Source organism: Pongo pygmaeus, chromosome 2 (genome assembly GCF_028885625.2).
Source record: "Pongo pygmaeus isolate AG05252 chromosome 2, NHGRI_mPonPyg2-v2.0_pri, whole genome shotgun sequence".
Taxonomy (NCBI): Eukaryota; Metazoa; Chordata; class Mammalia; order Primates; family Hominidae; genus Pongo; species Pongo pygmaeus.
In genome coordinates this window covers 48072243-48144331 of record NC_085930.1, presented here as the reverse complement: position 1 = coordinate 48144331, position 72089 = coordinate 48072243, and the positions used below count along the sequence as shown (strand labels likewise).

The 72089-nt window shown below is 38.7% G+C and overlaps 1 long non-coding RNA gene across 1 annotated transcript; it reads right to left on the bottom strand.

Moving 5' to 3' along the window:
- Positions 1 to 15537: 15537 nt before the first annotated feature.
- Positions 15538 to 69830, bottom strand: LOC129033799 (uncharacterized). The gene is made up of 5 exons (XR_008501673.1): positions 69607 to 69830; positions 68959 to 69123; positions 48524 to 48640; positions 17732 to 17803; positions 15538 to 16743 (listed from the first exon to the last, which is right to left on the bottom strand). It is a non-coding gene; the product is annotated as an uncharacterized LOC129033799 (long non-coding RNA).
- Positions 69831 to 72089: the final 2259 nt, after the last annotated feature.

Here is a 72089-nt window from a genome sequence, read left to right as displayed (position 1 = left end):
GCAGACTCAATCTGGATGAAATGAGAAAGAAGATTGTGGATTCCACCTCTAGATCAATTCTTCAAAAGTCATTCCGCCATAAGCAAATAATTGGCCAACAGACAAGCTAAGAGAATACACTTGTTGCCTGGTTTTCATTTTTTAATAACAATGTTTTATGAAATGTTCAAGTTGTCTGTGACCTAGCTCCCTTCTGCTGTAGCTGGAGGGAGCAGAGAACAGAATTATTTGGAAGACTTCATGGGCTGCTGCAATGATAAAGGGCATTCTCATACTTCAGCAACCTGGCACAATGATCATGGGTACAACTAGTCCAATCTTAGCAATAGGTATCTTTTTCCAGGCAATCTGTGGGCAACACCGCTTTCCAGTTTGGTCACTTGTCCTTCTCAGGCTCTCAAGGCTCCTCTAATGTCCTCTGACTACCCAACACAGGTATCCACCTCCATTCAACCCTCCTGCTATACCTGTCCATTTTTCTAGGCCACTTCCCCCATCCTTCTTTCTTTTTTCCATTCCTTGGAACCTCACTAAGTGGTTTTCAAGGTAAAACTAGTTAAACTGACAAACAAAAGGTATTTCTCCTCCCAGGAGGTATATTCATATTTTTGTGAGTGGTTTATGGAAGAATAGCCTTTGAATACTAAAATAATAAATAGTTCCTACTTACTGTGCCTCTGCTACACAGCAGGCTCCATGAAGCAGTTTATATTCATTATTTGTATTCCTTACCACAATCATACAAGGGATACATTATTTGCAATTTTGCAGGATGAGGAAACTGAAGCGATCTTCCTAAGGTCCTAGATCCAGTAATGGACAAAGCTAGAATATGATACTGGACCTATCTCTAATGACATGATATCACATATCATTAGAGATTGTGCATCTCTAATGCAGGACTAAGTCCTAAACATAATAGAGAACAATCACTGAGCACTTTCAACACCATAACAGGAGAACCATTTGTGTTTAAATGGGGCTGTCAATGACCTTCATGTCACACCTAGTCATAGTTTCCTTTCTCCACCAGTGCATATAGAGAGCTCTGCCCATCAGAAAGACCCTGATCATTTTACTGATCATCCATCCCAAAGTAAGCTAATCTAAAGAAGTCTCTTGATCTCAATTCCTTGCAGGGCCTCTCTGCTTTCTTTCTCCAGTTCGGAAGTGGGGATTTCTTTTTTCTTTTCTCTTTTTTTTTTTTTTTTTTGAGAGAGTTTTGCTCTTGTTGTACAATGGCGTGATCTTGGCTCACTGCAACCTCCATCTCCCGGGTTCAAGCCATTCTCCTGCCTCAGCCTCCTGAGTAGCTGGGATTACAGGCTCCTACCACCACGCCCAGCTAGTTTTTGTATTTTTAGTAAAGGTGGGGGGTTTCACCATGTTGGCCAGGCTGGTCTTGAACTCCTGACCTCAGCTGATCCATAGAAGTGGGGATTTCAAAAGACAGTTCATAAAAGAGGAGTCTTTTAGGAGGGACTTGAGAGGGAGAGTTCAATTGAAGCTAAAGACCACTGCTGGGTGAAAGGTGAAGCTTTTCATGATCATGGCCGTGGCCATGGAACCCCAGAAAGCTCAGCTTGGTCTACTGAGAAAAGAAGGACAAGATGGGTAAGAATGTAGGCTCTGTGAATACTCAAGAAGAAAAAGATGTGGACAAAGAATAGCAGAGCAGTGTATTCAGAAATGCTTAATCTTTATATAATCTGCAAAGCTGAAAAAGTTGGAAGTTCAGTCTGTTTAGGTTATCCCTTTATTTGTGAATCTAGAAGCTCACATCTTTAGGAAAGCAGAGTTTATTGTACCCAAGACAATAAACATGAGAGTGGGCAATGTCCTCTGTTGACAATGTACTCTGGTAAAAGTACAGGAGAAAGAAGAGCACCACAATATTTCAAGGTCTTTGGGTCCTTAATAGCTTTGCCTTCAGCTTTACCACCATCTTCTCATCCTTCATACACACGCACTCCCTATATCCACCCCACCCTACTCAACTGGAATTCATTGAGTACATTTTCAACATAAGGCTCTGTGCTTGGCAACTGTGAAGAATACAAAGGTCCATGAGACATAGCTTTAGCTCTTAAGAGGCTTACATTTCAGCAGTATTTCCTAGACTCAGAGAATCACAGAGCTGAAAGTAAAGGCCTTTCAGTTGAATTGCATCAAAATTATTTTGAATTTTTGCAAGTCTTTCAAAGGCAATCTATTTTCAAGGGTTCCACTGCAAAATCTATGCACCTAAAAATAGCAGGCACTAACATTCTGGGACCATTTACTCTACTGACCCCCCTTCACATGCATTCTTTACCTTAACCCTTAGAGAGAGGCATTGCTACCCGTTTCAGAGATGGGTAAATTGAGGCCTCAAAAGATTAAATAAGCAGTGGCAAGGCTGGCACTCATACTGAGGTCTGAATCCAAAGCTCATGTCAATACCTACTCCTCTCTACCATCTCCCACTTGCTTTCTACCAGAATGTGGTGAAAGCTGGTATCTGAGATCACCTCTGCAACAATGGTACAAAGCAGACACCCTGCTTTTCCTCTAAAATCACAGTGGGTAGGAGGACAGTTAGGACAACCTGTTTCTCCGTCACTCTCTTATCATGAGCTAGGGGAAATGTTGGTCTTTAATATATCAAGTGAAATGCTAAGTGTCAGGCCTCTGAGCCCAAGCCAAGCCATCGCATCCCCTGTGACCTGCATGTATAAGCCCAGATGGCCTGAAGTAACTGAAGAATCACAAAAGAAGTGAATATGCCCTGCCCCACCTTAACTGATGACATTCCACCACAAAAGAAGTGTAAATGGCCGATCCTTGCTTTAAGTGATGACATTACCTTGTGAAAGTCCTTTTCCTAGCTCATTCTGGCTCAAAAAGCACCCCCACTCAGCACCTTGCGACCCCCACTCCTGCCCGCCAGAGAACAAACTCCCTTTGACTACAATTTTCCTTTACCTACCAAAATGCTATAAAATGGCCCCACCCTTATTTCCCTTTGCTGACTCTCTTTTAGGACTCAGCCCACCTGCACCCAGGTGAAATAAACAGCTTTATTGCTCACACAAAGCCTGTTTGGTGGTCTCCTCACACGGACGCGCATGAAATTTGGTGCCATGACTCAGATCGGGGGACCTCCCTTGGGAGATCAATCCCCTGTCCTCCTGCTCTTTGCTCTGCGAGAAAGATCCACCTACGACCTCAGGTCCTCAGACCGACCAGCCCAAGAAACATCTCACCAATTTCGAATCCGGTAAGCGGCCTCTTTTTACTCTCTTCTCCAACCTCCCTCACTATCCCTCAACCTCTTTCTCCTTTCAATCTTGGCGCCACACTTCAATCTCTCCCTTCTTTTAATTTCAATTCCTTTCATTTTCTGGTAGAGACAAAGGAGACACGTTTTATCCGTGGACCCAAAACTCCGGCACTGGTCACAGACTGGGAAGGCAGCCTTCCGTTGGTGTTTAATTGTTGCAGGGACGCCTGCCTTGGTCCTTCACCCTTAGCGGCAAGTCCCGCTTTTCTAGGGAAGGGGCAAGTACCCCAACCTCTTCTCTCCTTGTCTCTACCCCTTCTCTGCTTTTTCGGGGACAGGGCAAGTACCCCAACCCCTTCTCTCCTTGTCTCTACCCCTTCTCTGTTTTTCTGGGAGAGGGGCAAGTACCCCTCAACCCCTTCTCCTTCACCCTTAGCGGCAAGTCCTGCTTTTCTGGGAGAGAGGCAAGTACCCCTCAACCCCTTCTCCTTCACCCTTAGCGGCAAGTCCCGCTTTTCTAGGAGGCAAGAACCCCCAATCCCTTATTTCTGCACCCCAACCTCTTATCTCTGCACCCCAATACCTTATTTCCGTGCCCCATCCTCTTATCTCTGTGCCCCAATCCCTTATTCCGGTGCCCCGACCTCTTATCTCTGCACCCCAACCCCTTTTCCCACTTTTCTGGAAGGTAAGAGCCCCTAAACCCCTTCCCTCCATTTCTCTACTCTCTCTTTTCTCTAGGCTTGCTTCTCTCACTATGGGCAACCTTCCACCCTCCATTCCTCCTTCTTCTCCCTTAGCCTGTGTTCTCAAAAACTTAAAACCTCTTCAACTCACACCTGACCTCAAACATAAATGCCTTTTCTTCTGCAATGCTGCTTGACCCCAATACAAACTTGACAGTAGTTCCAAATATCCAGAAAATGGCAATTTGAATTTTTCCATCCTGCAAGATCTAAATAATTCTTGTCGTAAAATAGGCAAACGGTCTGAGGTGCCTGACGTCCAGGCATTCTTTTACACATCAGTCCCTTCCTAGTCTCTGTGCCCAATGCAACTCGTCCCAAATCTTGCTTCTCTCCCTCCCACCTGTCCCCTCAGTCCCAACCCCAAGCGTCGCTGAGTCTTTCTAATCTTTCTTTTCTACAGACCCATCTGACCTCTCCCCTCCTCACCAGGCTGCTCCTCGCCAGGCCGAGCTAGGTCCCAATTCCTCCTCAGCCTCTGCTCCTCCACCCTATAATCTTTTTATCACCTCCCCTCCTCACACCTGGTCCAGCTTACAGTTTCGTTGCGTGACTAGCCCTCCGCCTCCTGCCCAGCAATTTACTCTTACAAAGGTGGCTACAGCAAGGTTAATGCTCCTTTTTCTTTATCCCAAATCAGATAGCGTTTAGGCTCTTTTTCATCAAATATAAAAATCCAGCCCAGTTCATGACTTGTTTGGCAGCAATCCTGAGACACTTTATAGCCCTAGACCCTAAAAGGTCAAAAGGCCATCTTATTCTCAAAATACATTTTATTACCCAATCTGCTCCCAACATTAAATAAAACTCCAAAAATTAAATTCCGGCCCTCAAACCCCACAACAGGATTTAATTAACCTCGCCTTGAAGGTGTACAATAATAGAAAAAAGTTGCAATTCCTTGCCTCCACTGTGAAACAAACCCCAGCCACATCTCCAGCACACAAGAACTTCCAAATGCCTGAACCGCAGCGGCCAGGCATTCCTCCAGAACCTCCTCCCACAGGAGCTTGCTACACGTGCCGGAAATCTGGCCACTGGGCCAGGGAATGCCCGCAGCCTGGGATTCCTCCTAAGCCGCGTCCCATCTGTGTGGGACCCCATTGAAAATCGGACTGTTCAACTCACCTGGCAGCCACTCCCAGAGCCCCTGGAACTCTGTCCCAAGGCTGTCTGACTGACTCCTTCCCAGATCTTCTCGGCTTAGCAGCTGAAGACTGACACTGCCCGATAGCCTCGGAAGCCCCCTAGGCCATCACGGATGCCGAGCTTCCGGTAACTCTCACAGTGGAAGGTAAGCCCATCCCCTTCTTAATCAATACAGAGGCTACCCACTCCACATTACCTTCTTTTCAAGGGCCTGTTTCCCTTGCCTCCATAACTCTTGTGGGTATTGATGGCCAGGCTTCTAAACCTCTTAAAACTCCCCAACTCTGGTACCAACTTAGACAATACTCTTTTAAGCACTCCTTTTTAGTTATCCCCACCTGCCCAGTTCCCTTATTAGGCTGAGACACTTTAACTAAATTATCTGCTTCCCTGACTATTCCTGGACTACAGCCATATCTCATTGCTGCCATTCTTCCCAATCCAAAGCTTCCTTTGCCTCCTCCTCTTGTATCCCCCACCTTAATCCACAAGTATAAGATACCTCTACTCCCTCCTTGGCGACCGATCATGCACCCCTTACCATCTCATTAAAACCTAATCACCCTTACCCGCTCAACGCCAATATCCCATCCCGCAGCACGCTTTAAAAAGATTAAAGCCTGTTATCACTCGCCTGCTACAGCATGGCCTTTTAAAGGCTATTCCCCCATTTTACCTGTCCTAAAACCAGACAAGCCTTACGAGTTAGTTCAGGATCTGCGCCTTATCGACCAAATTGTTTTGCCTATCCACCCCATGGTGCCAAACCCATATACTCTCCTATCCTCAATACCTCCCTCCACAATCCATTATTCTGTTCTGGATCTCAAATGTGCTTTCTTTACTATTCCTTTGCACCCTTCCTCCCAGCCTCTCTTTGCCTTCACTTAGACTGACACTGACACCCATCAGGCTCAGCAAATTACCTGGGCTGTACTGCCACAAGGCTTCACAGACAGACCTCATTACTTCAGCCAAGCCCAAATTTCGTCCTCATCTGTTACCTATCTCGGCATAATTCTCATAAAAACACACGTGCTTTCCCTGCTGATCGTGTCCGATTAATCTCCCAAACCTCAATCCCTTACAAAACAACAACTCCTTTCCTTCCTAGGCACGGTTAGTGCAGTCAGAATTCTTACACAAGAGCCAGGACCGCACCCTGTAGCCTTTCTGTCCAAACAACTTGACCTTACTGTTTTAGCCTAGCCCTCATGTCTGTGTGCAGCGGCTGCCACTGCTTTAATACTTTTAGAGGCCCTCAAAATCACAAACTATGCTCAACTCACTCTCTACATTTCTCATAACTTCCAAAATCTATTTTCTTCCTCATACGTGATGCATATACTTTCTGCTCCCTGGCTCCTTCAGCTGTACTCACTCTTTGTTAAGTCCCACAGTTACCATTGTTCCTGGTCCGGACTTCAATCCAGCCTCCCACATTATTCCAGATACCACACCTGACCCTCATGACTGTGTCTCTCTGATCCACCTGATGTTCATCCCATTTCCCCACATTTCCTTCTTCCCTGTTTCTCACCCTGATCACGCTTGATTTATTGATGGCAGTTCCACCAGGCCTAATCGCCACACACCAGCAAAGGCAGGCTATGCTATAGTACAAGCCACTAGCCCACCTCTTAGAACCTCTCATTTCCTTTCCATTGTGGAAATCTATCCTCAAGGAAATAACTTCTCAGTGTTCCATCTGCTATTCTATCTGCTATTCTACTACTCCTCAAGGATTATTCAGGCCCCCTCCCTTCCCTACACATCAAGCTCGAGGATTTGCCCCCACCCAGGACTGGCAAATTAGTTTTACTCAACATGTCCTGAGTCAGAAAACTAAAATACCTCTTAGTCTAAATAGACACTTTCACTGAATAAGTAAAGGCCTTTCCTACAGGGTCTGAGAAGGCCACCACAGTCATTTCTTCCCTTCTGTCAGACATAATTCCTCAGTTTAGCCTTCCCACCTCTATACAGTCTGATAACAGACCAGCCTTTATTAGTCAAATCAGCCAAGCAGTTTTTCAGGCTCTTAGTATTCAGTGAACCTTTATATCCCTTACGGTCCTCCGTCTTCAGGAAAAGTAGAACGGACTAAAGGTCTTTTAAAAACACCTCACCAAGCTCAGCCACCAACTTAAAAAGGACTGGACAATACTTTTACCACTTTCGCTTCTCAGAATTCAGGCCTGTCCTTAGAATGCTACAAGGTACAGCCCATTTGAGCTCCTGTATAGATGCTCCTTTTTATTAGGCCCCAGTCTCATTCGACACCAGACCAACTTAGACTGTGCCCCAAAAAAACTTGTCATCCCTACTATCTTCTGTCTAGTCATACTCCTATTTCACCATTCTCAACTACTCATACATGCCCTGCTCTTGTTTACACTGCCGGTTTACACTGTTTCTCCAAGCCATCACAGCTGATATCTCCTCCTGCTATCCCCAAACTGCCACTCTTAACTCTTGAAGTAAATAAATAATCTTTGCTGGCAGGACTATGCTGAACCTCCGTAGGCACTCTCTAATTAGATGTCCTAGGTCCTCCCAATTCTTAGACCTTTTATACCTGTTTTTCTCCTTCTCTTATTCCATTTAGTTTTTCAATTCATCCAAAACCGTATCCAGGCCATCACCAGTCATTCTATATGACAAATGTTTCTTCTAACATCCCCACAATATCACCCCTTACCACAAGACCTCCCTTCAGCTTAATCTCTCCCACTCTAGGTTCCCATGCCGCCCCTAATCCCACTTGAAGCAGCCCTGAGAAACATCGCCCATTCTCTCTCCATACCACCCCCCAAAAAATTTTCGCCACCCCAACACTTCAACACTATTTTGTTTTTATTTTTCTTATTAATATAAGAAGGCAGGAACGTCAGGCCTCTGAGCCCAAGCCAAGCCATCGCATCCCCTGTGACCTGCACGTATAAGCCCAGATGGCCTGAAGTAACTGAAGAATCACAAAAGAAGTGAATATGCCCTGCCCCACCTTAACTGATGACATTCCACCACAAAAGAAGTGTAAATGGCCAGTCCTTGCCTTAAGTGATGACATTACCTTGTGAAAGTCCTTTTCCTAGCTCATCCTGGCTCAAAAAACACCCCCACTGAGCACCTTGCAACCCCTACTCCTGCCCGCCAGAGAACAAACTCCCTTTGACGGTAATTTTCCTTTACCTACCAAAATCCTATAAAACAGCCCCACCCTTATCTCCCTTCGCTGACTCTCTTAGGACTCAGCCCACCTGCAAACAGGTGAAATAAACAGCTTTATTGCTCATACAAAGCCTGTTTGGTGGTCTCTTCACACGGACGCGCATGAAACTAAGTAAGAATACTGCCAAGAATTGCAAAGAGGATGAAAGTCTATGTTCTACAGGAGATAGTAAAATAGATCCCTGAAGCAGGTAAGGTTGCCATCTGGAAAATAATATACAATTTTAGATAGCTGTCACAGTGCAGTGGAAGGCAGCAGAACACGGTTTATTGAGTTTCAAATCTGCCACTTACTAATCATGTGAACTTGGACAAGTCAAGGTCTTTCAGAATCTGTCTTGTCATCTGTGAAACGGCCATCACAATGCCTGCCTCAAGGCCTGTTGTAGAACTCAATAGAATTACAAATGCAAATCAATTAAAAAACTGCAAATGCTCTTGCAAAATAGGCTATTTTAAGCTTTAAACTATTTCCAGTCCCATGGAGATTTCCTGTAAGTAAAATTACACATCCCTATTCTGTATATCTCCCTGTCTTACACTGTGCCATTTTCTCAGAAAGCAACAGTTTTCAGTGTTTAAGAATCAAATATGATTTATTTGTGATAAATCATTCAAATAAGTGGGTAAGAAAAGTTTCATGGAAAAGAGACCAGGATGCTCAAGTCAACAGCTCATGGCATGTGTGACTGACACTCAGAGCAGCAACTTCTCACCGTGGGCTTTAGGAATCCTGAGCTGGATGGCAGGCAAATCCTGCTGTTTCCTTCCGGTTTTCATCTCTGCAGGCTGGCATTAAGGAAAAGCAAACTCTTCTCCATTTGCCTGAGGGAGGAGATGCCTAATTATCATGTTTCTGATTTCCCTCTGGAAGGCTGGCGCCAGGGCCTGAACTCAGCTCTCCCCCAAGTCTCTGGGGACACATGCTCCTGAAAAGCCTTATCCATCGCCCTTCCCCCACCACACACACACACACACACACACACACACACACGCACACGCACACGCACACCCCTGAGAACATGGACAGTGGCTGTCAGTATCTATCCCACCTAGCCCAGTACCACCACTCTGATACCAGGATGGAGACAGGAAGCAGTGGATGACTGGCAACCGCCCTGTAGTGCACAGAATACCTCATGGGGCTTTGGCCATGCCTGTTTTAAGTATTCCATTCACATGGATAGTCCACCACTGCATTGACAGTTTTTCCTCTGCGAGCAGACCCTGATTTTCTTATGTCTTCTCCACATATTTAGACAGCTTGCCTTGTAGGAAAAAGTACCCCTCCCCCACCCAGTATGTATTACTAACTAAAGCTGTTTCCAGCCTTCATTCTCTGCCCTCTTCTTCTATTGCTTAGAGAAACTATACAGTGAAAACTCAGAAAATATTTTATGCCCCTTAGGAACAAGCAATTTGAAGGATTTCGCAGGGAAATCACTTCAAAAGCATCTGTTTCCACCCACCCCCTCCACTAGCTTGAGAAGCCAGAAAATGAAGCCATATTCTACAGTACAGACACCATCAAAGAGTAAATCAGCACCCCAGAGACTGCAGCAAGGGGCACTCTGTTGTGTAAATGCCCAGCCACAGCCTGTGTCAGGCCTCTGAGCCCAGGCCAGGCCATCGCATCCCCTGTGACTTGCACGTATACATCCAGATGGCCTAAAGCAACTGAAGATCCACAAAAGAAGTAAAAACAGCCTTAACTGATGACATTCCACCACTGTGATTTGTTCCTGCCCCACCCTAACTGATCAATGTACTTTGTAGTCTCCCCCACCCTTAATAAGGTTCTTTGTAATTCTCCCCACCCTTGAGAATGTACTTTGTGAGATTCACCCCTGCTCACCAGAGAACAACCCCCTTTGACTGTAATTTTCCATTACCTTCCCAAATCCTATAAAACAGCCCCACCCCTATCTCCCTTCGCTGACTATCTTTTCGGACTCAGCCCACCTGCACGCAGGTGAAATAAACACCCATGTTGCTCACACAAAGCCTGTGTGGTGGTCTCTTCACACAGACGCTCATGAAAGCCTGCTCAATGCAGCTGGTTTAACCAGATGACAAGGCTTTCTTCTGGACTTCTAACCCCAGGGGCTGCCTTTACTCTCATTGCCAGTCTGCAGCAATTTCATGTATATGGTTTTCCTGTCCTCTTTCACAAAATGGATGATGCTGACCCTGCTAAATCAGAGAGGTTCCAAACCAGTGTTGGGCACATGCTATTAGCATCATATACAGCTATAGCTTGGTTCTGACCACATACTATATTGCCTATCTGGTATTCTTTTTTCATTCCTTCTTGTTCTTTTATTCCTTTCTCCCTTCTTTGCCACCCTCCTTTCTTTTCTTCCTTGGAAAAGGTGGAAGTTAGGAAGTGACGGAAGAGATGAGAAAGTGTAGCTACACAGTAGTTATGACCTGTTTCTTTCAGATCATTGGCTCCACTTAGCTTTTAAAGCAAGGGCCAATCTTGAGTTCCCTTTGTAAAAGATTGTGCATTTCTGTCCCTGGGAGAGTGGGAAACTGGTCCATGACCCGACAGTATTGGCATCACCTGGGCACTTGCTTAAAATGCAGAATCTCAGGCCCCACCCTGGACATATTGAACCAGGGTCTGCATTTTAACAAGATTTCCAGGTGATTAAAATGCAAGTTAAGGTTTGAGAAGCACTGGCCTATAGTATGGTGAAACATTACATTCACCTGCCAAGACTTTTCTTGTTCATTAAGTCAGATAAAACAACCTCTGCTACTGTGTGTATAAAATTACCAAGTTCAGGGGGTCCACTGACGGTATATACACAGGATTATACACAGGCTTAGTGAGCTCCAGGAGGCTGAAAGGTAAAGAATTGAAACACTGGGAGAGGCCATAGGCCCCCTGCCCCAGAAGTCAGTACTGTCTAATGGCTCAGCTTCAGCTGAGAAAGGACTCTCCAGGAAGACAGGCTGCCTCAGGCCTGGATCTTATCAGCTGCTCCAAGATAGCCCTTAAGCTCCTGATGACTCTGACATAATGGACAATCCTGGACCAGAAAGCAACAGACCTGGACTGGAAGTCTACCTTTCATCTCATCCTGACTCCATGACTTTGGACAAGTTACTAAACTGACCCTCAGGCTCCTCATCTCTGCAGTAAGACTTAATACAAGCTTAGCCAACTGTATAAGCTAGTTGTGAGAATCAAACAAAATCACATTTAAAAACACTACACAAACCACAGTCAACAGTCTTCAACTGACATTTACTATTGTTAATTGGTATAGCATTGTAGAATTGTGAAAGGAAAATAAAATCTTGGGACCCCAAATTCACTATGCCAATGGGAAAAGTTAAGCTTGGAAAATGAGTCATGCAAAAAATTGCCTTTTCTTTTGTACCTAAACAGACAGCTACAAGGTAGAAGGCCACATGTCTTCCCGGGTGGCCTCCTTCACCCTGCCAATGTAAATTAACAGCTTATCTTCACAGGTCTGGGACAAAGACAAGGAATCATCCTTCCACCCACCCAGGACAAATGTGTAATTGACTGTTCTTCTACTCACTCCTTTCACATGTAACATGTTGATTCAGTGAGTGCTAATCAAAGCCTCACAGGAATGTGACCACTTATCTCACAACCTACCCTCCCTTTTTTTCCTTTTCCCTTTTTCCCTCCTGCCTAATCTTTACCCTTCAAATATTGAAGTCCTGAAAATCCTCTTTGTAAAAAGCATGAGCCCCAGATACTACTGTGGCTTGTGTCACTTTTTTCCAGGCACATACTCAATTTTAGCAAAATAAACCTCTAAATTGATTGAGACTTGCCTCAGTCATTTTCTTTGGTTTGTAGAATAAAGGTAGCTTCAGACTGGAATGGAATTAATAAATTCATCTCCTTCCTTAACCAAGGATTCCTTTTTGCTAGTAAGAGAAATCACCAACTCAGTTTTATGATCGCCAAAAAGGAAAAAATGGTCATAAAAGAATAGATGGACGGATGGACAGATGGACGGATGAATGGATAGATGGCCAAATAAACATTTTATGAGCATGAACACTGTGTTGTTTTCACATACATTCCACTGATGCCCAATAGAGTATGACAGCACACAGACATCCTGTGGTAGAAACCAATTATTATCCTTCAGGAATGAAGGATGTATTCTTCCAGGTGTTGGAAGTTATACTGAATAAAGCCCTTAATTGTCAGCCTCTGTTGGAGATTCCTTAAGCTAAAGAGAGCCACTTCATTCCAGGTTTCATCCAATAACTGCTCCACACAAAGGTATTAAAGCCCAGCCCACTTTCCCAGCTCAGGACACCTCTGAAGATTCATCTGTGTCTTCCACTGAGACTGTGTCATAGCTTTACTTGTTCCTCTGCTCAATCCTACTTCATTCCCTTCTATTTCATAGGGATTGATCCCAGAAGCACTTCCTCATAATTAAGAAGCCCTTCCTAAGGTTACCTGCTTGTTAATCTTCATCTCAGAGCTTGCTTCCCAGGAAACCATCCTATGACATATCCTTATATGAATTTTTTATGCGACATGCCTCTCTTGTCAACCACATGCATTCACTGAACACCCTCATGGTGACTCACAGAGGAACAAAGACTATTGGGGCTGGAAGGGAACTTAGGGAGCATTTCATCCAATCACTTCGTTTAATAGAGAATATTCTGAATTTAAGTAATTTACCCAAGATCACTTTCACAGTTAATGGCAGAGCTAAAACCAAACTCCAGGTCTCCTGATTCATAATCCAGTATTTTTCTATACACAATGACATTTTCCCAGAAAAACAAAGGTCTTTGTGCATACTTGAAGAAGAATGTAACACTCTACATCAACTTACAAAGTCAAAAAGCAAGAAATCATTCAATAAAAAAAAAGCCTCCTACCATGGTTTCTGGTTTATTTTCAAAAGCAGATATGTGTAATATTTTGAAACACTGCTGGTTTCCTATTCTTCATTAATATAAATAAACAGACACATCAGCTTGGTTGGGCCAACCTCCATTTTTGATGATACGTTTAAGTTGGAAAATATCTTAAGACAGATTCAACAGGATCTGTGCTGGGATCCTGGAGGGCCTGCTGTAGTTAAACACAAACTTTAAAGTGCTTCAAATAATTTCTATGAATTATCATCCTCATCCTAGGCAAAATGATCATAATTCAGATCCTGAGTTAAGACACAGAGCAGGCCAGCAAGATTAACAATGAAGGCTCCAAGGAGGAGACGAAGAAAAGTGGAGACACTTACTGTTCTTCTTAGCTTATAAATAGGGCATGACAACTTTTCTTCTTGTAATAAATCTTATGATTTTTCCTGTGTATTCCCATAATACCTTGTATGGATCTTGATTTTGTGACCACATGGATTATGATTATCCTTTATCTCCCTAACTAAACCAAGAGTTCTTTGCAGTCAGGCACTGTGCTTAGTCACTTTGTTATGGCTGGAAGAGATCGCGTTATCCCAAGTTACTGGCTGCATATTCATCCGGGTCTGTAGCAACTTCAGTCCTTGCCTCCTCAGAAGAAAGAATTTGGCTGAGAAAGCAGAAAAAGAGACTCAGACAAGTTTCAGAGCAGGAATGGAAGTTTATTAAAAAGTCTTTAGAACAGGAAAGAAAGAAAAGAACCCTTGGAAGAGATCCAAGTGGGCACCCGAAGGTCAAAGACAGAAAAAGAAGCAAAAAAAAAAAAAAAAAGTCAGGGGGCTTTAAGCTTGATCCTAGGACTTTACAGGCTCGCCTCTTTCCCATGATTCTTCCCTTAGGGTGGTCTTCCTGCATGCGCAGTGCTTTCCTTACCTTTTGGAATTGAGCACAGGCAGTGTGTTTAGGACGTTGTATGCATGCTCACCTAAGGCTTTCTTCCCTTTTCTGGTGGCGTGTTCCAGGAACATCATACCTTGCAACTTTTGTCTCAACTCAGAAAGTTGCTTTTCCCTGGGGCCTGCATTCAATTAACATTTTGACGTTCACAGGTATGGACCATGAGGAAATGGACTTTCCCTGGCACTGCCAAATTATAATTTTTAGAGAGGCAGTGCCATAATTGCTGAACCATCACCCAACATTCCTAGTGGGGTGCAGGGGAGAGGCCCCTCCTGTAACAACTCTAGTGCCTAAGTCTGATTAGCACTGATTGAATGTTTGTCAAATGCATGAATAGTTGAACGAATGACCAATGTTGTGGTCTCCTCCTCATTCTTTCCTCAAAATATCTTGCCCATAGAAGCCTTTATAGGGCCTGAGGACCTCATGGGAGTCAGGAGCAGAGAGGAATGTTAAGAATTATTTTATGTTATTGCAACACATTTTACATATCAGGAAAAGAAGCCAGAGGACTGAAGAGATAGAAGAATTGTGACCTTACGCTGTCAAAAGAATTGTGTTTTGTGTGGGGTCAGTGCTTCAGAGGAGTGAGCAGGATCCCAAAGTATATGAGTCCAAAATTTTCTCACCTTCCTTAGGTAAGCATTCTCAGTTCTTATGTTTTAAACCTCTTTCTTTGAAACCTACAAATATTCCTTCAGGTCTAAACCTCAGGATAAAACTGGAGAAACAGAGCCCCAAATCACATGCATAGGCCTCAGTCTGCAGAATAAGGGACTTCAGCCACTGATCTTTCTATGTACGTGAAATGGGAGCGAGCACAGCTGGGATGCCTACCTCAAGTCTTATTAAACTGGGAGCTAATCTGATCAGAGGCCCAGCTTAACTGAGGCCAACTATATTTCCTCAGGGTTTTTGCTGTCCCTGAGGAGGAGAGGAGTCAAGACACAGATCAGAAATACAGTATAAGTGCTTTCACTGAGGCATGCCTACATTTGCAATTCAATTCAGAAAGAGAAAAAAGAAGATGGAACGGGCTACCAGGCTGAAGCTAAATGCCGTGGGGTCACTGGGTTCCTTAGCAGGAGCGGCTATTCAAAGGGATAGGAGGGATCTAGGGAAGGGTAAGAAGCATCAAATGTATTCTCCGTCACTGTGGAGAGAAAGGGGCCTCCTGGGAAATGGGGAAGATTGCATCACCAATTTGATTAGAAGAAAGAGCCAGGCCAGGACTAGCTGGGGTAATCCTATGTGCTGCGACTTTTTAAAAACACCTCTATCATCTACTATTGTTGCTTCTGATGCTGCTTATTAAACAGGCTATCAAATCCAAGCAGGGAGGCACTGGATAATCAGAAATATCATCATCCTTGTTGTATTATTGTTTTGTATTGTTACTAGGTCCCAGAAATGTGCTTTGCATAAAAATACTTTTTATTGCTAGGATTAATGAGATACTTCTGAGGAGCTCAAAGCATAGAATTAGCAGCAGGTCACTGAAGGTAAAGCTCAGAACTCAGGCAGACTTAATATACAGCAGAGGCCAGGCACTCCAAGGGAGCATGAGCCCTCAGCATTAGAAAAATTAAGAATTACTAAACTGGAAGATAAGTGAGAAGTAATAGAGAATTATCAGCAAGCCTACTTTTGGATTAATTTAATGTGAGAAACAATTTAGAAATGATTTGTACTCAGATTGTCATTTGCTAAAGAATTAAGTGGCATAACTTGATTACCCGGTTATTAAATCCAAGAGATGAACATTATGCATACCAGGCCAAATGTATACCTGGTAATAAAACTGGAGAGACCAGTGTTAAAAATCCCTCTGCCTGGGATAGCCTAGAGCTGTAAAGTACACCTTAACTGTATTCACCTATGAAACCCAAATGGCATAAACTACAATAATTTCTACTTAGGCAGGATATGATATGAGACGTTTCCAGAACATACATCTAGATAATACAAAGCAGTATAATAAACAGTTATGCCTAGCATCTCAGTGATCGTTTATATTCTTCAAAATGGTTTTGTAGACCCTTTGATCTTGCAGTAACTAAGACAAGCATGGCAGTATTATTATGTCCATTTTGCCATTTTATCTCTTCTCCCTTAATTGTCACATTAATTAGTGAGAAAAACGAGGTAAGTTTAGGAACAAGATTTGCCAATTTATTCTATGGCATTAGTTTCATGATAATGGAAAGTTCAGAATTATATTTTAGACATGTGCTTCTGGTATCCAAACTAGATTCTACGAACAATGGAGAGCCTGTCCACCATGACAGTTCATCCTGGGAAATAAGGAGTCTCAGGACATCTGTCTACTGTCACCATTGATCAGTTCCGGAAGATCTCTGCGATTAAATGCAGCCACAGGAGCCAAAGAGGATCACAAGTGTTCCAGTCCAGGAGTTACAATACAACCAAAGGAAATTCGTACCATGTTGAATCAGTCCAAATGGAGCACATTAGCCTTCATCAGTGGGCTTTTGCAAAGTCAAATGACAGGTCCTGATGAAAAGATAGGGAGGTTCAAAGGGAAGAAACAAAGGTGCCCTCACCCTATTTCTATTTTATGTGCCACAAAATAGAATGAATTTCTAGAACAATCAATTTAAAGGGTTATCAGCCTTTAGACTGCCCAATACGACTCCTGTTACCTTTAGAAAGATCTCTAAAACTTGCTGAGCATGGTGGCATATGTCTATAGTCCTAGATACTTAGAAGGCTGAGGCAGGAGGATCCCTTGTGCCCAGGAGTTTCAGTCCAGCCTGGGCAACATGGCAAGATCCCATCTCTTTTAAAAAGTCTCTGAAACTCTTCTGATAAATTTAATCAATATTAAATTTCTTTTATTTATTTATTTATTTATTTATTTTTAGAAAGTGTCTCACTCTGTACCCAGGCTGGAGTGCAGTGGTATGATCATGGCTCACTGTAGCCTCAACCTCCTAGGCTCAAGCAGTCCTCCCACCTTGGATTCTAGAAGTCACTGGGAATACAGACATAAGCCACCACACTCAGGTAATTTTTCTTTTTTCTTTCTTTCTTTCTTTTTTTTTTTTTTTTTTTTACTTTTTATGGGGATGGAGTCTCACTGTGTTGCCCAGGCTGGTCACAAACTCCTAGGTTCAAGTAATCCTCCCACCTTGGACTCTTATATTAAATTTCAGATGAATGTAATCAATATAAAGTTTCATAACTAGAGAGCAGAGTTATGAGGGCACTTTTAAAAATATAGATTACATGGTTCATAGTGTTTCAATTTTTTAAATTATGTATAATTTTGTAATCAGAAAATATCAACAACGCCTAAATAGAAAGAAAAACCATCTAAGTCCTGACACAGGATATTTTTGGCGCCACTTCACCAGCCAGAGACCCCTGTGGCTGGTGGCACCTCTGTTTCAGTTTTGTTCGTGTCCACTAGGTTTGCTCTCCCCACTCAGTCCAGCAGCCTGTACTTGGATTGTGCTACTAGTCTAGATGCCACACTCACCGTGGGATCCACACTCCGCCTACAGCTTCCACCTTGGGCGCCAGTGTCTGGACAAGGAGAATGTGGTCATGCCTGAAAAATTCGAAGACATCAGAAACTGCAGAGCTTCAAAGGGGGAATTACAATGGTTACAGCTCTAGCTCTGGGAGCCCTGAGGTCTGGGCCCCAGGAGGGTCATGGCTTATTTGTGTTACAGTTTGTTTGTTCCCATTGTCTGCACACTTTGGCAAATGGGGGCATGTCCCAGCTCATTCGGTCCTATTGCCCCACTCCAGCCCCACCACTGCTTCCCGTTGTGTGGGGTGGCTACCTGGTGCCAGCAGAGGGCAGAGGGCTACAGTGTTACAGCCTTTTTTGTACCTGCATTTGGCAGGCCCCAGGTTCTTGTCCCACATCCAAGAAGAATAAGGTTACGTGGACAACTGAAGAGTAAGCAAGGTGGAGAAGTTTATTCAGTAACAGAAGAGCTCTTGACAATGAGATGGGACCCAACGTGGGTAGCCCTCCGTGTGAGAGGAGGCCCAAAAGTGAATAGCCCAATGTGTGGCTGAGTCCAGGTTTTTTATGGGCTCAGAATGGGGGAGTGTGTGCTGATTGGTTTGTGAATATATAAAAAAGGTTAAAAAAAGACACCACTCAAAGATGGACACTACAGTGTAAAAAACCAATTAGGGAAAGGTAGGTATGTGTAAAATAGATGAATGGTGGGGCTCAATCACAGGAAAGCTCACCAAATGGGAAGAGAGGCTCCCAATCCAGTCTGTGAATTTACCCGAGACTTGTAGCTTGGTTTTCAGGATTTAAGCTGTCTTTGGTTTGAAGATCAGGTTTCACTGGGCACTTGCCCGTCTGCCTCCTGCTGCTATCAGTTCTAGGCTGATGCTAGCATTTTAGAATTAAAACTCAAAGTCAGAGGGATAATTTTGTTCAAGTTACATGGCTAGTTTTTAGCAAACTTAAATTACTTATCTGACTGGAGTTATGGAAACTTTTCCACAGTGTCCACGTGGTTAGAGGCTGGCAGATAACTCCAAAGGCCCTTCCTGCTCTAATAGCTGGTTCTGAGAGTTGGAAGGTGCTTTGGAAATGTCATCCTTAATAGAGCGATCATGTTATTTATTGCCATGTTATTTATTAAAAAGCATAAGACATGTTTGCAGATGACAGGGGAGTGCTATTGAGAATGTTGACCTAAAGGAGGAAGCTGAGGCAAAATTAATTAGAGACTTTACTTAGGCCAAACTTGAGGACTGCAACCAGGGATGATAGATCTAAGTTGCTCTGAATATACACTATGATTAGTTCTAGTTACAAGTGGATTTTTAAACGAAGAGTCGGTTTCTAAATTGTTTACCAAGAAGTTACATTAAAATAACATAATCTTTTGATTGGTTATACATTGTTATTTGTATCACAAATTCCAGAAACCTAAAGATAATGGGTGAAGAAACTAGGCAGAAACAAAGTGACTCTAAAAGTTACCCCCAGGGACTGGGTGTGGTGGTTCATGCCTGTCATCCTAGCACTTTGGGAGGCTGAGGCAGGTGAATTGCTTGAGCCCAGGAATTTGAAACAAACCCATGTGACATGGTGAAAACCTTTTGATATGGTTTGGTTGTGTCACCACCCAAATATCATCTTGAATCGTGGTTCCCATAATCCCCACATGTCATGGGAGGGACCTGGTGGGAAATGATTGGATCAGGTGGTGGTTCCCCCATGCTGTTCTAGTGGCAGTGAGTGAGTTCTCACAAGATCTGATGGCTTTATAAGTGTCTGGCATTTCACCTGCTTACACTCATTGTCTCTCCTGCTGCCTGTGAAGCGGTGCCTTCTGCCATGATTGTAAGTTTCCTGAGGCCTCTCTAGCCATACAGAACTGTAAGTCAGTTAAACCTCTTTTCTTTATAAATAACACAGTCTCAGGTATTTCTTTGTAGCAGCATGAGAATGGACTAATATACCTGTCTCCACAGAAAATAAAATATTAGTTGGTCATGGGGGCACACATCTGTAGTCCCAGCTATTTGAAAGGATGAGGCAGGAGAATTGCTTGGGCCCAGGAGGCAAAAGTTGCAGTGAGCTGAGGTCGTACCATTGTGCTCCAGCCTGGGAGATAAAGTGAGACCCTTTTTCAAAAAATAATAATAATAATAATTTTTTAATTTCCCCCAGGCATGGGAGGGCAATGACTGCAGTCCCATACTCAAGTCTCTCTGGGCCTACATGCTCACATAGCTCAGACTGTTCTGAGTTATTTTTCTTTTCTCAAAATTATTTGCAGATGCCAGGTATAAAATGGAACCCTCTGTGCACACTGGGTTATATGGTAAGCCTCTCTTTAATAGATGATAGATTTCCAGGCCATCATTGAGATTTTAGACTTTTAACTTTATATTCAAATACCAATATTTCTGAGAGCAAAACAAAATAATATTAGCCTGTGAGTATCTTTTGTCTTTTCAACATTTTGAGAGATGTATGAAATAGAGGAACAAAATTTTAGCAGTTCACAATCTTTCTGTTAAATGACTAATTGAGGCAAGAATTGGAATAGAACACTAAATGAGCTCTAGAATATCATAAAATGCAGCTAAGTTTGAAGAAGCAAAAACAGTGGTAGGGAAACATTTCAGGTGGAAGAGAGCAAGATGGAGAAGAACCAATCTATGATGGGTGAGCTGTCCAGTCACATGAGCCCCTCAAGAAGTAGTATTTACACTAACAAAGTCACAGAAATAACAGCATCAGCCCACAGATCAGGGGAATAACACTGATAAACTATTGTCAAAGTCAACATCATTCTTCACTGTGTTAAGACAAATGCTGAAGTATGAGGATGCTATGCAGATATCCCTTCTGTATTTCCTCACTTGAAGGCTGTAAAATTCCCAGCCATGATAATGTATATTAATGGGAGGTTGGAAGTTAAATAAACATAATTTGAGTAAGCCAATTCTCTGTGGTATGCTTTCTGTAATGGGTAAAGCTAACTGAAAGGATTAGTCATTATAGAAATAAGCCGTTGATCATATAATAATAATAAGACTTGGCTTCCAAATATCATTTATGCAACATGAAGCACTATACAAAAGCAATCGAAGATATGTCAGTTGGTCCTCTTAGCAGCCCTGAAAGGCAAGAATTATATTATTGTCCTAATGTTGTAAATGAGAAGCCTGTGGCTCAGGAGAATTTAATAATTTGTTTACTGTTCTACCTCTACTGGAGAAATTGGAACTAGAATCCACTTCTCTTGATTCCCCACCCACACCTCTCTCTTAATCCAGTGTTAATTGTATTTTAATGCCTGGAAAAAGAATTGACCTTGAGAAAGTTGTGAGTTTAGTGACTTCTAAACATCAATTTTGGCCAAAGTCAATCTCTTTAGCTTTCATATCCCCTCAGGGGTAATCCATCTCACTCAGCCCCTACCCCATTCACCATCTGACCTGCCATGCTCTCTGAAAATTGCAACTGTGTTTTACCTTTGGAGTAACCAAATTCAATTATAGTTTCTGCCTTTGTGTTTCCTCAGCCTTTTTTCCTGCACAAATTGATGGTGACAGCAGTGATACCAATTCAATTACATACCATCTTCTGGTTCCCAGTAATGATTCTGAGTAGGTCAACAGAGACCAGCTAGGAACTAGAATTACCATGAATTAAAGGGAACTGATAAGAAGCCAAAGCCTGAATTAGAAACCCATTGTCACTTACTGGGAAATTTAAGCCAACTAGTTTACTAAATTAAGTGACTTTTTTTTTTTTCTTTTGCATCCATGACAATTCTTTAGAAAACCGAGTTCTAAATAATCTTCCTCTCCCTCTTGCTCTACAACATGTTACCTGGTTGCCTGCTCTTTGTCAGCTACTTATCTTTTTGTTTTTTTAAGCTACTTTTTATGGATTTTCATATTATTTTACATAGAAAAAAAGCCTAAACAAGCAACAATTTGGCTATTTTTTTCTAAATCAGACTTAATTTGCATTTAATAAACTGGCTTGTACAACAGATTTAAGTCAATCCAACAAATACTTATGGTAAGACACTACTAGCAAAATAATGTGTTAAGCACCAATGGGAGGAAAAGATTGGCAAAACACTATCCTTGCACTTAGACAACATACAATGTAGCTTAGTAGATAAGCACACAAATAACTACAATATGAGGAAGAACTGAGTTTCTCTCTCAAAGAAAAGAGAATTTCTTAAAGTTGAAAGAGGTGTAGATGAGGAACATAATTTCAGAGAGGAGGTGAGATTTAAGATGAGTCTTAAAAGCAGGCTAGGATTTCAAACTAGGAACACAAACCAGAAGCCATTTCAGACCAAAGGAATATTATAAATATATTAATGAAGGTAGAAAGAGGTAAGGCATGTTTAAAAAGGGGCAAATACTCTGGTTTGGTTTAAATGCAGGTCATTAATAGGAAAGCAGTGCGGAATAAATAAGGTAGTGAGAAATAGGCTAGGACGTTATAGAGAACCCGCCATGCTGGAAGGCAGAGAAAGCCACCAAGGTGTTTTAAGTTGGAAATGTCTTAAAGTGTGTCTACTATGTATGGGAAAGAAGTAGACATGAGATGCGAGACCAGCTAGGAATGTATTTTGAAGGTATGAGGAGAAGTAACAAAAGTCTGAAGTAAAAGGATGGCATTGGGAACAATAATTTTTGAAGAGAAAGACAAAGTCGTGATGTTCAATTAATATATTTTGGCAACTAATTAAATGTAAGGCAAGATAGGAAGAGTAAAAGGTTATTTGGAGAAAATAGTGGCACCTTTTGGAGGAAGTTATTAAGAAGAGGAAATGAAGAGTTCAGTTTTAGAAAGATGAAGGTATCTCTAGGAAATGCAGATGGAGATGAGTAGGTGGAAATCTGGCATTGGACCTTGGGAAAGAGTTAGGTAGAAGAAGTCATTTCAGAGGTGAGAGTTGTGGCCTTGGGAGCGAATCTGAATGTTGAAAAAATTGTAGAAGAAAAGGGTAGAAAGGTAGGATTTAATCTCAGGGGGATATTTTTGTTAGGGGCAGCAGGAAAAAGAACCAGACAAGGAAAGAAATCAGCAGCAGTTAGAGGTGGGATAGCAACTTACGGAAACCAAGGGAGGTGGCACTTTCAAACACACAAAAAGAGTGGTCAATAGTGTCAAATGTGACCTTGAGATCAATGAAGCCTAGAAATGAGAAAAGACTGTGGGACTTGCTACTTAGTGTTAAAGAAAAGCTTTTTAAGGTACAGCATGTGCAGACACACATATACACAAAGCAAAAAAAATTAGAGAGCTTACATAAAATGTGAAACCCAGGTAAGAATTCTTAACACAGCACCAAGGGAAAGATAAAAACCAGTGCCTATTTTGTCACAACACTGTGCAAGATACACTTACGTTGTATCACTTAGGTCTCATACTAACATTGTGAGAAAGTTGTTATTATTTTGTATTAAAGAAGAAAATCTAAGGTGCAGGAAGGTTAAACAAATTGCTCCAGGACATCTATGAGTCTGAAAAGGGCCTGAAATTCTAACACTTGTAAGGCTAGGGTTGAAGGCCATGTTTTCTCCATAACACCATGACACTACTCTGAGGTAAGAGGCCTTGGACTAGGTTCAACAGTTTCATCAGGGATGAAGAACAGTGCCTCTTCCTCAAAAAGGGAAACAAAAAAGAGGGAGATGGTAAAATGCATAGAAAAGGAAGCCATCTACTGAAAATAATTGACTGGAAAAGTAGAAGAAGAAAAATTTAGGAATGGCACAAAGCACAGGAGGCAGGACATTCTATAATGACAGCCGTTGCATAATTGAAACAACCCACCATGCCTTATAGGATGGAGAGGGAGGCAGGTGAGGCCAGAGCAGAGTTTACAGGCAAAAGGATGAGTTGAGGGCCTGGAGGTCATAGGGACAAGGAACAGGGCATGCAAATGAAATGAAACGAAGGATCAGAGTTGGGAATCTGGAGCTCAAGTTCATGAGTGTGTGACAATTTTGAGTGAAATAACAAGACTCAAAGAAATACAAGAAGTATGGTGTATGGTGCCAAGGCATTTATTATAAAGTCCCAACCATATGAATGGCTAAGTCTTGCAAAGGACTAAATCATATGAAATGTGCTAGACAAAAATAAATAAATAATAATTGTGATTCATGTATTGAACTTGGAGGTGAAAGGTTCCTAGATGTAAGTAGATTTCTTAAAAGGAAAGAAAGAACATAATATAATCAAATGGAAGAACCTTAATGAAGAAGATGTTGCTATGGGAGAGTGGACTAAAAGTAGCCACAGGGAAGCAAGGATTGACCGATCTTTTCTCCTGGTCATAAGAGACAGGGAGTTAAAAACTGACCGGGTTCCATCAGGGAGAGTTGGAAGAGAAGTGATATCCCTGAAGAAAATGCCAAATGGCTAACAAAATCTTCGAGAAAAGATTTGAAGACAAAGAGAAATTTCTCCAGAAAGGACAGAGGGGAAAGAACTGGTTGAGGTGTGGATAGAACATATTTATTTTATTTTATTTATTTATTTTTTTAAGAGACAGCTTCTCACTCTGTCTCCCAGGCTGGAGTACAGTGGCACAATCACAGCTCACTGCAGCCTTGAACTCCTAGGCTCAAGCAATCCTCCCACCTCAGCCTCCCAAGTACATGGGACCACAGGTGTGCACCACCATGCCCAGCTAATTTTAAAATTTTTTGTAGAGACAGGGTCTCCCTATGTTGCCCAGGCTGGTCTTGAACTCCTGTGTTCAGGCGATTCTCCTACCTTGGTCTCCCAAAGTGCTGGGTTATAGATGTGAGCCACTGTGCCCAGCCTAAGAGGGCCTTTTAGATGCCCATTGCTGAACTGAATAAGGAGGCAGATATTAGGGAGGAGGATTTGCATACTGGCTTGGTGCAGAACAAAAATTAGAGGAACAGGGTTAGGAAGCAGGTGAGAGGAACTTCTTAGTAACAGAGCAGGATAAGTGCCAAGTAAATAGTGATTAATGTAGGCAATTGTAGAACTAAGTAGCTCCAGCTTTCTAATAAAAGAAGTGAAGCAATGGGGAAAGGGGAACTGATGTTTTATAAACCTGCCTTTCTAAGTGGTTCATCACAATGATAGAAATTCACACTTCCTGCTGAGATAGAAAGACTTTTTTTTTTTTTTTTTTTTTTTGAGATGGAGTCTCGCTCTGTTGCCCAGGCTGGAGTGCAGTGGCACAATCTCGGCTCACTGCAAGCTCCACCTCCCGGATTCACACCATTCTCCTCCCTCAGCCTCCCGAGTAGCTGGGACTACAGGTGCCTGCCACCACGCCTGGCTAATTTTTGTATTTTTAGTAGAGACGGGGTTTCACCTTGTTAGCCAGGATAGTCTCAATCTCCTGACCTCGTGATCCACCCGCATTTTTTTGAGAATCTGAGGAGAACCACACAGCTACTTGATGTCTCAAATGGCTATGTTAAACAGGGACAGGACAACTGTTCAGAGCCTCACCTTAGGTCTATTTCAAATTAGTTCACTATAATGTTTTTCTTCACTGACCTTATCACACTTAGCATTTTATTTACATTTATTTATTTGTTTCTCCTCCTGTGTTTCCCCATCTCACCCCCCCTTAACCAAAATATAAGCTAAGTGAGGTCAGGAACTTTGATTAATTCACTGCTGAATCCCAGCACCTAGAATGGTTCCTAGTAAACAATAGTTGGTTGTGATATACAAATAAATTAGATATAGCCCCTGCCTAAAGGGTCTTGTAAATTAGAAGAAGAAAGAGGTCAAAAAATATATATTACTATAGAGGCATAAAAGAGAACATAATCAATTCTGCCTCAGTAGGGATTATCCTAGAAGACATTGCAAATTAGACAAACTGGTCTACCAAATTTAGTGCTCTTACCCCAAGAGACACAAGCCAATCCACAGAAGTGAAAATAAAACTTGGAAACTTGTAGTTATTTTTTATTTCTATTTTTGTGTAGATTTTATAATGTGTATATAAATGGTTTGTATAATACTACAAGTATATAACTTTGAATAAACAACTAACATACCTAAATTTTTGTTGCATACTCTTAATTTTTGGCTCATGGGGTGCAGAACTGAAATGATTAGTCACCGCTGGACTAAGAAACTTAAACTGCATCTTGAAGGATAACTAAGACTATCCCTTCCAGGCAGAAGTGTGATGGGACATTCTAGAGTGAAGGTAACAGCATGGATCTGTGAAAAATCCAACGGAATACTGGGAACCCTCATATGCCTGGGCAGTACAATGAGAACAGGGATTTAATAGGAAATAAGCCGTAGAGCAATTCTTTTGAAAAAGGGAAATTATCAATAGAGCTATAAGTAAAGGAATGGCAAGATGAGATTTTCATTTAGATTATTCACCTCAATGGCAGATGAATTTGAGTGGTAAAGAACTGGAGATGTGAACACCAGTTAGGAATTATTTTAGCAATCTGAGTCAGAGATTAGAGTCTAAACAAAGCCTAGGTTAAAAGACATAGAGAAAAGGAGATAGATTTGGAACATAGTTTGAGGTAAAATCAGTAAGTCTTGGTGATAATTAGATACGGGTTTTATATTGCTCAGGATAAGTTCAACTGTGAGAACAGAAGCCTGAAAAAAAATTAGTACTCAAGAAGGAAGTGTACTTCTCTCCCACATAAAAGAAGTCAGTCTAGAACTGGCTCTTACTCTCATCGGGGATGCAGCTTCTTCCATCTCTCTGTTGTGTCTTCACTGGTGTTGAGCTTACTCCTCACTATCAAAAATGGCTGCAGGAGTCTGAATCATTGTCTTCATGTTACAGGAAGAAGAAGGAAGGAAGGGCAAAACTATTGTGCCCCTTGTCTTTAGAGAAGATATCCTAGAATACTTCTGCCTGCGTTTCAGTGGCCATAACTGAGACACATAGTTAAGCCTAGTTGTGAGGTAGGCTAGGAAATGTAGGCTTTATTCCAAGTACCCAGATAAATATTTTGGTTCTTTATTATAAAGAAGAGGAGAATAGTTATTGGATGGCAACTAGAATTCTTGATAGGGAGTAAAGAAAAGTAAGAATCATAGATAAATTCCAAGTTTCTAATTCGAGTGACTGTATAGATGGTAGTGACACCAAGTGAATGAAAGACTGTAAAAGTAGGGAGTTTAGGGGAAATAATGGTGTTTAATTTTTTGAATGTTGAGTTTGCAGCGAAAGACATGCAAGTAGAAATGTCTCACAAGCAATTAAACAGCAGGCAATGACTTAGATTTAGATATTATGAATATCTAATTGGGATTACCAATAAAAAGTGTACAGAATTAGAACTGTGAGCTAAGGATAGAACCCTGGTTGATGGGCAGGGTGGAAAGAGGTTAGCAACATTTACATGGAAATGAATCTATGAAGGAGCCAAAGAAGCAATAATCAAAGTTTTTAGGAAAATATGTTGTATGTATTCAAAGGACAGAATGAGCAGCTCTGTGAAATGAAGCAGAGAAGTAAAATAAAATACAAGCACTGACAGAAAAATAGCCATACATTGTCACAGTTGGAAGTCACTGGGCAGTACTGAGAGAATTTTCACAGGAATGCAGTGGGCAGAAGCTAGATGGGGTATAATCAGACCTGAGGAGGTGGGAATAATAACTAAAGCCAGCACTTGCAAACTTCAATGGGCATGCTAATTTCCTAGGGATCTGTTTAAAAATGCAGACAGAAAAAAGGGACTCAAGATTCTTCATTTTTTATCATTTTTAATGATTCCCCTGATGCTGCTCTGCAAACCATATTCTGAGTAGCAAGGTTGTGGGCCAGTGATTCTGTAACATTAATTTGCATCAAGATCACCGGGAGGACTTACTAAACCAGATTTCTGTATCCCCCTCCCAGAGTGTCTAGTTAAGTAAGTCCATTGGTGTGGGACCTGGGAATTTGCATTTCTAAAAAGGTCCCAGGGAATGCTGCTGCTATTGGATAAGGGACCAGACATGGAAAACTGCTGCTATGACTTCTTGTTTTGATAACAGATCAAGAAAGCCTAGACTACAGCTAGAGAGACATGGTATCAAGAGAGGGGAGGGGTTTGTTGATAGTTCTACCTTCATTTTATTGTTGGTGATAGCGGTGCCAATGCATTCACACTCTCATTGGATGAAACACAAACATCCACTATAGGCCAGTCTGATACATATTCTCAAGTTTTCTCCCTCCATATTTTCTGTACGTTAGCCTACATTATAGACGTACTGCAATTCAGCCAACCATCTGTACCCAGTTTCACAGTCTGTGAGTGAAATCAATATGTAATACAAAGAAATTAAAATGTTCTAGTATCTCTAGCCAGAGCAGCCTCCCCATCATAAAGGGATATTTTCTTCTTAGTTGGAAAAATCAACCTACTCCACTCAATCTCTTGTTTGTTTTCTATGTCAAAATTATTGGGTTACCTACAGATTATCAGACCTGGCCAATTAGTCTGATTATCTCATCACATATTTTCAACTTCCCCAGCTGTGAGAGTTACTTTTTATGTTGACTCTTTCAATGAAGAACTCCCCAAGCTGAGATAAATGACAAGTAAAGTGATAATCGCCCACCAGCAATTTAACCTGAATACTTACTTAGAGTAGCATAAGTGGTACAACTGAGCCATGGAGCAGAATTCAGGGAATATATCGTAGTGCTGTACTTTGAGGATCTGAGGAAGACCATAGCTCCAGGCATATAAAATTGGTGCTAGTTTCAAATTGAATCCTATTACTGTTGTGGAATATATTCATATGAAAATGGATGCAATTACTTTGGGAAAATGCTAAATGTTACCCCTAAACAAAGATTTATTGGTGTTTGGAAGTCTTTATTAGAGGGGTAGAAATAAGAACAACAAACTGGCAAAGAAGTAGGATACAAAGATGAATAAGATGAGCCTCCTGCACAAGAATGTATAAGCTAACACTGTCCCATACTCCCACCTCCTTAGGGAAAGAGAGCGACATAGATGAGCTGTTTGTGTTTTTCCACAGTTACCTTCTATACTCAGAGAGCAGCAGGGTAGATGATATGTGAAAGAAAACTCACAGTTCCAGTTTCTTCTATATGGTCTGCTTGTCTTCAATGGACAAAGTAGTTATGTTCTGAAAAGCCACCAAAATAGAACTTAACCTGCTATCTCAAGTCTAATGTGGGCCACTTCTTTCAGCAAGGCCCCGTCTAGCTATTCTTTGATTCTCAAAAAAAAAGAAAAAAAAAAAAAAGTTCACCTTAGAAGTTCCAGGGGAAAAGAAGGCTACTCTTAGGATACATTGGAAAGCTCAAAGTGTCTTTATCATTGAGACCATGCCCCCATTAGCAAGATGGTTGGCAACCACCCTATGTCTTGTTCAAAACCTGCCTTCTCTCCAGGCTTCCAACCTGTTCCCTCCAGCTTGCTCTCTGATCAGTGAGATTCTCCATGTCTTTGTGTAAAGGTCATGAAATTCTAACAGCTGCAAAACATACCGAAGGGGGATTAACTGTCTTGATTCTAACATACTGGCTCAAATACATGACTCAGAATAAGAATCCCAGATTAATATTACAGATCATCATGCCAGACACTATAGGAAATTCAGATACCTCTGTAACCTCTCTTGGAAAACAGGCTATTAATATCATTTTTTTGAAGCTCTTGGGAAGAAAAAAAAAAAACAATCATGAAGTATTCAAAACTCCCTGATGGAGATGTTCAGTTTCAGTCATGAGAGTTGTAAAGACAATTGCAAGGACCAAAATCCATTCAGTCACACAATGTCTCTTAATTTTTAGAGAATACAGTTAAGATCAATGTAGGAAGAGACTGCATGTGGACCAACTACCCACCGCACCCCCCCACCAACACACACACACACACACACACACACAACAATTTGCTAAATTGACTGACTAATTGAAATAAACACATAAACCAAAGCTGGTTTCCAGTGGTTTGGACAAGTCTATGAGCAAGAGTGAAGCAGGCAATTTGAAGTTTAGTGTAGACATGAAGAGTTTGAGAGCAGCAGCATGTTTATTTGTTCCTAAATAGAAACACAGATAGCTAGTCCAAGCAAGAACTTCCTCCACAGAAAGAAACTGCAAATAATCCAATCCCTGGCTGCCAACTAGAGCTTATTTTAGAAAGAGTAAGTGGGAACAGGCTGCCTGGCCAGTCCAGGAGAATTTGGAGGTGCTCCTCCTACACACCAAGCACTCATTAGCATGTCTACTCAGTTTCTTAACCATGTAACAGCTGCAAACAGACAATAGTGGGAAACTGTCACAGAGAAGGGAAAAAAAAGTACTGGAAAACTCTGTTAATTAAGAAAAGATGGAGGGGAATGATTTCTTTAGAAATAAATGTAGCTCTTGGACGGCAGAAAAGGTTTTACAATACAGTTTTGAGGGAAAATAACTCAAGGACAAGAAATCATAGCAAAATATAATACCCTGCTCACAAAGTTAACACTATAGTCACTTGTTCCACAAGCATTTATTGAGCACTTACTGAGTACAGTACACCATGCTGAGTTATATGGATGGGAATAGAAATATTATCAGAAAATTCCTACCCTTAGGCAATTGGCATTTAGTTGTGAGGATAAAATATTTATATCGACCACAGCTGTGCAAAATCATGAGTTGCAGTACATCAGGTTCAGAACTCTTGTCTTATCAGGCACATTTCTAGGCGAGCTTGAGAGGATGACAATTTAAAATGCCACCCTTGATTTTAAGGAAGGAAAGGAATGTAGACTATAGAGTCAGGATGATTGCCTTTTGTTCACTTTCCTTTCCTTAAAACCTAACAGCTAAGGAAAGCACCTCTAAATTTATTGGCAGCTCACTCCCACCATCAGCTATATGTTATTTACCTAGAAGAGAGAGAGTTCAGAGCCACTGTCTGCAATGGAGATATCAGAAACCTTAGGGGATGGAAACTTGAAAACAGTCAAACAAGCCAGGTAAAAGCCAACTCAAAGCAAATAGAATCAAGAAAGCACGGCAAATGTACCCAGGACACAAATGTAAAATAAAAAGTTGTTTTAAAAAAGGGAGAGTCGGCCGGGCGTGGTAGCTCACGCCTGTAATCCCAGCACTTTGGGAGGCCGAGGTGGGCAGATCACGAGGTCAGGGGATTGAGACCATCCTGGCTAACACGGTGAAACCCCATCTCTACTAAAAATACAAAAAATTAGCCTGGCGTGGTGGCAGGCGCCTGTAGTCCTAGCTACTCGGGAGGCTGAGACAGGAAAATGGCATGAACCCAGGAGGCAGAGTTTGCAGTGAGCGGAGATAGCACCACTGCACTCCAGCCTGGGCGACAGAGCAAGACTCCGTCTCAAAAGAAAAAAAAAGGGAGAGTCAATACAGAAGTAAAAATAAAATTGCATTTGATGAGAAATGGAGACTAACCATTTACAGTTTAATCATTATTACTGTTGATCATGACCTTATGAGGTGCCAGTAGTAGCTCCATTTAACAGAAGTAACTGAGACTTGAACAGGTTCATAAACTTGCTATAGAGCAGAGAGACAGCACATTCCACAGCCAGAGTTTAAACTTATCAACCAATGAGCTAACCACTATGCAACATGGACTCCCACTATATGGAACCTGCAAATAGCAGTAGTAGTGGGTTCCTGAGATATCCATCGTATGTCCATGTTTCTTCTCTTACCAGGTTTTAGGTTGGGCCATGTGTATCAAGCTTCTATAGGCAACAAATAGCACATAATCTAAGTGAATGGCATATTTAACCCACAACAGACAGTAACACTGCTGTGTGCCATCATTTTCTCCCCACCCAATTCCATTATGTTCCTCCTCTGGGAGTGTCATCTAGAGCCTTTGTTCTTCTAGGTAGGCCATAATGACTTGAGGAAAATTAAGCTCAGCAATCACAGGTGCAGAGACAAGGCTCATACCTTCAATAACAAAGTCCTTTCTTCAGAACTGCATCAGCTCATCCAGCCCATAGCTACCTGCCCCTTTTGTCTCTGCAGGAAAGAGATCAGAATCCAGGGCTCATGCAGGCCCTTGTTCAAGTGAATGGACATCCAGTGTGAGAAGTGCAACATTCAGATGGGGCACAATGGTCAATGGCTAACTTCAACCAGCTAAAGAAACAAGGTTAAGCACTGAATACAAAGCATAATGAAAAACATTCTAGTTTCTCACATTTCTTATGGCTGGCTCTGAAGTGGATCTGCTTAGTGTGTGGATGTGCATATACATTAATTGTTTGAAAGGAGCAAATGCAGGAACTGTGGTTCAGCTTGCTATTCCACTGTTGCTTTTAATCTCTATGCTGAGCTTGCCTTCTAACACATCCAGGGAGTGTATCTAAGCAGGAGGCCAAGAAGGATGGCACCAATGGAGTAGAGATATGCTTAATGCAGACGCCATTAATAAATCACTGATAGTTAAGATATAGATTGGCTGATGGGCGGCAGATGGGAAGGAGGTACATCAAATTGCTTTTCTCATATAGATTATTGGATTAACAAGGAAGCAGCAGGCAAGTGGCAAACTGGTGTAACAAATTACTATCATAAAAAAAAATTGAACTTATCCCAGGATGGTAATAAGGCTTTGTCGGCCATTAGCCCTCTGGAGAGGTGTTTGAAGCGGGAATATCCCTCTGAGATGGCAATACAGAGAACACTCTCCATTTTCCTCCTCCATTATTGTACCTAAGTACATCCTGGTGAGGGCTGGGGGATGGAAAGAAAGCTCAACTGCAGAGGCTAATTAATTAATTAATGTGCCTATTAGCAGGCTCTTGCCCAGCCCAGTAAGTGATAAGTGAAGGTGTCTATCACACCATTCTGGCAACCAGTTCTGCTTGCAACCAATACTGCTTTATTTTTTTGTGCTCTCCTTTCCTCACCCAACTTTTTATTTTGAAAAATTTAAAACATATAGAAAAGTTGCCCTAGTAATACCATGAATATGTGATACTATTTACCTAGATTCACAAATTGTTAATATTCTGTCACATTTTCTTTCTCTCATTTTGGTGAACTATTAAGTGGCAGGTGTCATCTCCTGAGAACAAAGCCATTCTACTACATATCCACAGCAGAACTGATAATTTTCAAGAAATTTTAACCTTGATTTGTACCATGCCATGTAATATACATTCCACATTCAAATTCCCTAAATTTTCCCAATAATGTCTATTATAAATTTTAAAAATCCAAGATCAATCAAGAATTATGCATTGCATTTGGTTGTCATGTCTCTAGTAATTTGAAATCTAGAACCGTGCCTAGACTTTTTTTTAAAAAAAACTTTTAAGACATTAATGTTTTTGAGGAATCAATTTCTTTAGTTGACTACTGTAGTTTCTTTTATTGTTTCAACAATTTCTTTAGCTCTTGTGTTCTCCATATTGTTTCCTTTCACAGATGTTTGTGTGTATGTATGTGTGTATTATTTCTTCTTCTTTCTTACAAAAATTGTACCTATTTGTTTTGCAGACCGTTTCTCAATTTGGATTTATCCAATTGCTTCCTCATGACTAGAATGAAGTTAAACACTTTTGGCAGGATGTTATGTCCTTTCTAGTGCATCACATCAGGAGGCATATGTCTCCAGTTTGTCAAACTTGGTGATAGTAAGCATAATCATTTAGTTAAGGTTATGCTGCCAGATTTCTCCATTGTAAATACACCATGTCCTCTCTGAAATTAGTAAATAATTAATTAAATGATTATAAAGACCAATATTTTACATAAAGTTTTAGCATGCTTTGATGATTTTTGCTTGAATTATTACAACTGTGATTGACAGCCTTAGAAAATTATCATTTTACATTCTTTCTACATTTATAATTTGCTATGCTTCTATAGAGATGAACTTTCCTTTCTTCTTTTCATTCACCCCCTTTGTTTTTGGTCATTATGGACTCACAGTTATAAAAACAAATCTATTACTATGAATCATTGGATTCATTCCTGCCATTATTTGTTGTGATATTTCGGTTGTCTCAGATTTGAGCAGTGGAAGTCCCTTCAAGCTGGCTTCTTTGTTTTTTGACATTTTCCTATCAGTATTTGAGCACAGCTTTACTTTTTGGTGCAACTCAATGCTCAGGCTCACCTTGTACTTCATTGCCCCAGACTTAACATCAAATAGTTTTACAGGGGTCCCTGGTTCCTTTGGGAAACGGTAGTTAGAAACCAAGATCAGGATAATAGGTACATTCATTGCTACTGCGTGTGATTGTTTCTAAACTTTTTCATTGTACCAAGCAAGTAAGTATGTTTTCATAAAGTCATGAATTCATATGCATACCTCCAATTCTAATCCAATACAACAGAGTTCTCCTTCTCCCTTTCCATATTTGTTTCTTCACTCTCCTAAAATAAAAGTTCCATTCCCTCAAAACACCAGCATACCTGCTCATTTGTTCACTTACTACAATGCATACAAAATAATTTAAAACCATCTTACTATCAACAACAGTTTCTTTTTGTCTTTAGAAAATATCTCACTGAGGGTGAAATGCAGTTATAGTACAGTATTTAAAATTTACTTGCATTAATTCTGGTTTTGCTTCTTTGTGTTCATATTATCAATTTGATCTAAAGTTTGATGCATGTGCTTCTATTTGTATTTAATTTTAGGAATTTATACTTGCTAGATTAATTTTTAATATGTGAAACATTAATATAGTTTTAAAACAAAAGCTATATTGAAAGGTAAACTTGGAAAACTATCATTCCCTTTATTATTGCTTCTACTTTATATCCTCAATAATAAAACAATTTCTTTAGTTGCTGTGTTATCCATATTGTGTTTGTCTGTATGTATGTGTGTATTCTTATTTCTTCTTCTTTCTTACAAAAATTATACCATACTATGTGCACCTTGATTTTTAAATCAGTAAGATATTTTGATAATAGAAACTGCTTTCTGAATCCTCTAGTTCTATTTTATTCAACTTCTTAGACAACAAAATCATATCTCATCTCTAGGTAAAATGAGTGGTTCACGCAAAAAAAAAAGGAGTTAAGAATGTGAATAGGAGGTGGATTGTGTTAGCTTTGTAACTGACACAGGGATTTTTGTGCCAATATCTCAATTAATATATTTCTAAGTGTGTTTCAAATGAGCTTGAATCAGATAAAGGTGCTCATTAAAAATTATTATTTCAAGGCCCCACTCCCAACCATGTAGATGGAGCTAGGGAATCTCCATTTTAAAACTCAGATAATTCCATGGACCTTCAGAGGAGCTTGTTATAAGTGGAATAAGTGACTGGGAAAGCCACAAGAGTAAGTTATTATCCATGATCAATTCTTTTAACCTGAGCATTTGAGGCTGCTTTTCCTCTGAGAGCATGGATTTTTGTTTTTTAATAAAAAGTTTGTTTTTTTGATCATAAGTTTTGAGCCCATGTCCTCTGCTGGGGTAAGTCTGGTGGAAAAACTCTTTATCCGTCTAAGATCTTTGAGATGAATCAAATAGCTACATGGCATATTAGACCCACGTGGTCCCTTCTCTATGTTCCAAATATCAGGGTAGACTTTTCAAGGAACACAACCGTCTTCTAAATGTTCATAGTAGTCCAATTGTTGCTGCATTTTCACCAGTGGAAACACATGCCATCTTGGGGAAATAGGCAGGAAGAGGTAACTTTAAGAATCATAAAATCCTAACATTTCCATTGCTTCTACCATATTCCCTAACTCTTTCATGTACTCCAAAGACATTGTGATTTGAAGATACCCCAGGACACACTGCCCCATCTAAAATTAATTCCTTTATAATATCACACGAGATATTCTTGATACGACAGTAGGCAGAATAAATCATCTAGTTCACTTAGAAGCTGTGAACATTAAGATGCAGAGAAACAGTAGGGATGAGAGGACAGCCAGCTGGATCAGCATCTTGACATTAGGAGGGCCCTTCATAGCAATATGAAGTAGGTAAACCTTGCCTTTAACAACCTCCTCATTTGCAGTAGCCAGTGTTTATCAAGTACCTAGCACAAGCAAGGACTTTGCAATGTGCTTTACCTACTTTAGCTCAATTTAATCTTTACAACACCATGAATCAGGTACTTTTACCATCTGTCTGTCATAAGTAAATAAACTGCATTAAAGATGTCGTTACTTGCCCAATTCATATAGCAAAGCAAGAGTCAAATCTATGTTGCTCTAACCAGAATCGGAGCCCTTAATTCCTATACAACCAAAAAACCTTTTTTTTTTTTTTTATGAGTACCAACCTAGGTGCTCAGTGTCTTGGCCTGTCGACTGTCCACCCAAGAATCTCCATGTAACACTCAACGGATCTATCCCTTGAATTCCAAAGAGGCAAGGATTCAGGAAACTTGCTTGTTATCTTAGCCATGCCACTGTACTTTCAGAGGGAACAGTATTCTCATTGTGCAAAAACAACAAAAATGGATAAAAACTTAAATACACACACACATATATTTGTGAAGTCTCTGTCATTTCCTGATAGCCTATAATCCAAAAGCCAAATGCCTGATTCATATTTTCACACTGAGGCATTAAATATTTTCATTTTCTCCCTCTTTATTGTTTTAATATTATAATGTGCCTTTTAAAATTCCAAGTAGCATTTGAAATCCAAAAGAGGGTAATGTATTAACCAAAGAAGTGAGTCTTTAAAGTGGAAATTTCCAGGCAGAGGATCCAGTGATTGTTGGAAAGATGCTGTATTCTGATTATGTTTCTTTTCCCATGTAAGGATGATTGTGTTCAGAGAATGCTTTCTGAGATAAGGTTGGATAAAGTGGGAACTGGGCCCAGCTCTCTGAAACAGCATTGGCAGAAATAAGGTGAGAAAACAGGGCCCACGAGCCAGCTGGCATGCATGCCAGAGGTCCCTCCCATGCGGCAGAGATTCGGGGGAACCATAGAAACCATATGGGAGAGAAACCCTGGCAGAAGAGGGATTGCATATCAGAATCCTCTGTGCATGGGGGTAAATCCCTGGAGCTGCAATGTGATGGTGGTTTCCAGAACTCCTGTCTTCCAGTACAGAGGGGCAGAAACTCTTCTGTACTACACCCCCCCACAACCTGACTGAGGCAAGAACCACTACTCTTTCCCTCTACCTTACCCTGGGTAACCTCTCCTGGTTCAAGGGCCCCTCATCCAGCAGCGGACTGACTAGTAATGACTTGTGTTTCTCTTCTACCCAACTGTAAGCTGATGAGGACAGGATAGACATTATTATATTTTGGTATTCCTCACAGCCCATCGCTCTTCTACAGAGCAGGTACTGACTGCACGATGTATCAAAGGAAGAATAAAGAATGAAGCCATGTGTCCAACTTGGAGAAATCCAATTTGCTTCACAAGTGAAATGGGTCAATAAGTAGCCCTGGTTCTTTTTAATATTGTTTGCAATTCATTCAGTTATTCAACAAATATTTTTGAGCACTTACTATGTACCAGGCACCCTACTGGGAGCTGGGGATACAGCACTAAACAAGGCACATAACAAAATCCTTCCCTCTTGGAGTTGATTACAGGAAATTAATATGCAAGCAAATAAATAAGAATCCTAGATAGTGACAATTGTTATGTGTAAAATAAAACAGAGTAATTTGATACACAATGATTAAGATAAGGCAGAGGAAAGCACTTTAAGCAGGGGAACCAAGGAAGGAGAAGGAGGGAAGGCCTCTGAATAGGTGAAGAGTAGACGTGACCTCTGACTAGGAGGGCCTCATTAATGCTTGGAAACTATTTGTAAATCCATCAATTACTTTTGATAGCAGATATAAAGGCAATACATGCACTTGCTAAAACATTTTTATAATTTGGTAGCATATAAAAAAGGTAATATCTACCTCTGAATTCTACGATTCAAGGCAATACTCAACCATTTTCCTATGTTTTCTTATAAATACTTTTATTTTCTTTTCGTTTTTCTTAACTTTTATTTTAGGTTCAGGGGGGTACATGTGCAGGTTTTTTACATGGGTAAATAGCATGTTGCTGAGGTTTAGGGTATAAATGATCTAAGAAGCAGCACCTCCTATCACAGGCCCTGAGGTCTAGAGGAAAAGAATGTTTCCAGGGTTCAGGTCCCCCCCCAACCCCACTTCCCTGTGCAGCCTCAGGATATTGCTCCTTGCATTCAGGCGGCTCCAGCTCCATCCTCAGTTCAAGGGCCCCAGATATAGCTTGGGCTGCTGCTTCAGAGGGTGCAAGTCATAAGGCTTGGCTGCTTTCACATGGTATTAAACCTGTGGGCATGCAGGGTACAACAATGAAAGAAGCTTCATGGCTTCCACCTAGATTTCAGAAGATGTGTGAGAAAGCTTGAGTGCCTAGACAGAAGCCACTGCTAGGGCAGAGCCCTCAGAAGGATTATTTACTAGGGTAGTGTAAGTGGAAAGTATAGGTTGGAGCCTCCATTACAGAGTCCCCTCTGGGGCACTGCCTAGTAGAACTATGGGAAAGGGGCCACCGTCCTCCAGACCCAAGAATGGTAGATCCACCAGCAGCTTGCACCCTGCACCTGGAAAAGCTGCAGGCACTCAACTGCAACCTGCGAGACCAGCCATGGGGGCTACACTCTTCAAAGCCATAAGGGTGGAGCTGCCCAAGGCCTTAAGGGGCCCACCCCTTACACCACTGTGCCCTGGATGTGGGACATGGAGTCAACGAAGATTATTCTGGAGCTTTAAAATTTGATGACTGCTCTGCAGGAGTTTTTGTTGTTGTTGTTGTTGTTGTTTTGTGTTATTTTCATTTATTTGTTTTGTTTTTGAGACGGAATCTCACTCTGTCACCCAGGCTGGAGTGCAATTGCGTGATCTCGACTCACTGCAACCTCCACCTCCCAGGCTCAAGCGATTCTCCTGCCTCAGCCTCCTGAGTAGCTAGGGTTACAGGTGCCCACCGCTATGCCCGGCTAATTTTTGTATCCTGGTGGGTTTTAAACTTGCCTGAGGCCTGTACCCCTTTCTTTTGGCCAATTACTGCTTTTGGAATGGGCATGTTTACCCAGTTCCTGTACCCCCATTGTATCTTGGAAGTAAATAACTTGTTTTGATTTTATAGGCTCATACATAGAAGGAGATAAGTCTCAGGTGAAACTCTGGACTTACACTTAAGACTTTTGAATTAATGCTAGAATGAGTTAAGACTTTAGGGTATTATTGTATTGAGAAGGTATAACTGTATTTTGCAATGTGAGAAAGACATGAAATTTGGAGGAGCAGGGATGGAAGGATATAGTTTGAATATTTGTCCCCACTCAAATCGCATGTTGAATTGTAATCCCCAGTTTTGGATAAGAACACATGGACACATAGAGAGAACAACACAAATTGGGGCCTAGTGGAGGCTAGAGGGTGGGAGAAATAAGATCAGGAAAAAATAACTAATGGGTACTAGGCTTAATACTTGGGTGATGAAATAATCTGTACAACAAACCCCCATGACATAAGTTTACCTATGTTACAAACCTGCACCTGTACCACTAAACTTAAAATAAGTTTTAAAAAAAAATGTATCTTCATGCAAGAGTGAGTGCTTGTTTTTCTTGATCCCATACGTTCAATAGCTAATTTTTAATCTATGCCAATCTGATCAAAGAAAATTTGCACTTCATTAAAAATTTTATATTGTAATTGCCTAATTACAAGTAGGTTCAGAATAATTTTATATCTTTACTCACCACTTGTATTTATCTACAAACTTTCTGTTGGTATTCTTCACCATTTTACTACCAGGCATTTGGTCTTTTTTTATTGATTTGCTGAAGGAAATGAACTCCTTTTCACAAATTTTGTAAGTATGTCTCTCTATTTGTGGTTTTGATTTAAAATAATTTAATAGCATTTTCCTATTTAATAGTTTTAATTTGCATGTAGTCAAATTTATCCATCTTTTCCAATAAAGTTTCTGGGTTTTGTGTCGTGATTATGAAGTTCTCAGCTCTAAGGATTTTTTTTTAATTTCAACTATTATTTTAGCTTGGTGGTGGGGTACACGTGAAAGTTTGTTACCTAGCTATATTGCATGATGATGAGGTTTGGGGTACAAATGATCCTATCACCCAGATACTCATAGTATTTTCTAAGTAAGCCCTTATCTTATTCACAACTATAGTTCCTTTTTTCCTCCAATATTTGGGTTTCATCTGCAAATTTATTTTGATATATGTAATAAGTGTAGGATGTCAGTTTTTTTCCCCGACCAAATTGTCCTCATCACTTTTGAATATGCTATCACTTCCCACTAATTTTGAATTTCTCTTTTATAAAAGACTAAAAACACATACATCTATTTGACTCAATTTCCGGACTTTATATTGTCTTCTACTGATCTATCTTGGTATTCGTCACTGATACCAAACTGTTTTATTATTTTGGATACATAATCTTTTGATAGCTACTAGGAACTAAGCTCTCTAATTTTTTTTAACTCTTTCAAAGTTATCTTCTTTCTTTAGGATCTTATTGGTCACTCACATTTATTACTGTATTAGTCCATTTTCACACTGCTGATAAAGACATATACAAGACTGGGCAATTTACAAAAGAAAGAGGTTTACTGAACTTAGAGTTCCACATGGCCGGGGAGTCCTCACAATCATGGCAGAAGTTGAAAGGCATGTCTCACGTGGTGGCAGACAAGAGAAAACAGCTCGTCCAGGGAACATCCCCTTTCTAAAACCATAAGATCTCCTGAGACTTATTAATTATCATGATAATAGCACGGGAAACACCTACCCCCATGATTTAATTACCTCCCACCGGGTCCTTCCCACAACATGTGGAAATTCAAGATGAGATTTAGGTGGGGACACAGACAAACCATATCAATTACCAATATTACTTTTTATACATTATTTTCCACAGATATCCCTTGCTTTGTGTGAGTAGCTAAAATTTGATTTTAAAATTTTAATTCAATTTTACCTTTGATTTATTTTACTAGGTAAAATTCAGCATTATTTTAAATTCTGTCCTCAAATTTTTCTATTTAAAATGGGATAGAATTGGACTTCTAAAGTAAGCAAGTTTTTCATATTATACTATATCTTTATAGGATGTTACCACTGGGGTTAAAAAAAAAAAACTGGGTAAAAAGTACGTGGGATCTCTCTGCATTTTTCTCCTACAATTGCATGTGAACCTACAATTATCTCAAAATTAAGTTTTTTTCTTAAAAAAAAAAAACCTAGTACAATGTCTGATACATAGTAGATGCTCAGTAAGTATTCCTTTCCTGCTTTATTCTCTGTCTCCTTTCAACATAATTTCTCACATGTATTCTTCAGTTTGTGGGTAGGCACTCATAAACATGTTTCTAAAGTAAATAGAGTTTAGCTTTAAGCTAAACTGTAAAATTGGTGTTATGCTCCCACATCTCCAGGAGATTGATTTGAAAAATAGCGATAGCAATTAAGAGAATGTGCACTAAATCATAATAACCAACTTCTAGATCATGGGAACTTCCCCAGCAGGGTTCTTTTGATCTTTGCAGGAATTCTTATTTTTAATCTTCTTTCTCACTTTGTAATTTCCCTACAAACCACCAGCACCCCTTTCACTTCCCAAACTATTAAGAAAGACACTGCATATGTGAATGCCATGTAGCTTTTCTTCTATGTTTTCCATGACCAGAAAATCTTCATGCTTAGCGTTTTCTGGGAAAGACAGATTATCAACAGAGCTAGTCCCAAGAAAAACTGGGATGTAAACAAAACTTGCCTTGAATCCAAACCTCATCTCCCTTTCCAATACCGCTTCTTTCTCAGCTCCAAAGGAGTTGGGGCTGAGGGAGGTTGCAGTTTCCTTGTGCTTCTACATTGATTTCTGCATAAAAATACTTCAAGCTTTGAGCTGTTTTAAAACTGATATTTCTCAGATTGGCCAACAATAAGTTCAAGTAGAACACATCGCACTAGATATGAAAATATGAAATGTAAGCTTGTCCATCTCTGTCTTTTTTCAATCCCTTCTAACCATTCTCGGTTCATTCAAACCAGCTCTTGGACCATCATGTTCAACATGTATTCCTCCACCTGCCAAACTGTCAAAACTTACTTTTCTTCTGTCTGAAAATCTTATTTCCAAAATCGTGTTTAATTTTCTTGTCCAAAATATTCCATGTAAGACATAAAGGCTCTGAACAAGTATCAGTGTGAAACCAGCTGCCGGTAGCAACAATCTGGTAGGTTAATGGCCTTTCTAATATTATATGTGTATCAACTCTTAAATGTTCTAACTAATAAAGGAGAAAGTTGTTGTTCTGTACTTCTAAAGGCTGAGAAGGGATAAGGAATAAATTTAGCAGAAATGTACATTGAGAAATCCTCTTAGCATTGACCAGATAGGAGATTTAGCCCTAACAAGATCAATAATTGTTCCTGCTCCGTCTCACAAGGTGATTTGGTCTTTGGTCAGAGAGAGAGAGAACTGGAAAACAAAGAAAAAAATACCCTAAGGTTACTGAGTGCACAATAAGGCCAATGGCTAATAGAAACAATTCTCTAATGCTGACAAAAAGTTTATCAAGAAGTATCTTAGAGATAGTGATAGAGAAGATAAAACCATAGTCCCCTAAAAGAAAAAACCCCACGTACCTTTGACACTAAGCTAATCAAAGCTAAATCTCAATCAAATTTCAACAGTAAATTAGATTCAGATCCAGAAATGCAATCAGATCAAAGCCTATGCACTGGGTCAGGAGTAGATTAAAGTACACTTAACAACAGTTAAGAGAGTGTAAGAAAGGCACTGTTTTGTTCCACTAGCATTTATTTCTATATAAAAATACTTCAAGCGTTAAGCTGTTTTAAAGCTGTTATTTCTCATACTGCCCAACAATAAGTTCAAGTGCTCATTAGAGCACATTGTACTAGATACGAAAATATGAAGTACAAGATTGTGCATCTCTACCTCAATTAGCAAGGCCAAATCTTGAGCCCTAAGAAGACATGGCAAAATAAAATGGTCTTAGGAGTAAAAAACCTGGGTTTTAAATCACATCTTAGTTACTAACTAGCTATGCAATCCTGGGCAATTTACTTAAACTATCATAGCCTATTTCTTAAATTGTAAAATAAATACTGTATTACAAAAAATAAGATTTTGGGGAAAATTAGAGATAATAGATGCAAAATAGCACCATGTCAGCCACACAGTAAGTACGTAATGAATGGTCATGATTTTTATGATCTTGGCACATTTCAGGCCCTGATGGCCAGAAATTTGTTTTTAAGTCCAGCTTCTTTGAGTCATAAATAAACACATTTTCCAAATTAATTCTAAAGCTTAAATGATGATGTTACAGAAAATGCCACAATTTCTTTTCCTCAGCAATGATCATCTGCTTTGCAACCAAAAAGACTAAATTCCTGCTGATGTCGTCACGGCTTCACGTGTTAGTCTTTCTTTGGTATTTTATCCAGGTGTTTTATCCAGGAATTCTAATTAATTCATTCAACAACCTACTATGGTTAAGGAATATATGAATTAATAAAATTATCCCTGAGTCCATTTTGTGTTGCTAAAACAGAATACCTGAGACTGGATCATTTATAAAGAAATAAGGTTTATTTGGCTCATAATAAACCTAGTTGGAAAATCTAAGATTGAGTAGCTGCACCTGGTGAGTACCTCCTGCTGCTTCCACTCATAGCAAAGCAGAAGAGTCAGTGTGTATGAAAAGATTTCATGGCAAGAGAGGAAGCAAGAGAGAAACCAAGGAAGCCAGACACTTTATAACAGGCTGCTCTCATAGAAACGAATCCATTGTCAAGAGAGAGTGAGAACTCACTCACCCCCATGGAGGACATTAATATATTTAGGATGCATCCACCCCCCATGGCCCAATCCCCTCCTACTGAGCCCCAACCCTCAACATTGCCACATTAGGTACCAAATTCCAACAGGAGTTTTTGTGTGGAGAAACCACATCCAACCCACAGCAATCCTGGTTTTCAAGTAGCTCATGAGAGTTTACAGGGATTTAACATAAAGAAAAAATTACTTACAGATATGAAAATATTTGCTTTCTATTAACATGTAAAAATAAACTTAAATAATTATGTATGTATATATGTTTTAAAATAGATTCATGTATCTCACGGTATGATTCTAGTTAAGAAAATAAATGCCATGCCAGTTATTTTAACAGAGACAATTTTATATAGGGATTTAGTTAAGCAGGTAGTGGAGGACTAGAAAAAGGAAAGAAAGAACACCGTGGTAACATAGAAGTAGTAACTGCAGAATTCAGTTACTCTCCCGAGGGCTGGGGCAACAAAGAGAAATGACTGGGGTTATTAGAACAAAGAGTTTGGAGAAAGAATGATCCCACAGAGCTGAGACCCAGAATTCTGAGGAAGAGATGTTGTCTGGCTGGTTCTGATGGCTCAGGAGCTCAAAGAAAAGTACCAGTGGAGCTGGTGCAGGCATCTGTGAGAAAGGGGGCTTGAGTATCAGATTATGGAGAAAAAACTGGGAACTGAAATAAACGGTTACTGGAACCAGCCACTGCTGCTGAGCCATAGAACCACTGCTGATAGTGATCATAACAGAAAACCAACAGAAAGGAGCATGACCCTGCCTTTCCTTCTGCCTTTCAGACTCTCTCTAGTATCCTCTATCAGCAGCTTTTCATGGAGCAGGCAGGGAAAGCAGCAATGTGGTCTACAGGGTCCCAGTCACAGCATCACAGAGCAGAGTATAGAACAGCAGGTTTGAAAAATAATAGTTTGATAACCAACTCACTACTTGTTTTTCATAAAATTCATTTACTCAGAAATTTTGCTCACAGGGGTCTTGGGCTAGGAGAAGAGTTTTGCTCAACCTCAATAATGACATTTATTCATGTATCCATGGACCTATGTGACAAAGCAGATGTTTTAAAAAGACTGTCAAGAAACCTTGACTCTAGTACTTTCTCTACCAGTATCTGGCATTAAACGTTTTTTAAGAAGAAGTAAGTAATTTTTTAATTGTTTGGAAGGAATCATAAAGATTGTTTAATCTCATCCATTTGTTTTATAGAGCATTTTAGTAATTTTTATACAGTAGGAAGTCTTTACTGTTGATACCCAACCTGTTTTGTTTTCTATAAAATAGGAATGTTAGATCAAATGACCTTGACTCTGAGTCCAACCTATGGTTTGTCTGTATCACCATTCTGCCAACATCTCCCCTCCCAGCTACAACTAATCATTCAGTAAATATATCATTAAATGTTAGGCATTGTGCTAAGCCCTGGAAACAGAGTTTCTGTCTTTAGGAATATTACAATTTAGATGGAATATGACAATTTAAACAGAGACTAAAAGACACATAGCAGATTATAAGACACTGTAAGGTGTTCTGAGGAAGGTATGTGAGGGTATGAGGCAAGCAGGAGAAGGGGCATTTAATTCAAACTAAATGTGGAGCTTGAGTTGAATCTTGAAGAAAAATGAGAATTAGACAGCCAAGAAGAGGAGCAATCGGGAAGAAAAGGAATAAATCAGGAGGCCATTTCAAGTACAAGGAATAACATGTGCAAAGTTTAGGACACGAGAAGAAGTTGTTTTCCATCTCCATCAGGACAGGCCTAAAGCCAAGGAAGCTTGCAATGTATGTCTGAATGCTTTCAGCTGCAATTAAGAAATTCCTAGATAACATTTTAAAAGCACTGTTATTTCTTATAGCAAGAAATCTGAAAGAAGGCAATCCCAGAATTGGTTAATTAGGCAGTTTAGCAATTTCAGTGATCCTTCTTTGTGATTCTTTGCAGATGCCCCCTCTTTTGTGATTCTCTGGCCTCTTTTTTTCATAGCTCCAAGCATGATATCCTCAAGACAATGTTCAAAAGTGACAAGAAAGGGCAGACCTTTCTCCTTGTACACCTCTCTCCTTTTAATCAGGTGGGATCATCTTTCCCAAAAGCCTTTATGGTAGCCCGGGTTTCCCCGAAAAACAGAGCTTAGAGTAAGAACCTGCAAGGTTCTTACTAACAGAGGTAGTTATTTTGGGGAATAACTAACAGAGGTAGTTATTTTGGGGAATGTGAGAAGGAGACTGGATTGAGGGAAACCAGAGAGAAGGGAAAGGCAATACATTATTAAGCTGGCTACCACCATAGAGAATTGTGGCTTGGTTCCACAGAGGTCTTCTAAAATAACATGTAGATTGTACTTCAGGGTTGGTTCAGACCAAGGAACAGAAGAAAAGAACATTTGTCTGCCAGTCCTGCCCTCCATTAGATAAGGTTGTCCTAGGGAAGTTAACTCTTGCACTTCCAGTATTGTGGATGCATGGTATGGCTGAGCACATTTCCAAAGGTGTCCCACAGAGAGCAGCAGAGATGGTCCAAACTAGAAAGCAATAAATGCATGGAAACAAACTTTAGTGGGCTACACTTTGATACATATTTATTTGTTGTAGCACCAACAAAAGCAAAGAGATAGGCTGAGAGAATAAGAAGCAAGTCTGTGATTTCTAACACGTTGCCCAGCCAACTTTTACTCAGGTTCCACTGGTAAGGTCTACACCTTGGCCTATTATATAACTACAAAGGTGGTAGGGAGTAGGGACAAAAGAGAGCCAAGGACTTGCCATCCGTAATGTTGGATCAATAGATAAGACATAAGACTAAAAAAAAAGTAATTAAAAGATTATTTAAGCAAAATATAGGTATGTTAGAGATACAGAGATAAATTACAAAAGAAAGAGATAAAGGTATTGAAAAGAATTTGTCTTTATAGAGCAGGAAATGGGGATGGGGATGTAGAACATTGTTAATTTTTTTATGTCGTAGTCTTTGACTTCTCAAACAAAGTTCATATTTCAACTTAAAAAATGAAATCTAAAACTTGTATATGGAAACTACCAGACACTATGAAACTTAAATAATTCATACACTTTATGCCTTCAGATGTCATGGGTGGCCCTTGAAATGTCTGCTCATTGATAGGAAGAGCAGAGTAAGGGAGCACTACTAGAGTGTAGTGCCTCATTTGTAGCAGAGTTAATAGGTGCTTAAGAAAGAAATGGAAAGAGAGAAGGAAAGAAGAGAGAGATGAGGAAAGATAACTCTTAGAATGGAAAACCCTGACTACCACTGCTATAATGACTAACTCACCCTTATGGCTCAGTGGAAAGCTACCCAAACACAGCAAAATCATCCTGGAGCTTCCAGTTACAGGGCTTCATTATGAAATATTCCCAACATGGTCACAACAAAGACTAGATGGAAAAACTTTGCCTGACTTAGTCGTATCATTCTGTTCCTGTTTGTAGGTGGATAAAATTAAATAATGGTATAATTTTAGAGTCTAAAATGTCAAGGTTGTACTACGTACATAAAGAGCTCCACTGATAAATACTTATTGTCCCAGACAACAGAATAGCAAACAATCATCCTTGCTAGATCTTAGTTATTTAGCAAACATTAGATGAAAAGTGGAAAATATGACAATTCTCTCCAGTAAAAACAGTAAATGAATTTCTGAATTAAATATATTTGACTATAAACTCCTTTAATACAATATGTTAAATATCATCTTTGTGTCCCTAGTGCTTACTAGGATGTCTTGCATGTAGGAGGTACTTTATAAATTATTGTTGAAGTGAATTAAACTGAATTAAATTGTTGAAGTGAATTTATTTGGTACGGTTCCCAGTTATTCTAACCCATATTTACCCTTGCCTTTATTTATCTCTTATACTTGCATGCATACTGGCAAGTTTTTTGAATCCCTTATTGCAAAAGAGAGATGAGGAAGGGATGAGGGAGAAGAGAAAGAAGAAAAGGAAGAAGGTAGGTGGAAGGAAGAAAGAGAGAGAAAGGAGAATGTGGAAGGAAGAGGATGGAATAAAAGGGAATTGAAGATTTGAACTGGGTCTTTTAGAAAGACACGGCAGTAAGAGACAATGTAACAAAGGTGATTAAAATTGCTCTCTCAACATTTCTCAACCAGTGGATTGAACCACACTATTTCTTTTCACTCTTACAACTTTTCCTTTTTTAAAACATCTTCTCAACACCTTCAAATTTTCCCCACCACTCCATATTCATTTTGAAAAATTTTTTTCATGAAAGATTTTTACTTAAAACATTTTTTTCAAACCCAATTCTATTCTTTAAATTTCAATATGTCGATCTCCCAATTTTCTTCCTTATTTTTCTTATTCTTAACATGAAACTGATATCAAAGAGGTTGATGTATTAGTTTTTGCACTGCTATAAATAAATACCTGAGACTGGGTAATTTATAAAGGAAAGAGGTTTAATTGACTCACTGTTCCGCATGGCTGGAGAGGCCTCAGGAAACTTACAATCATGGTGGAAGGTGAAGGGGAACCAGGCACCTTCTTCACAAGACAGCAGGAGGGAGAGTGTCGTGAAGGGGTATCTTCCAAACACTTATAAAACCATCAGCTCTCATGAGAACTCCTTCACTATCACAAGAACAGCATGCGGGAACGGCCCCCAGGATCCAATCACTTCCCTATAGGTCCTTCCCTCAATACTTGTGTATTATGGGGATTACAATTCAAGAAGAGATTTGGGTGGGGACACAGAGCCAAACCATATCAGTTGGTTTAGGTGCCACAGAAAACAAGGCTTTATTTTCCAAGACTGATTGACTAGATTAAAATGTCACAGGCCAGCATGGTGGTTCACACTTGTAATCCCAGCAGTATGGGAGGCCAAGACAGGCAGATCACTTGAAGTCAGGAGTTCAAGACCAGCCTGGCCAACGTGGTGATATCCCATCTCTACTAAAAATACAAAGATTAGCTAGGTGCAGTGGTTTGTACCTGTAGTCCAGCTACTCAGGATGCTGAGGTGGGAGAATCGCTTCAACTTGGGCAGCAGAACTTACAGTGAGCTGAGATCACACCACTGCACTCCAGCCTGAGCAACAGAGCAAGATTCTGTTTCAAAAAAAAAAAAAAGTTATAGTCAGCAAAGCTAAACACAATTCAGCAATAAAATACTCTGAGCTAAAAAGGACTAGGTTTTAGATGATTGAAGCATATTACATTGAATTGGATTTTAATGTTTTTTCTATTTTTAATATTTGTCAATCTGTAGTAAAGAACGATTCAAATTTTGATGCCACAAGTGGGATTGGGTCCTTGGAGAAATTCAAGTTGACAGAAACAAAAATGATTCCAGAATAGTGGAATGAGTAAAAATATGACATTCCAAAGGAGCCGAAGTTATATATGTGTTAAAAAAGAAAGGGGAAGAAACACATAGGAAAATTTTAGTCTTTCAGATATTACTGGATAAGGCAGGACTGATGGTGGGTAATTATTTTTTGTTCCAATTAAGAAAATAACAGGTGGTAATAATCTTTAGTATCAAGCAAAATGATATAAATTTGAAGGAATATCGTCACTCTAAGTTTAGTTAAACTAGGCTTTGTGTTTTTTTTTGTTTTTTTTTTGCTATATCAAAGCCATCAGGTCTGTCTCAAATAAAAGGATGTCTTCTGGTGAAATTGTGTCACAAATGTGCAAGGAACTAAACTTACTTTTGGGTCACAATTCTATTTTCATATTCCATAGCCTCTGAAAAAAGTATATTAGCCTGTGGTTTTCTTATTTAGCCATGTTATATAGAAATCTGCCTTCCTATAGTCTGAGGAATGTCGTCTTGAGAAAGTAATCTTGGTATCCAGCTAAGTCACTGCATCCAGCTGAAAAAGGCATAATTTTGGAACAGTAAATTTTATAAATCTAAACTCTTTCATTTTCAGGCTGGTTAGCCAATTCATAGCTTAAGTTCTCAAGGATACTCTATCTTGCTAAGTTCCAGGCATAATTCCAGTCTGACAACTGGAATTACTGACAACTGAAGCTTGAGTTACATGTACCCCTGAGTTTTGTACCCAAGATATCTTTTAGCAAGCCTCCTTTCAGTCAGTTTTCTTACTTGAATCTTCCACCACAGTCATTATCTTCCTGTTCACACGTAGAGATCATCATCATATTCATCTACTTTTGTTCTTTTGTGTTTTAATGCTGGATAGGATTATAAAATTGACATTCAGAAACCCAAATTTTTATCAGCATGCTTTAGATAATTCAACAGACAGGAGAACAATTTACAATCAATGGGAAAGTAGGAAAATTCATCAGAATGGTTGGCATTCTTCAAGTCTCCATCTTGGGCCCTCTTGTTTTCTATTTGTTTGTTTGTTACCAGATTTAATAAGGTATAATTTGATTGACAAACAAAATTGCACACATTTTGGGTGTATGTACTAATTTGATATATATATATATTGTGAAATGATTACCACATTCAAGTTATTTAACACATCCATCACCTCACATTGTTACCAATTTTATTTTTTGTATTGAGAGCATTTAAGATGTACTCTTACAAATTTCAATTACACTATACAGCTTTCTTGACTATAGTCACCATGCTGTGCATTAGATTCCTGGAACTTATTCTCTCATAATTGACTATTTGCACATTTTAACCAACATCTCCTCATTTCTCCCACCCTCTAGACTCTGGCAACGACCATTCTACTCTCTCTTTTCTGAGTTTGCACTTTTTAGATTTCACATATAAGTGAGATCATACAGAATTTGTCTTGCTCTGGCTGACTTATTTCAGTTAGCATAAGGTGCTCCAGGTTCATCTACGTTGTTGCAAATGGCAGGATTTCCTTCTATTTCATGCCTGAATAACATTATATTATATATATACACACACACACACACACACACACACACACTATGCATAGTATATATATAACATTACTACATATATTATGTTTGTATTATATATAACATTACATTCTACATATAGTATATATAGTAATATATATAATGTTATAGATATAATAATAAAATACTATATGTGTGTGTATACATATATTTATAACATTTTCTTTATTCATTCATCCATCAATGGCTACTTCGGTTGTTTCCACGTCTTGGTTGTTCTGAATAATGCTACAGTGAACATGGGAGTGAAGATATCTTCTCAACATATGGATTTTGTTTCCTCCAGATATATACCAAGAAATGAAATCGCTGGATCATATGGTAGTTATGTTTTTAATTTTTTAAGGAAGTCCTATACTGTTATAAATAACATCAGTACCAATTTAAACTCTCATCATCAATGCATGAAAGTTCCCTTTTATCTACATCCTCCTAATAAATCTTATCTCTTACTTTCAACAAGTGTGAGGTGCTATCTCATGATGGCTTTGATTCAAATGTTCCTGATGATTAGTGATGTTGAGCATCTGTTCACATACCTGTTGATCACTTTTATGTCTTCTTTCGAAAAATGTCTGCATAGGTCTTTTGCCCATTTTAAATCAAATTATTACTATTACTATTATCACTATTGAGTTGTATGAGTTCCTTATATATTTTGGATATTAGTCTCTCATCACATATATGGTTTGCAAATATTTTCTCTCAATCCATAGGTTGCCCTTTCATTTTGGTTTTATTTGCTGTACAAAGTTTTTAATTTTTTTATTTTTTCATTGGGGTAAAATATACACATATAATTGATCATCTTTACCCTTTTAATTGTACAGTTCAGTGGTAATAAAGATATTTATATTCCCTTTCTTCTCCCTTCATCCCTGACTCCCTTCTCTTTCCAGGCCTCTGGTAACCACCAATTTACTCTCTATCTTCGTTAAATCCACTTTTTTAACTCTGGCATATGAGTGAGAACATGTGATATTCATCTTTCTGTACCTGACATATTTTTTTACTTTTATTTTAGATTCAGGGAATACATAGGCAGGTTTGTTACAAGGGTATATTGTGTCATGCTGAGGTTTGGGGTAAGATTGAACCTGTCATACACGTAGTGGACATAGTACTTAATAATAGGTATTTTTCAACACTTGCCCCCTCTCCCCTTTTCCCTCTTGTAGTCTCCAGTGCTTGTTGCTCCCATCTTTATGTCCACATATACCCAATGGTTAGCTCCCACTTATAAGTAAGAACATGTGTTATTTGGTTTTCTGTTTCTGTGGTAATTCACTTAGGATAATGGCCTCCAGCTGTATTCATGTTGCTGCAAAGGACATTAGTTCATTCTTTTTTATGGCTGTGTAGTATTCCATGGTGTATATACACAACATTTTCTTTATCCAATCCACCATCTGTTTACTCTGTTGATAGTTTCTTTTGTTGTGCAGAAGCTCTTTAGTTTAATTAGGTCCCACTTGTCAATTTTTGGTTTTGTTGCAATGATTTTTGAGGACTTAGCCATGAATTCTTTGGCAAGGCCAATGTCAAAACAGCGATTTTCTTGGCTTTCTTCTAGGATTTTTTTTCCCTTCAACTTTTATTTTAAGTTCCAGAGTACATATGCAGGATGTGCAGGTTTGTTACATAGGTAAACGTGTGCCATGGTGGTTTGCTGCACAGATCAACCATTCACCCAGGTATTAAGCCCAGCATCCATTAGCTATCCTTCCCAATGTTTTCCTTCCCTTAACCCCACCGCTGTCAGAAGCCCCAGTGTATGTAGTTCCCCACCATTTGTCCATGTTTTCTCATCGTTCAGCTCCCATTTATAAGTGAGAACATGCGGTGCTTGGTTCTCTGTCCCTGCATTAGTTTGCTGAAGATAATGGCTTCCAGTTTCATCCATGTCCCTGCAAAGGACATAATTTTGTTCCTTTTTATGGCTGCATAGTATTCCATGGTGTATATGTACCACATTTTCTTTATCCAGTCTATCATTGATGGAAATTTGGGTTGATTCCATGTCTTTGCTATTGTGAATAGCATTGCAATTAACATATGCATGCACGTATCTTTATAATAAAATAATTTATATCCCCTTGGGCATATACTCAGTGGTGGGATTGCTGAGCCAAATGGTATTTCTGCCACTGGATCTTTGAAGAATCACTACGCTCCCTTCCACCACGGTTGAACTAATTTACACTCCCACCAACCATGTAAAAACATTCCCTTTTCTCCACAACCTCACCAGCATCTGTGGACTGAACTCTGAGCTTGAGCAATACCATTGGCAGGGATTTGGTGCCACTGCCAAAATTTCTGTGCTGGTCACTGTGAGCTTTACCCCTCTTTTGTGTTCATAATGGGCCTCAGGTGGTCTAGCCCTGCCAATTCCCTTCATGTTGCCCAGGAGGCAAGAAATAAATTAGCCTCATGGAAGTGATGTGGAATGCTGAGGAAGCTGAATGTCTGCCTTAGGCCCTTTTTCCTACTGTTGAAACAGTAGGTCCAAGGAAACCCTCTTGGTGTGGCATTGTGTCAGCCTGGAGGAGGAGCAACATGGTCAAAGTGAAACTCTTTGCCCCTGTAATGTAGCTTTCCTTGGTGTCAGTGGGCCAATGGGATTCTTATGCCTCACCCTTGGCTGAGGGATTTTCACAAGGCATTCTTGTCTGTAGATATTTGCCAGTTAGTATTTCTGTGAGGGATAGTAGAGGCAGCCATCTTGCTGATGTCACTCCCATTCAGATCTTCTTTTTGTTCTACTCAAGTTACATGACTGATCTTATCTGCTCTGATGGCCTGATTGTTTATTCAGTGATGATTCTCAAATCTGTATCTTCAACCCATACTTATCTCCTAAGTTCCTGATTTGAACATTCAACCGTATGTTTCTACCACATCTCAAATCCAACTTGTCCAAATTTAAGTGATTTAGCTCCATCCTCTTCTCCATTATTTGCTTCACCTTCTGTGTCTTCTACCTAAAGAAATGTCCCAGCCTTCTCTATCTAGTAGTTTAATGTAAAAACTTCGTATTCATCTTGCATTCCTCATTTCCTTTTTTCCCACCTATATAAAAATCATCAAGACCTTTATCAATTATACCTCCTTAATTGCTTTCAAATACATTTTCCTCTCCCCATCCTCAGCATTATTAATTTAAATAATTATTGCAACAGTCATCACTAGGACTCTCTGCCTTCAGATATGCCTGTACTAATCCATTCATGTCCTGACACCATTCATTTATTCAACAAATAATTTCTAGGGTCCTACTATGTGCCTAGCTCTGCCCTTGACTTGATCTTTACATTGAATTCAGTGTGATCATACTAAAATGCAAATTTAGTCAAATGATTGTCTTATTTCAAATACTTTCTTGTTTCTCCAGCATCTAGAGTCTTTAGAATAAAATTGAAGTTCCATAATATAGTTTACTGGGCCTATGTATCATGGCCCCTGTCTACCTTGTCATTGTTATTTTTTTTGACATTCCCCTTTATCCCTATTCTGACTCTGTTTTTCCACAATATTTAACCATTTGCAATTCCCCCACTGCTCCCTCACCTCCTGGCATAGGTTCTGGCTGCTGCGCAGAGTGCCCATTTCTTCTGCTTAAATGTCTAATTCACAATTGCCCTTCAATACTCACTGCTGATATTTTCTCCTCTGAAAATCTTTCTTTGACTCTGTCCTACTGCCCTATCTGACTTAGGCACTTTTCATCTATTTGCTCCCATATGTCCAGTAATTTTGTGGTGGTTGATCTCGTGTGTCAACTTGACTGAGCTAAGGGATGCCAGATAGCTAGAAAAACACAATTTCTGATTGTGTATTTAAGGATATTTCAAGAAGAGATTAGCGTTTGAATTGATAGACTGAGTAAAGAAGATCACCCTCACCAATGTTGGCAAGCATCATTCAATCCATTGAGGTCCCACTCAAATAGAACAAAAGTCTGAGAAGAGGCAAATTCTCTCTTTCTGTCTTTGTGATCTGGGTCATCCATTTTCTCCTGCTCTTGGATATTAGAGTTCCTGGTTCTAAGGCCTTTGAACTCAGATTTTCACCAGGAATCCCCACACCTCCTGGTTCTTAAGCTTTCAGTTCTTCTCATTCTCAGCCTTTCAAAGTCAGACTGAATTATACTACTGGTATTTTTGGCTCTAAAGCTTGCAGACAGCATATAATGGAAATTGTTGACTTCCATAATCACATGAGCCAATTTTCATAATAAATCTCCTCTTATATATCTGCATATATCTTGTTGGTTCTGCTTCTCTGGAGAACTCTGAGTAATACAATTTACCTCTGATATATCTCTTTTACCATGCTATTTGTATTTGTCAGTTTGCACGCCTATCAATTCCCCTAGATAGTGAGCTCTATATGGGAGCATGGTTTATTTGTTTTATTATCCCTGGTGCTTAGCACATGGTAGGTAGTTAATAAATATTTATTTGTCAAAGTCTTGGATAGTTGGAAGGATGTTTTTAAAGGAGATTGTGAACATACCTCTTCTCTTTAAAAGGAAAAATGCTACTTTCGGGGATAGTTTGATATCAGTGGGAGATGTGAGCAAAAGTAGAGAGAGAAAATGAAGCCATTTAAGATTTCTTATCTTTTTTAATTAGAAAGGAAGTCACAGTGTTCTTGTGAAAGAGGAGGAAGGTCTGAAACAAGCAGAAAATGCAAGGCATGGATGTTGTTGTAGCCTGAGGGGGAGATGATATTGCTGTTGTTATTGCTTCATATATATTGAGAATGAAAGCAAGTGATTAAGTTATGAGGGAGAGTCAATAACTTTACCCAGCTTATGATAGGTGCCCCCTAGAAACCTGACTATAGTTTTCTGCCATATTAAGTTGGCATAGCTGAGCACAATGCACCTGTTTTTTACTTCCTGCCGTGACTAACGATTTGCTTTTTATATTCTGGAGACTGCCATTCCATAGAGGCACCTGATTAAGTGAGCAATAAACAAAATGAGATAATGATACAGCATGCAAATGAGTCACTAAGAATTCAACTAAACCACAGTCCAAACCTTAGGAAAATTATTTGCGACAACCCATATTTATGAGGAAATGGGGAGGGATAGGAAGCATAATGTAATCAGTGTTCAATGTGATTGTGTTAGTTTAGACAGGAAAGTCTTACTGAGGATATCAGAAATTTCATTAAATTCAGTATAATGTCAGTCTACCATGTTGATTTTAGTCCGCTGATTTTCTGTAAAGCTCTAAAACCATGGAGCTGAAATAGGCTTCTGAGATATCCTGATCCAACTCTCTCATTTTACAGGTGAGGAAACCAAAGCATAAAAAATACTTAAAAAGTGTTTATTTGAAAATTATTTTGCATGCTGTCCTTCTATGGTCTAGATTAGCACAAAATATGTTCTTACATTTCAAATAGTTCGATCTTAGTTTAGCTAGATAGGACATCCCAGTTTACAAAACCTCTCAACTCAGGAGTCACTGTTTTCTTTGGCAACACCACAAAATGCTGCATTTCCAAGCCACCACTTTAATTTAATAGTTATAACAACTTTAGATATATATATATATATATAAAATCTGATATATATATATCAGATTAAATAGCGAGGTGCTCCATGTGTATTCGCACGCGTGTGTGTGTACAAATCAGTATGTTTAATATATATGGTAATTTTTCTTGTCTTTGAGGGAGTCTTTACCTTCAATGCCTTAACCTGGTTAGCTTTTTTTATTTGGAAGGAACGACCAAAAAGAAAGGAGTTTGCAGATAAACATATGAATCTGTGAGGGCCACAGTGAAATTAACTCTAGCATAAAGTTTTCAGAAAACGAAGTTATAGCCTTTCCATAGCTTCTAAGAAACAGCTGCAATCTCAACGAAGAATATGTTGGGGTCAGAAATCAATGTATGTAGTTATTAAAAATAATTTCAGTCATGCTCTTCTTCCCTTGGACTGTAGCAATACACTTACAGGTAATTCAGAAACAAATGCCCATTTTTAAATTTTCTTCTTCTTTTTTAAAACGTAGGCTGAGGAGAAGAATCCAGGCTGACTCTTCCTAGATTAGAGCACCCAGGAAATCAAGTGCCTAGAGTTAGTGGGATATACAAAGCTCATCCTGACTGGCAATGAGCTTCAGGAAGCTGCTCAAGCCAGAAAAGGCTATTTGAACTTCAGAATCTGCTGTCTGTCCATGTAGTTTCTTTTCTACTGAATCTAGATAATTCTTTCCAATTTTTGCAATCAGTTTATAGTATGGACTTCTGCCCAGGAAAGCTGGATGGCTACCAACTCCTGCTTCACAGACGGCCATCTACAGTTCTGAGAAGCTGTAGCTCAGTCATTGATATAGTTTGGATGCTTGGCCCCTCCTCATCTCATGTGGAAATGTGATCCCCAGTGTTGGAGGTGAGGGCCAGTGGCAAGTGTCTAGGTCTTGGGGGCAGATCCCTCATAAATGGCTTGGTGATTTCCTCACAATAATGAGTGAGTTCTCACTGGTGTAGTTCCTATGAGATCTTATTGTTTAAAAGAGTCTGGGACCTCTTCCCTCTCACTTGCTTCGTCTCTCACCATGTGACACTCCAGCTCTTCCTTCACTGTCCACCATGACTGTAAATTCCCTGAGGCCCTCACTAGAAGCAGATGCTGGCACCATGTTTCCTGTACAGCCTGCAAAACTGCAAGCCAAAATAAACCTCTTTTCTTTATAAATTATCCAGCCTTATGCATTTCTTTATAGCAATGCAAACTGGTTTAATACAGTCATGAACCCCACAAAGTAAAGTTTGAAAGAAAGTTTCACATGAAGTAAAGTATTCCTGGAAAAAGTTACCAATGGATGTCTAAAAAATATGGACTATCAGATGACTTTAACAAGCTAGGTCAATTCTAGAAACACACTGGGGAGAGGACAAGGTAGAGTGGTGCAGGGAGAGGTGAGGTTTGCTTTGATTCCCTCCTAGTTCTGCCATTTTGCCATTACTCATTTTTGATAATGTGATAAAATAATTTTTAAAAGTGTATTAAGCTTCAACTATATGCAAGGTGTGCTAGACACTGCATGTAGCTCTAAAGAGGTTTAAAAATAAATGCCACACTCAGAAGGCTTATTATACAGTTGGATAAAAAAGACAAGAAGTCAAGCAAAGAAGAATGTGATAAATACCAAATGAATTCTACAGAATAAAGGTAAGTGTTTTATTGGCTGAGATAATTTATGGAAGATTGAGCATTTCAGGAAGAGAACCATAGTACTTGAGCTGAAATTTAAAGATAGTGTGGTAGAGATGTTGGTTGCCATTCAATAGCTGTTCTCTTCTTTTTCCTAAGAAATCTCATTTCTCTCTCTCTCTCTATATATATATATACATAGAGAGAGAGAGAGAGAGTGTGGGGGGATGACCCAGTAAGCCACTGCACCTGGCCACTCTGATTCTATTTGCATGGAAAATAAATTTTAAAATAACATTTCCCAATATGCCATACACCTAGTTATGGCCATATGATTAGGTTTTGACCAATAATATGTAAGCAAAAGTGTTGTGTGGACAACCAGTAAGGCTTTTTAAAAGGACATGAATCAGCAGGCAGAGACAAAAATTTTATACTTTCACCCTTTCTGGTTTTTTTGACCAGGAACTTTAATGTGATATCTGAGCTGTAGCAGCCATTTTTAATCAGATGGTAATCTGAAGGATAGAAATCATATTCTAGGAGAGTGAAGAAAACTAAGAGCAGGTAAACTTTATGGCTATGGAAAGTTGAAAAGATCTATGAATACGTTTGCCCCCAAGAAGTACAAAATTCAATAAAATTGTCTAAAATGATCATTTTGGAGGCAATGGAAATTGGCCACCGACAAAAGATTAATTGAGAGTCATTTATTACTAAGATTTTTTAACTTATTTATGAAGGTAAAAAGAGTGATGATCTGTGGCTTTTGCCTCTAGGCAAAATTCTCATTCCACCACTACTTGTACCCTTCTTCCTGCACCCTACCTCCTATTTTTTTCAACAAGAATGTTATTTTTACCCCTGTAGAGCTGGCCAGAGAAACTATCAACCTTTCTGCCAAAGGAAATTGACTTCATTTAGGTCAGTGGGCAAAAATCCATGACAGCATTGACAGTAAGCAGCAAACTTGAAAGGAAACAAAGAAAACCCATGGCTCTGAAAACTCGAGGCTTCAATCCCATTTCACATAAGCAATGTCCAGCCAGAAACAAAACGAGGAGATTATGAACACAAGAGTGCCAGAGAAGGGCTAGATAAGCTCTCCATATCCCTGGTTGATTAAAAAACTATACACACACAAAGAGGAGGTCTAAGGGAGTCAAGATGAAAGTGAAAGCCAAGATGAAATTGAGAGCTAGCTGAACTTTGCATGTTCATGTAACACTCCCCCAAGCACACATAGAAGCTCAAGTTGTTTAAGAACAAATACTGTTGCAAACATTAGCTGAATGCAAAGCTGTGCAGACAATGGAACAAGCACTAAAATAGTCAGGTTTAACACAACAATAAACAAAAAAAAATAGCAAAGACATCAGCAACAAAACACTAAAGTTTAAGTCCTGAAAAGCTACTTATTACAAAATGCTCGGGCCCAGCATGGTGGCATGCAACTGTAGTCTTAGCTACTGGGGAGGCTGAGGCAAGAGGATTGCTTGAGCCCAGGAATTTAAGTCCAGCCTAGGCAATATGGTGAGTCTCCGTCTCTAAACTTAAAAAAAAAATCAATTTAAAAAGTGCTCAGAAAAAAAAAGCCAAAGTTGCTAGAAGGACTTGTGTAAACATTTCAAATTTAAACTATAAAAAAAATATACCAGCACATCTCCTTTTTTTTGCACTTAACTTTATTGCACTTGGCAGATATTCCATTTTTTAAAAATTGAAGGTCTGTGGCAACCTTGAGTCAAACAAGTCTATTGGCACTATTTATTCCATAGCATGTGCTCACTTTGTGTCTCTATGTCATATTCTGGTAATTCTCTCAATATTTCAAACTTCTTCATGATTATTTTATCTGTTATGTTTATCTCTGATCAGCGATCTTTGATGTTACCATTGCAATGTTTGAGGCATCACAAATCACGCCCATATAAGACAAGGAACTTTATAAATGTTGTGTGCGTTCTGACTGTTCCCCTATCTCTCTCCCTCTCCCCAAGCTTCCTTATTCCTTGAGATGTAACAATATTGAAATTAGGTCTATAATAACCCTACAATGGCCTGTAAGTGTCCAACCAAAATGAAGAGTTGCACATCTCTCACTTTAAATAAAAAGCTGAAAATGATTAGGCTTAATGAGAAAGGCATGTCAAAAGCTGAGACAAACCAAAAGCTAGGCCTCTTGCAACAGTTAGCTAAGTTGTGAATGCAAAGGAAAAGCTCTTGAAGGAAATTAAAAGTGATACTCCAGTGAACACATGAGTGATAAGAAAGCAAAACAGGCTTGTTGCTGATATGGAGAAGGTTTTAGCAGTCTGCATAGAAGATTAAACTAGCCACATTTCCTTAAGCCAAAGCCCACTTCAAAGCAAGGCCTTAACTCTCTTCAATTCAGTGAAGGCTGAAAGAGGTGAGGAAGCTGCAGAAGAAATGTTTCAAATTGTAGAGGTTAGTTTATGAGGTTTAAGGAAAGAAGCCGCCCCTATAACATAAAAGTACAAGAGGAAGCAGCAAATGCTGACGTAGAAACTGCAATATTAGTTATCCAGAATATCTACCTGAGATAAATTGTAAAGGTGGTTACACTAAACGACAAATTTTCAATGCAGATAAAACAGTCTTACACAGTATTTGAATAAGATGCTATCTAAGATGCTATCATAGACTTTGCCTGACTTTAAAGCTTTAAAGGACAGGCTGACTCTCTTGTCAGGTGCAAATGCAGCTGGTGACTTTAACTTGGAGCTAATGCCCACTTACCATTCTGAAAATCCTAGAGCCCTTAAGAATAATGTTATATCTACTCTGTGCTCTATAAATGGAACAAAATCCGGATGACAGCACATCTGTTAACAGCATGGTTTGCTGAATATTTAAAAACCACTGTTGAGAACTATTACCCAGAAAAAATTCCTTTCCAAATATTACTGCTCATTGAAAATGCACCTAGTCACCCAAGAGCTCTGTTGGAGATGTATAGATGATTAATATTTCATGCCTGCTAACACAACATTCATTCCACATCCCTTGGATCGAAGAGTAATTTTGACTCTCAAGACTTATTATTTAAGAAATACATTTTGTAAAGCCATAGCTGCCATAGATAGTGATTCCTCTGATAGATCTGGGCAACATAAATTGAAAACTTTCTGAGAAAGATTCATCATTGTAGATGCCATTAAGAACATTTGCAATTCATAAGAGAAGGTCAAAACATCAAAATTAAGAGAAAGTTGGGAGAAGTTGATTTCAGCTGTCGTGAATGACTTTGAGGGATGTGAGACTTCATTGGAGGAAGTAACTGCAGATATGGTACAAACTGTAGGAAAACTAAAATTAGATATACGAACCCTGAAGGTATGACTGAATTGCTGCATTCTCATAATATTAATAAAGCTTGAACAGATGATGACTTGCTTCCTATGGATGACTTGCTTCTTATGGATAAGCAATGGAAGCTAGTTTTTTTGAGATGAAATCTACTCCTGGTGAAGATACTATAAACGTTTTTGAAATGACGACCAATGATTTAGAATATTATTAGATTGGTGCAAAAGTAATTGCGGTTTGGCCATTATATTCAATGGCAAAACCCACAACTACTTTTGCACTAACCTAATACATAAACTATTGATAATGTAGCGGTAGCATTTGAAAGGATTTAATTCAATTTTGATTAAAGTTCTATAGGTAAACTGGTATCAAACAGCATTGCATGTTATATAGAAATCTTTTGTGAAAACAGGAGTCAATTGAGGAAGCAAACTTCATCGTTGTCTTATTGTAAGAAACTTCCACAGTCACTCCAACATTCAGCAACCACCTCTGTGATCAGTCAGCAGCCATTATCATCAAAGCAAGACCCTCCACCAGCAAAAATATTACTCTCTGAAGGCTTAGATGACTATTAGTATTTTTAAGCAATAAAACACTTTCCAGTTAAAGTATGTGCATTCTTTTTTAAAGACATAATGCTATTGTACATTTAATAGACTACATTATAGTATAAACATAACTTTTTAAAATTTTTTATTTTTTATTTTTTTGGGTACATAGTAGGCATACATCTGCATGAGATGTTTTGATACAGGTGTGCAATATGAAATAAACACATCATTATCCATCCCTTCAAGTATTTATCCACTGATTTGCAAAGAATCCAATTGCACTTTCAAAGGTATTTTTAAATGTACAGTTATTATTGACTATAGTCATCTGTTGTGCTATCAAATAGTGGGTCTTAGTCATTCTTTCTATATTTTGTAAGCTTTAACCATCTCCACATACTCCGCAACTCTGCACCACCCTTTCCAGCCTCTAATAACTATCCTTCTACTCCCTATATCCATGAGTTCCAGTGTTTTGATTTTTAGACCCCACAAATAAGTGAAAAAATGCAATGTTTGTCTTTCTGCATCTGGCTTATTTCACTTAACATAATGATCTCAAGTTCCATCTATGTTGTTGCAAATGATGGGATCTCATTTTTTTTATTGCTGGACAGCCCTCCATTGTTTATATGTACCACATTTTCTTTCTCCATTCATTTGCTCATGGACACTTAGGTTGCTTCCAAATCTTAGCTATTGTGAACAGCATTGCAACAAATATAGGAGTGCAGATATCTCTTCAATATATTGATTTCCTTTCTTTTGGATATATCCCCAGTAGTGGGGTTGCTGGATCATATGGTAGCTCAATTTTTAGTTTTTTGAGGAACTTCCAAACTGTTCTCTTAATGATTGTACCAATTTACATTCCCACCAACTGCGTACAAAGTTTCCCTTTTCTCCACAGCCTCGCCAGCATTTGTTATTGCCTGTTTTTTAAATACATGTCATTTTAACTGGGGTGAGATAATACTCAGTGTAGTTTTAATTTGCATTTTTCTGATGATCAGTGATGTTGAGCACCTTTTCAATGTCTTCTTTTGAGAAATGTCTATTAAAATCTTTGGCCCATCTTTTGATCAGATTGTTAGGGTTTTTTTCCTATAAAGCTGCTTGAGCTCCTTATATATTCTGGTGAATAATCCCTTGTCATGTGAGTAGTTTGCAAATATTTTCTCCCATTCTGTGGGTTGTCTCTTCACTTTGTGATTGCATCTTTGTTGTGCAGAAACTTTTTCAACTTGATGTGATCCTATTTTTCCATTCTTACTTTGGTTGCCTGTGATTCTGGGGTGTTCCTCAAGACATTTTTGCCCAGACCAATGTCCTGGAGATTTTTCCAAATGTTTTCTTATAGTCCTTTCATGGTTTGAGGTCTTAGATTAAAATCTTCATTCATTTTGATTTGATTTTTGCATATGGCAAGAGATAGGAGTCTAGTTTCTTTCTTCTGCATATAGATATCCAGTTTTCCCAGCACCATTTATTTAAAAGACTGTCTCTCCTCTAGCACATGTTCTTGGCATCTTTGTCAAAAATGAGTTCAGTGTAGTGTGTGGATTTCTTTCTGCATCCTCTATTCTGTTCCATTGGTCTATGTGTCAGCTTTTACGCTAGTACTATGCTGTTTTGGTTACTATAGCTCTGTAGTATAATTTGAAGTCAGGTAATGTGATTCTTCCAGTCTTGTTCTTTTTGCTTAGGATGGCTTTGGCTATTTTGGGTCATTTGTGGTTCCATCTAAATTTTAAGATTGTTTCTTCTACATCTGTGAAGGATGTCCTTGGTATTTTGATAGAAATTGCATTGAATCTATAGATGGCTTTGGGTAGCATGGATATTTTAACAATATTGGTTCTTCCAATTCATGAACATAGAACATTTTTCCATTTCTTAGGGTCTTCTTCAATTTCTTTTGTCAGTGTTTTTATAGGGTTAATTATAGAGATCTTTCAATTCTTTGGTTAATTCCTAAGTATTTAATTTTATGTATAGCTATTGTAAATGGGATTACTTTTTAAAATTTCTTTTTCACGTTGTTCACTGTTGGCATATAGAAATGTTACTGATTTTTGTATATTGATTTTGTATTCTGACACTTTGCTGAATTCCTTTATCAGTTCTAATAGTTTTCTTGTATTTAGGTTTTTCCAAATATAAAATCATGTCATCTGAAAATAAGGATAATTTGACTTCTTCCTTTACAATTTGGATGCCCTTTATATCATTCTCTTGTCTGATCACTCTAGCTAGAACTTCCATTACTCTGCTGAATAACAGTGGTGACAGTATTGTGTTTCAGATCTTAAAGGAAAGGCTTTCAGTTTTTCCCATGTGTTATGGTACTAGCTGTGGGTCTGTCATACACGGCTTTCATTAAAACGTAACTTTTATATACACTGGGAAAAAATATTTGTATGACTCACTTTATTGTGATATTCCCTTTATAGTGGTGGTCTGGAACCAATCCCGCAATATCTGCAAGGTATATGCCTGTATATGACATTTTCAAAGTAGCAGAGCTTACTTTTCAAGGGGAAAAGGCAGTCAATGAAAAACTGACTCTAAGTAGACCCAGATATAGGATCGAGCAGACAACATGTTTTGAAAAGTCATTATAAATATATGCAAAGAATTAAAATGAACTATATTCAAAATATAAGACAGTAACTTGACAAATAGAGAATTCAATACAGAAACAGAGTGTATACAAAAGAAGCAAGTACTGCTTGTGGACATGTAAAATGGTGTGGCCATTTTGGAAATAGCCTGGGAGTTCCTCAAAAGGTGAAACGAATTATCATATGACTAAGCATTTCTATTCTTAGGTATATATGCAACATAATTGAAAACGCATGTCTACATGAAAACTTGTTTACAAATATTGTTAACAACATTATTCGTAATAGCTAAAAAGTAGAAACAATGCAAATGTTTATTAATTGATTAATGGATAAATAAAATGTGGTATATTCATATAATATTTTTCAACAATAAAAAGAAATAAAGTACTGAAACATGCTATAACATGGATGAACCTTGAAAACATTAAGTTAAGTAAAAGAAGTCACCCATAAAAGAAACATATTAATTCCATTTATGGAATGGAATGAACAGAATGAACAAATGAAAAATGTCCAGAATGAACAATCTATAGAGACAGAATGTAGATTCGTAGTTGTATAGGCTTGGGAAGAGCTGTTAGGGAATGGTTGCTTAAAGATATTGGATTTTTTTTTTTGGTATAATAAAAATTTATAAAATTGATTGCAGTAATGGCTGTCCAACTTTGTGAGTATATTAGATACCATAGAATTGTACACTTTAAATGAGTGAGCTATGGTATGTGAATCATATTTCAAAAAAACTTGCCAGCAAAGACTCAAATGGAAATTCTAAAATTGAAAAGTACAACAAGAAATGAAAACTGATTAGATGGGCTTAACAGCAAATTTGAGATGGCAAAAGAATCAGTGAACTTAAGGAGAAAATAATGGAAACTAATATAAAAAACAGTGAATAAAAAATGAAGGGAAATGAACAGCATACAAAATCTGTGGGATGACATCAATCATATCAATATACATGTAAACGGTCAATCCCAAAGGGGTAAAGGCAGAAAAATCTGCAACTTGAAATAACATGCTTAAATTTATGAGAGACTGAGAGAAAATATTAAAAGTAGCAAGAGGAAAAATTGTTTATTACATACAGGGGACAAGGACATAATGATCACTCTCTCATCAGAAAGAATCAAGGCCAGAAAACAGTGGAATGGTATACTGAAAGGCTTAATGTAAAACAAAAACACTTGCTGGCAAGAATTCTATATCCAGCAAAACTATTCTTCAAAAGTAAATGTAAAATGAGCATATTTCTAGTTACTTGCTTTTTGAAAATAATTTGCTATTAGGAGATTTTTACTACAAGAAAAAAATTAAATTTTTTTTAGGCTGAAAGAAAATTGTACCAGTTACTTGAATCCACAGGAAGAAATAAGAAGCATCAGATATAATATGTGGGCAACTTTTTTTAAGTATAAAAAATATTTTTATCTATTCTCTTACTTTCTCTCAAATGCATAACACTAAATAAAGCAATAAATATAAAACTGCTTATATATAGATGTACAGCTATAACACAACAATCAAAGAGGAGAATAATATAGGACCACACTGGAACAAAACTATTATATTTTATCAGAACTGGCCTGAAATAGATTGTAATAATCTATTGCATTCCCCAGAACAATTACTAAGAGAATAACTTTTAAAACATAGTTAATAATGAACAGAGGAATCTAATGGTACACACAAATAATATCTAACACAGAAGAAGGCAGAAAATGAAGAATAGAGGATTAAAAGAAACGCAAGACATTTAGGATGAAAAGAAAAATGATAGATGCAAATACAACATATCCATAGCTACATTAAATATGAATGAATGGAACATCTCAATCAAAAGGTGAACTTGTTAGGCTGGATTAAAAAAATCAAAACCAAAGTACATATGTTCTATAACAGGCACATTGAGATTTAAAGACAAGAGAGAAAAGTTAAATGATGGAAAAATTTATACCATGCAAACCATACATATTAGAAAGCTGCAATGGCTAAATTAATAGCAGATAAAATAGAATTTCAGACAAGAAACATTACTCAAGGCAGAAAAATAAGGAAATTTAATAATAATGAAGGAATCAATACTTCAGTAATACTTGAAATTATAAATGTACCTAACAAAAGAAACTCATGATTACCAAGCAAAAACGACAGAATTAAATGGATAAATGGACAATTCAACAATTATATGGTTGGAGATTTCAATACTACTTTCAGTAATTCATAAAACAACTATAAATATAATTGATAAGGATATAGAAGACTTGAATAACAGTATCAGATTTCTTGACCCAACATTTATAGACTCTGTATCCAACAACAGTGCACACATTATTGTCTAGCCCACATGGAACACTCTCAGATCAAATGTTAGGCCATAACAAAATCTCAGTTAATTTAAAGGATTGAAATCATACAAAATATGTTCTTTACTATAATAAATTTAAATTAGAAGTTAGCAACATAAATACATTTAGAAAATCCCCAAAAATTTGAAAATTAACACACTTCTAAGTAGTCAATAAGTCAAAGAAGAAATCATAAGGGGAATTAGGAAATCTCTTGAACTGAATGGAAACAAAAACACAAATGACAAACTTATGGAATTATTCTGTGCCAAGGGCTTAAATTTTTAAAGGTGACTAAGTACATGAAAAGATGAATGCCACTGAAAGAAAAGTTGAGTGTTACTCACAGTTCCCCTAGAAATGAGAGTCATGGCTTGCTACAAATGGCTACAGAAGGAACACCACCTTTTGGTCAGGAAGCAGAAGCAGAAATGAGGGGAAGACATTAGGCCAGAGCCTTTGTTGGGGTTTCTGCAGGAAAGGCAAGGCAAGGCAAGGCAAATGATCTAGGATTGGCTCATTTGAATATTTTAATGAACTCTTAATCATAGGTAGCCCCTGGTTGCCCAGTACCTGGCCATGGGATGATTAAAGTAGATAAATATTGTCTCCTGAGATATAAGGGCAGATAGAGGGCATATGGTTCCAGATTGGTTAGTTTGCATATGAAGGGCATACTCCAAGCTGAGCCCTTGCTATCTGTAGAACTAAGCTACCCCTGTTGAGGAGCAGTATCTCCCCAACTACAAAGATTTTTTAAGATGTGAAAGCATCATAATATACAGAAAATTAAAAGTACATACTATGCAGTCATGCAGCTAATTTTTTGCTTAAAGAAAAGTGTATAGTGTTAAAGCCTTATATTGGAAAGAAAGATTTTAACATTTTCCACTCTAAGAACATAGAAAAACAAGAGAAAAATTAAACCAAAATTAAGTAGAATGTAGCAAATAATAGAGATCAGAACAGAAACCAATTATGTAGAAAACAATAAAAGGGAAGGAAACAATCAAACTAAAATATTATTCTTTTATTAACAAAATTGATAATAAAACTTTAGCCACTCTGACAAGAAAAACAGAAAAAAGAAACAAATGACCAAAATCAGGAAAAAAAACATAAAAAAAGGAAATGACACTAGGGAACCTATCGAAATTCAGAGGATGAGATAGGAATATTATAACTAGCTTTGTGCCGACATGTATAAAGGCATGCCAATGCAAACACAGCTGGCATTACCTCACTTAATGCCTTTGGATTTCAATTCTAATTTCTAAAGTAAACAAGCGATGTGTCTTTAATATCACGTAAATATAATTTGAGGAATCTAAAGTTTTTTGGTCATGATTTCTCCTAGCAGGATCTCTGCCTCTTGCACTTTAAGTGATGGGAAGACTAAAGACTGGGGCAACAGAGTTTTGTTTTCTTCTTGGTTTTTTGTTTTTTTTCCCCCGTAAGTAAGAAAGAACAAGAGTCTCAAAAGCTATGAACATCACAGACCTTTTAAAATCCAAATCCAAGGATATAACATTCCCTCTGACTCAGGTAACGCCAGTTCCAGGAAGATGATCAAACTATCTCACACATAAGAGTTTTCACTCATCAAAGACATTCACCATTTCACTCATCAAAGACATTCATTTTTCCCCTCATCTTACAGTCTCTATAAGGTAGACCCACAGATAAGCTAGAGCTTACTTCTCTGAGGTATCCTTACACATAAGATCCCAATATATGAAAGGAGCACAAGAATAAGTAGAGAATCTGCAACCTTTCAAGATTAAAAGACTAGACCCATAGTTTCCTAAACTGTGGTGTTAATCAATCACAAAAGACTTATCAAAATAGAGAACAAGTATTTACATGTTTTCAATATAAAGTTAGAATTTCCTCCTCCATCATCCTCACTTTATGTGAGAAAACATTTTAACATTAAAAATAAGGCATAATCTCAAAATATTCATAAATTGAATTCACTTTACTAATAAAAAATTCACATATTATCCATAATTTTTCTTTGATACAGACCCAGCAACAAGCTTTCATAGATCAGCAGAAGTTTACACATAAATGTTGGTATTGTTCCAGATTTTAGAAATTTTATTCTAGAACAATATTTCCCCAAAACGATTTTGAGTGGTGCATGAAATGATCTTGGGTGGTGTCTTAATTTATTTTGTGTTGCTATAAAGTAATATCTGAGGCTGGGTAATTTATAAAGAAAAAATATATATTTGGCTCATAATTCTGTAGCTGGAAAGTTCAAGATTGGAAATCTGCATCTGGTGAAGAGTTCCCAGACTGTTCCTCAGCTTGTTCCCTCTCATGGTATAAGGTAAAGGAGAGTCAATGTGTGCAGAGATCACATGGCAACAGAGGAAGCAAGAAAGAGCATGGAAAGTGCCAGACTCCTTCAAACAACCAACTCTAGCAGGAAATAATAGAGTGAGAACTCACTCACCTCTGAGGGAGGGCATTAATCTATTCATCCATGAGGAATCCACACCCATGATCCAAACACCTCCCATTAGGCCTCACATCCAAAATTCCCCTCAGATTTCAGCATGAGATTGGAAGGGAATCAGCATCCAAACCAGCTGGTATATGAAAAGTGTTCACATTATGGCTAGACAAGGCAATAAATAACATTGAATCATATAATGAAAAAATTGTGTCTTTTTTCTATATTCTTTCAGCTCTTCTCATTGGAGAGGGAGACTCGATTTGGTACTTGTCTTTATCAATGATCCAACACTTAGGTAATATCCCATTTAATAAAGAGAAAGTGTACATCAAATATCAAAGCCTGGCAAAAGTGCAAGAGTAATCAGCTACTCACTACTCTTAGTTATTAATAATTAGTTACTAATTATTAATAACACTGCCTTGTTTCCATTGTACTTATATTTATAGTTACCTTCCTTTTACAGTGAAAGATGTTCCATTTAAAATAGTATTAATAATACAAAGTTCCTTTTTAAGACAAATGTATTTATGGCTTTAAAAAATCAATTAATACAAGAAAATATAAGTCGATCATATGATGGTACATGAATATACCAAAACTCATGAAGGTATTAAATAAATTACCTAGTAAATGGAAACCTACCTCTGTGAGGGTTATAAAGAGTGACTTGGTAGAGGGCTCTACCCTGGAAACCTGAGCAATCCGTCCAAATGAGACAATCTGGGGCAGCCAGAAGGATTCTCTTCAATATCTCTTTGGCTTACTTTTTCGGACTTCTCTTGCCCTAGTCAGGTTAGTGTCTAACCTGACACTAAATCTTGTCTAGTTTTTATCCGAAACATGAATTCATATTGCTGTGAAATCTCTGCCACTCTATTCTCCCTTATCCAACTCAGTCCCTCCAAATTCTGCAACTGATGCCAAAAACTGCTGCTAATCTAACTTTCTCTGTCTGGAGGGTGGATTATACCCATTAATGCCACCTTTGGTAACATTGACTCTTAGTTAACTCTACCTCCCATGACAAGATTTATTGTCAATTCAAGACCAACAACTATTACTAGATTTCCATTCCAACTCAAAAAGATACATTTTAATATAAATTTTTCAGAAAAGCTGGAAAAAGCACGTTTGTTTCTATTTTCTATTTTCTTATTGAATCAATCCAGTTCAACTCAGCCTAATCATTAGCTGCATCATTCCACAAATTGGATACTTTCCCCAAATACAGTGTTTCTTATCAAAATATATTTTCATTCCATGAAACAAAAGATCATTGCAGCTTCCAAAACCAAACCAAACAAAAAATCTCCGTTTTCTTTTCTTCTGTCAAACCCATCAAAACTTCTTTTAAGATTTTAAACCAATTTCTTCTCAAAGTCAGTTTTCCTCCTTAAGAATACAGTTTTCTGACCCCAGAAACTCACATTTATTTTGCTAGCTTTTAAATAAATTTTGTGCAGGTATCAGGCTAAAGGGGTCTTTAAAGGTTATCTAATTAACATTCCATGCAATGTTTAAATTCCTTCTGCCAAAAACTACATGGAACGGCTTTCACTTAAGAATGTGTTCTATTGCTTGAAAGCCTTATAGCGTTTGTTGTTTCTCTAAAAGTGATGAAATTGCACTGGGAAATCTGCGTGCATGGGCTGAGGCCTCTTTCAGTCTATCTGAGAGATGGATGGCCAGGGTTGGTGAGATGTGCTATCTGTGGCAATGTAACCATTTTTCTTATTGCAGAACAAACTGACCCATATAAAGATCAACTGATGACTTGGCCTCTTTATCACCCTGAACCAAAAGAGTCATCTGGACCAAATACTAAAAATTATGATAGTAAAACATTTATTTGGGGAGGATATATGTCCTGAAATTTTTTTAAAGACACAATAAACAGAAAACATGTAATTTATTGTAAAATTGCAAAGTTGCACTTTAAGAAAACTATAGGTATTTGACTATATCTTCTGGTTTTTATTCAAAAGAGAATGGAAGAAAATTAACATTTAATAGGTGTCAGTATTCATTCTAGGCATTTTCATCTTCTTATTTAATTAACCACAACAATTTATAGAGACTCAGATTGAGGTAATTTGTTCAAGATCACACGGCTAGTAAGCAATTGATCTATGATTTAAAATTTTAACTGTAATGATGGATACATGACAATATAGATTTTTCAAAACTCATGGAACTGTACAACACAAAGAATGTACCTTATTGTAAACTATGGGCTTTAGTTAATAATAATTTATCAATGTTCATTTATCAGTTGTAATAAATGCACTACATTAATTCAAGATGTTAACAATAGGGGAAACTGTGGGAGATGAGAACTATATGGAAACTCTTTTCTCAATTTTTTGGTAAATCTAAAACTGCTACAAAAATAATCTATTTTAAAAATTTTGCTTAAATAAAAGTCACACAAAAACAAATTTAAATGTCCATTTACTCTCCTCCCATTTTCTCCCAAACTCACTGCAGTTTCGTTTTCAAATCCCCAACTCTCGTTATCAACATTGCCCTTATCAAGGACACCTAAGACTTCTGTCTTGTTACATCTGATTCTCATTCCTCATCTTACCTGACTTACCGATAGCATTAGACACATTAATGCTATACTCCTTTGTATACTCCTTTGCCTGGCTTCCACCCCAACACATTCACCTGATTTTTCTCCCCCTGCTCTGGCCCCTCCTGTTGAGCCTTTGCTGGTTCTTTTCTCTCTGACCTCTTAAGGTTGGAGGGCCCCAGAGGTTAGGCTTTTTGACTTCCCCTCTTTATATACCTCATTTCTTTAGTGATTTTATTTACTCCGATGACTTTAAATTTAAGTTATATGCTGGTGACTGTCAATTTTGTATCTTTAGATTCCGTCTAAACTCAGACTGAAATAACTATTTAACATCTTCTATTATTATGGGCTCTCCGGAGAAACAACCAACAGGAATAAATCACTTTATATTGAAATTTGCAGGCTGGGTGCAGTGGCTCACACCTGTAATCCCAGCTTTTTGGGAGGCCAAGGTGGACAGATCACTTGAGGTCAGGAGTTCGAAACCAGCCTAGCGAACATAGTGAAACCCCATCTCTACGACAAATACAAAAAATTAGCTGGGCGT